The 60,948-nt window shown below is 36.5% G+C and overlaps 3 protein-coding genes across 3 annotated transcripts; 2 read left to right on the top strand and 1 right to left on the bottom strand.

The window, feature by feature from the left end:
- Positions 1-2,316: 2,316 nt before the first annotated feature.
- LOC115919908 (uncharacterized protein K02A2.6-like) lies at positions 2,317-6,333 on the top strand. Its single transcript, XM_030974540.1, has one exon. It carries the CDS (start codon positions 2,317-2,319, stop codon positions 6,331-6,333), a length of 4,017 nt encoding a protein of 1,338 aa, XP_030830400.1.
- An 11,228-nt stretch (positions 6,334-17,561) lies between these two features.
- Positions 17,562-44,618, top strand: LOC591447 (N-acetylglutamate synthase, mitochondrial). The gene is made up of 11 exons (XM_791008.5): positions 17,562-17,668; positions 19,264-19,768; positions 32,680-32,802; positions 37,221-37,334; positions 37,695-37,876; positions 38,345-38,507; positions 38,909-39,089; positions 39,485-39,578; positions 41,405-41,570; positions 42,114-42,208; positions 42,719-44,618. The coding sequence occupies exons 2-11, from the start codon at positions 19,373-19,375 to the stop codon at positions 42,888-42,890; spliced, it is 1,686 nt and encodes a 561-aa protein (XP_796101.5). The 5' UTR covers positions 17,562-17,668; positions 19,264-19,372; the 3' UTR covers positions 42,891-44,618.
- Positions 44,619-50,611: 5,993 nt separating this feature from the next.
- LOC100894140 (leucine zipper protein 1) lies at positions 50,612-60,360 on the bottom strand. Its single transcript, XM_011662823.2, has 13 exons — positions 60,305-60,360; positions 59,959-60,016; positions 58,275-58,406; positions 57,371-57,427; positions 56,951-57,033; positions 56,374-56,500; positions 55,566-55,691; positions 54,962-55,064; positions 54,153-54,253; positions 53,443-53,519; positions 52,612-52,816; positions 51,613-51,704; positions 50,612-51,113 (listed from the first exon to the last, which is right to left on the bottom strand). Exons 2-13 carry the CDS (start codon positions 59,968-59,970, stop codon positions 50,999-51,001), a joined length of 1,230 nt encoding a protein of 409 aa, XP_011661125.1. The 5' UTR covers positions 59,971-60,016; positions 60,305-60,360; the 3' UTR covers positions 50,612-50,998.
- Positions 60,361-60,948: the final 588 nt, after the last annotated feature.

Consider the following 60,948-nt stretch of genomic DNA (forward strand, 5'->3'; position numbering starts at 1 on the left):
GAAATGGATGAGCTCGATAACAAAATATTAGTAAAGAGTTACAGAGTTACCGTATCCGGACACCTACCCCCTGGACATCCACTCCCGGATAACCACCCCCAGTCACTACCCCTAGGAAAACTACCTCTAAGACAACAACCCCTAGGGCAACCCCCCTCTAGGACGACTACCCCCCGGGACAACTACCCCCGGAAAACTACCCCCAGTCAACTAGCCCCAGGGATAACTATCCCCTAGGACAACTACCCCCTATGATAGTTGTCCGGGGGTAGGTGTCTTAGAGTATGGTTGTCGTAGGGGGTAGTTGTCTTGGAGTAGTTGTCCGGGGGTAGTTGTCCTAGGGGGTAGTTGTCCGGGGGAAGTTGTCCTAGGGGGTAGTTGGCCCAGAGGATGGTTGCCCTAGGGGGTAGTTGTCCTAGGGGTTAGTTGACTGAGGGTGGTTATCCTGGGGTGGATGTCTAGGGGGTAGGTGTCCTAGAACCCAGAGTTACCGGTCCAAATGAATCCAGCGTCGTTTTATCCGTATATATTATTTCCATATCCAGAATTCAGACAAATTTCGAGAGATTTCTATAGACAATGCGAATTGGGAGAGCAAAAACGTTTAGTAAGCATCCTGTTAGGTGCTGATGAGACTAAATGCCTATGTAAATAGTAAGCTTCATATTTTTAGATCAGTTTCAAAAACAATTTTGCTGTCAGTGGTCCAACATAATCTTGCGTTAAAAAAACATTTTAGACAGAACTTTTCTTGATTTAGTGAACCCCCTTTTGTCTTCATCCGTTTAGCATAATGTGTATAAGACGTGTATTAAGATGCACTTAACCGATTCGGGGTGTGCATCGAGAATTGAAATAAAGAGGGAATATATTTATTTATTTATTTTATTTATTTATTTATGCATGTTCACAATTTCACAATTCATTGAAGTTAACATCACATGAAAAATTAATATAATATAACAAACTATTTCAATGTTACAATCCATTTGAATCGACTTCACGTGAAAAAGAATAATGTTTTATCAAAGACAAGTTGCAACTAATATACATTTTGAAGATTGAACACACAAAGGTGATGAAACATAAGGAAATAGAGCTTAAATCGTTACAATACCTTTCAAATTTATAATATACGACAAATATAATTCCTAAAGTTTTGTAGTGAACTATTTACACTATTTACAAAGAAGAAAACAAAGAAAACAAAAGATTATATAATGTAAGTAATATCTTACATCTGTGAAATGATAATAAATTTGAGCGCTATTTTAAAGGAGTATGTTGATTTTTAAATACGCGAGGAAGCAAAACAGCGTGGCAATTAAAAATGAACTTGCCTTTTGAGCTGTTCAATTTTTTTTCATGGATATTACCAGGAATGAGGGGAGCAAATATATGTACTGTTGTACTGTTGTATGGGGCAGAGACGTGGACACTCACTAAAAGGGACATGCAGCGATTGGAGGCGGTCGAAGTGTGGTGCTGGCGCAAGTTACTAGGTGTGTCTTGGAGGGACAGAGTTTTGAATGAAGAGGTGTTGCATCGAGCTCAAGAAAAGCGGGTGCTGATTCAAACGATTAGAGAGAGACAGAAGAAATGGCTTGGACACATAATGCGGCATGATGAGGGCTTGATGCTCAGAGTCATAGAAGGTCGTATTCATGGAAAGAAGAAGAGGGGAAGACCTCGTAAAGGCTTTCTAGATGATTTAATCACAGAATGTGGAGCAACAGGGTATGAAACGCTGAAACGGATGGCTCAAGACCGAGGAACTTGGAGAGACACTTGATATCAAATTTTGATTGGGTCACTGAACCTGTCATAAACTGACAGATCACTATTGATGATGTAGCAAATGTAAAAACAAACATGATCCTGTCATGATGCAAAGTCAGTACATCTTTTATACTTCAGAAGATTAGGAGAGCAGCCCATTCGAGTAAGCAAAACGATCGAGCCCCCCCCCCCTCCCCCTCCCAACAACTATTACTGGTTACAATAATTGAGCAGAGCCTCATGTAGTATCTTGAACAACTGCACAATTAGCATTCCATACTTTCTGGTTGTCATTGGTTACTCGTACAAGAACAATGTATAGTGTATTGTAATATGACGTGTAGAGAAGTGGAACAGAGAATACACACACGTTATCAACCATGTATTTGAAGGCTGTTGTGTCGTCCTTTCGGCTGTCTAAATAAGGACCAAAACATTACATTTGGCGACGAAGATGTGTGATTTCGTCATGAACCTGAACTTTCATGGACACAGTCCCTCGAGTCACTGCGTAAGTTACTTTGAGAACATTTCAACATGAATTTACCCCAGTTTGAGCGTTTTGAGTGCCATGATGATCTCGCGACCGTGGGTGTGAGATGGGGAAAATACGTGAAACGGCTAGAGAACTTTTTCACTGCATTTGCTGTAACAGACGATGCCCAGAAGCGAGCGTTGCTCCTGCACTATTCCGGTCCTGATGTGCAGGAAATCTTTGAAACACTTCCAGACAGAGCCACATCTTACTCTGCTGCCATTAAAGCGCTAGAGAAACATTTTGTTCCGTCTGTTAATGTGGAATATGAACGTTATCTGTTTCGTCAGTGTAAACAATTGAACAATGAAACTGTTGCTCAGTATCATCTCCGTTTGCAGAAGTTAGCTTCATCATGTCAATTCTCGGACAAAACTGCGGAAATCAAATCCCAAATCGTGTTTGGGTGTACATCGCAAAATTTGAGGAGGTACGCACTTCGTGAAACTGTTACACTCGAAAAACTTCTTCATACTGCCCGCACGCTCGAGCAATCTGATCAGTATGCAGCCGAGATGGAGAGTGCTACATCTCGAGAATCAACTGTCGCTGCTACGCGTCATGACAAGCCCTCAAATCCGAACTCTGTCCAACGCCAATTTCGCACTCGTGGAAAACAGCAAGCGACCAGACAGAAAGTCACATGCAGGAATTGTGGTGGTCGGTTCCCACATCCCGCAGATAAACCCTGTCCGGCAAAAGGGGTTACGTGCCATTCTTGTGGAAAATTGAATCATTTCCAGAAGTACTGTTTATCTAGACCATTAAAGTCCAATTCTATCGCAATTCATACTGAACATACAGCAGCATGTCAATGCAGCTGTACTAGCTCTCCGCAGCCTGAGCCTCAGCGTGATCACCAACCTGCTCAGCATAGTAAGGAAGAGCAAGCTGAAACAAAGGATTATGTTTTCAATGTTAATTCTTCTTCAGCCAACGGACCGTTTGTTCAGATTGAGGTCAACGGGATCTCAATTTCAGCTTTAATCGATTCTGGTTCCTCAGTAACGATTGTGAGTCAGAACACGTATCGTTCGATTACACCAAGGCCTCATCTTGACGCGCCCTCCGTTCCTGTGTATGCGTATGGAAGCACAGTCCCGCTTGATGTTGTTGGAACATTCACCGCATCTGTCTCGTATAAATCGAAAACAGTGGAAACAAAGATATTTGTTGTCACGCACAGTGGTGATACACTGCTGGGTTGTAGCACTGCCACTGCACTTGGTCTCCTTCATATCACGTACAATCTTCAGTTAGAGCAGTCGTATAAGGATCGTTTCCTTGGTATTGGCAAACTGAAAGATCACCAATGCCATATTCATGTTGATGGATCCGTTCCTCCTGTAGCAGTTCCCTACCGAAGGATTCCCTTCCACATGAGAAAGCGAGTGGAGCAGGAACTTGACAGATTGCAGGAACTTGATATCATAGAACCGGTACATGATACACCTACTCCGTGGGTTTCTCCGATCACTGTTGTCCCGAAGCGTAACAGTGATAACATCCGCATTTGTGTTGACATGCGTCACGTCAACAAAGCTGTGAAGCGCGAACGTCACATCACGCCAACCGTTGATGATCTTGTGTCTGCTTTGAATGGTGCCACAACATTTAGCACTTTGGATCTCAACTCGGGCTACCACCAGCTAGAGCTTGATGAAGAGTCTCGTCCGTACACAGTGTTCTCAACTCATGTCGGACTTTTTCGGTACAAACGACTCAACTTCGGGCTCGCATCTGCATCTGAGATCTTTCAGCACACCATTCAAGCTGTTCTTCAAGACCTACCGGGTGTCTTGAATATAAGTGATGATATTCTTGTGTTCGCGAACAATAAAGCGGACCATGACATTCGCCTCAAAGCTGTACTCGAACGCCTTCGTGAGGTGAACCTGACCTTGAACAAGGACAAATGTGTCTTTGCTGCTGACCGTGTCACATATTTTGGTCACGTTTTCTCATCCAACGGCATTAGCGCTGATCCGAGAAAGATCGAAGCCATCCGAGCGGTACCTGAACCTCGCACCGTGTCCGAAGTCCGCAGTTTCTTAGGCATGGTTAATTACTGTGCCAGGTTCATCCCGGGTCTGGCCTCGATTTCAGCACCTCTTCGCCATCTCACTAAGTCGGATAGTGAATGGGAATGGGGTCTTGCCCAAGCCGACGCCTTCGCTCAGATCAAGCAAAGAGTTTCGCAACAATGCACCATGGCATACTTCAATACGGCCAGCACCACTGAACTTATCGTTGATGCCAGTCCTCATGGTCTGGGAGCACTTCTTGTTCAGCATAACAAGGAGAACACGGTTCCTGTCGCGTTGGCAAGCAGAGCCCTCACAGACGTTGAATCTCGATATTCGCAAACAGAGCGTGAAGCCCTAGCCATCACATGGGCTATTGTCCATTTTCATGTGTATTTGTATGGTGGATCGTTTGTAGTCACAACTGACCATAAGCCGCTAGTATCGCTCTTCAACAACTGTCATGCTAAGCCACCGCTCCGTCTTGAAAGATGGATCCTGAAGCTGCAAGCGTATGACTACACCGTCCAGTATCGTCCTGGTCAGCATAACCCCGCTGACTACCTCTCGCGACATCCTCAGTTATCGGTGATGAGCGTATCCGATGATCAATCCATGGCGGAAGCTCATGTTAGTTTTGTGGCACATCATGCAGTTCCGAAGTCAGTATCAATGTCCGAAATCGCTGAAGCCACAAAACAGGACCCAGTCCTACAGCACGTCATTCGCACCATCAAGAACAACAACTGGCATGACCTTCTTGCGACCTCTACTGACAACCAATCAGAACTCCAGAGCTTGTTCATTATTCGCGAGGAATTGACAGTGGATGACAATACTCTTCTCCTCCGCGGACATCGCATAGTAGTCCCGCAGTCTCTTCGTAAACGCATCATTGATATTGCACATGAGGGACATCAAGGCATCACAAAGACAAAGAGTCTTATCCGTGAAAAAGTGTGGTTTCCCTCTATTGACAAGATGACAGAGAAAATTGTTCGTGATTGTATCACATGCCAGTCTAACACAATCGAGCATGTCAAAGAGCCTCTGCGCATGTCCCCTCTGCCCCAAAAAGCGTGGTCAGAACTTAGCATTGATTTCGCTGATCTCCCGTCAGGTGACCACCTGCTTGTTGTTATAGATGACTATTCTCGTTTCCCCGAGGTTGAAATTGTCTCATCTACTTCAGCTCAGCAAGTCATCCCCAAGCTAGACCGAATTTTCTCAAGTTTCGGCGTTCCTGATATCGTCCGTACGGATAATGGGCCTCCTTTCAACAGTCGTGAATTCGCTGACTTTGCCGACTACCTGGGTTTCAAGCACAGAAGGGTAACCCCCAGGTGGCCCCAAGCGAACGGTGAAGTTGAAAGATTTATGAGAACACTGAAGAAAGCCTATCGCTCTGCCATCGCTCAAAACAAATCGTGGAAGCAAGAGCTCTACAGATTTCTTCGCAATTACCGCGCCACGCCGCATACCACGACTGGTGTCCCCCCTGCCACACTCCTGTTTGGCAGACCTGTCCGTACTCGCCTCCCTGAGCCTATAGTTCCCGTCTCCGACATTCAAGAACGAAATTCGGATAATCAACTCCGCTCTCGCGATCGTGGCAAGAAAGCGAAAATGAAAGCGTACGCGGATAGTCACGGTACAACACGCGAGAAGGATATCGATGTAGGAGACACAGTTCTTGTCCGCCGTGATGGTATAGTGTGCAAACATCAGTCCCCGTACCTTTCCACACCATACAAAGTAGTTAGGAAGAAAGGTTCACGAATCACTGTACGTCATGGTAATCACTACATCACGCGAAACGCATCACGTTTCAAGCGTTACACTGGTCCTATTCCCTGTGACCAATCTGCTAACAATGATCAAATTGAAATTGACCTTAGAGATGATAATGCACAAGGACAACAACTTGTTGTGCAACCGCGACGTAATCCTAGACGCAATCGACGACAACCAGCACGGTTGCGCGATTATGTTTAGTTCACAGTCTATTCATTACTCATAAACTAGTCAAAGACAAAGAAAACTGGAGAAATGCACAATATGACTAAATGATGAGACATTGACTCTTAATCTTGCATTTCTTAAAAAAAAAAAAAAAAAAAACTTTTGATGGCAAACTTTTTATTCAGGTTACTGTATGCATTTATGTGTATTTAAACAAATTATTATTCTAACCTGTCACAATGGAAGTTTGCATAATGTTCATGTGAGTTTGCATTTCTGATCAAGATTAGATTTCAAGGGTGGATTTCATATTATCTTTTTATTCTTTGCTGTTAGTTTAATTATTGCATGTAACTTGATTAATGGCTCAGAGTGTCGTAACTATTGGTTTGAAATTATTTTCCGTGTATAACAGATTTGCATTTACTCAGTATGCTTTGTAAACACTTATAGCTTAATTGTTAAAAAAAAAAAAACAATCAAACAAACAAACACAAACTAGAGCCTCCAGAAATCTGGTTCAGTTTTATAAATATTGCTCTTCAATATTACGGAGTTGGAAGTAATTTATAAGGTTTTACAAAGAGCGAATTCCAATTGAATCAGTTTAATTTTCTACGTTCATGCAAAGAAAATATTTTGTACACTTGGCTATTTTTCAAAAGGGAAAGAAGAAAGGAAAATGTAAAAAGGTGTTATTTGTTGCCATTATATTGTGTTTATGAATGAATATCAGTTTTGCACAGTTTGAAGGTTTGTACATGTGTATTTGCTGATTGCTATGTTTTATAATCTATGATATTTGATATTTGAGTTCATATTGTTCGATGCTATTGCCTCATGCCTACAATGTATGACAGAACAGTCAATTGCATTTTTTATGCTTTATTATACTGAAACAGACTTGAGTGCTAAGAACAAGATTTTTATGCTAGCAAACAGTTATTGACCTCTGCAGGTCATAGGTAATTTTGATCTGTTGATATGAAAATATATCACTACATAATCAGCTTATTTCAACCATGAATACTTCCTAAAAGCCTAATTTACAACTTTTAGAGTTCACATTTTATTAGATGGTATATTGCTATATGCATAAGCTCTGCATGATCTCACAAAGTGAATTAGTTCTTGTTTGAAGTGTATATATGTAATACTGGCTATCCGTAGCAAGTTTTGTCTTATGCAAGTTAGTTATTTAACCATTACATGTGTACATGAGTTCTATACATGGCTTTGTGCAAATTAGCTGAGTTTGGTTAATGTTCAAGTTTGGTTTTATACTCTAAATGAGTTACAACTTGTTTTGATGTTTTTTCCAAAGTTTGTTCTTACATGGTCTAAAACACATTGATGAATGATTGTTACAGTTTGATGATGTCAAACAAGCCATAGAAATAACAACAGCTACACTGTGATTGACTTATCTCATTATAGAAAGGTTTTAATCCAGGTAGGGAGGATTGTAGTATCTTGAACAACTGCACAATTAGCATTCCATACTTTCTGGTTGTCATTGGTTACTCGTACAAGAACAATGTATAGTGTATTGTAATATGACGTGTAGAGAAGTGGAACAGAGAATACACACACGTTATCAACCATGTATTTGAAGGCTGTTGTGTCGTCCTTTCGGCTGTCTAAATAAGGACCAAAACATTACACCTCATAACACCAAGCTTAGCAATTGGTCTTACCATTGATTTGTGTTATTGATTACACATAGTGATCAATGCTATCAATCGCACAACTCAATCATACGATCAATTGCTAAGCTTTGTGTTACTGGGCCCTAGACGGTGGATTTTCGTTTTATAGAGGTATGAATCGTAATCCTGTGAAACACTATATTTGCACTGCTTAATTTGGATCAAATCAATGCCTTAAAAATAAGCACTTCAGAGGATCCAGGAGTAGTTTGAAATTAGTTTCGTCTTTTTATGTTTTGGGTTTAATAGTTTGCTACAGTATCGTTTTAATTATTGTTTTGTGTCTAGCATTATAACTGCATCCGTCAAAATTAATATATGTGAACCTATGAGTGTGTAAATATATCCTTATAAACTCAATTTGGCAATATGCTAATTTTTAGCTTTCATGCCTCGTTTAGATATATGACGCGGTGGTCTTTTTTTTATTGTGACGTAAAGTGTAACCCTCTTCACTTTTCTGCATCTCAGAACACAGAACTCAGTGAATACGCGCAAGTCAGTTCAGGCAATTGAATATACTTTAAGAAAAAGAAAAAGAAATCTGAACAAGCTTTTATTTAAAGGACAATCTTTTTCTTTCATGTTGTATTTTGAACATTTCTTATGCGTGTTATGTATAATTATTTATTAATTTGTAATTCGATTTAATTTATTCGTCGACTATTATATAATAGTCGACGAATAAATTAAATCGAATTACAAATTAATAAATTTTGCTTTGCTATGCTATGCTAATTTTATGATAGATAGCACTTTTTTGTATCAAAACGCATTCTTGCGTATAATCATGTTCACTAGCTGATTTCTATCTCTTGATGTCATCATTTTGCACTTGATTCGTTGTTGTGTGCGTGTGCATTGTGGATTTGATGGAGAAAGGTTATTGATTTTTTAGGATGGAGTTCTGACCGTAATTTCGTATTTGTTCAGCAACCTATCACAGTGGTTTGAAACCTCATTAACAATATAATCAGTGTTTGAATATCCGAAGAAACTTTGTTTATATCTGTGTTAGGTTTCTTAAGAAACGATTTATTTATCATTGAAGTTTTGAGTGTAATCTTAATAAATTTAGTCCTGCGTTGAAGCATTTTATGTAATTGTTAATGTTATACATGTACCTTACATTCAGAGTCATATTTATGCACAAGTGTGAAACGCTTTCTGTTGAGTGTTGATTTCATCTGTTTGTTTATATATTGCAGGTCAAACAACCCACCTCCTGCATGGAATATTCACAGGTTTAAAATTAGTTTCAACATTTAAAAAAAAGGAATTCCATTTCCAAAACTCAAATTGAGCTTCAATATTCAGACTAATTATGCACTGATCCACACAGCATAAACAATCAATAGGCCTACTTATTAAGTCTTGAAAAAAACCTTGATCTTTATTAAAAGTAATACAAAATTTTGGTAGGGGGTCATGAATTTGGTTCAAAAGAACATATTGGAAGCATATGCGATCATTCAATATTGTTGTCGTGGTTGAAATCGAGTCTAAAGTTATGAAATTGTAAATAATGAACTCTTTATGTTGTATAGCTCCCTCTCAAGGTCAAGATATCAATTAAGCTATAAAACAGTGTTTCTTGACTAAAATCGACCGATTAGCTATTCCCGTTTGGAAATTATATATCACAACTACATATTCTGAGATTGTCATATTCTAATATTGTACTATTGTACGGCCGTATAAGCGGTATTTGAAATTTATTATATTCAATTTTTCTCGAAAGCAGAAGTGTTTTAGGGGCTAAATTTTCTATAGTGCTTTATTATTATTACATGACACGGTAGACTTGGCTTAATTATTGTTCCACTAATTACCATCATCGTTTATCTTATAACGTAGCACTTATGTAAAGAAAGTCAATGACAATTATTTTAAGTTATAACCATGTCTATCTTTTATTGATGGACCCGTAATATTCTTATAAAATCTTTTGTCTATTCTTGTTTAATAATTGAATTTGAGTCATTATTACCAATGTGATATCCGTAGTATATATTTCTTGTGTGTACATTGTCTTGTAAACAAATTTCAATTTGTATATCGAATTTGTCAGGTTGTTTGTAATAATTACCCGAATCACCAGACTGAAATAATATCAGGTGAAACGGAGATGGAGAAATTTTTTTCGAAAACCCTGCAGAACCGGTCCATAATATTTGGTGGTGGTGGGGGAGGGGGGTGGGGGGGGGTTGATGTCTTCAACGTTCAGTGAGTATAGACTTCGATACAACTTCTAAGCAAGCTGAGGGACCGAGTGTGCGAGGGGGGGGGGGGGTAATAACATGATTAAGTGCATTTCAAGGTATAATGGTCTAAATATTGTATTCCTTATAGGCATCAACCAGGCGAATAGTTGGGGTAAAAATATATTAAAAAAACCTACGTAAAACAAAAAAAGGGGTCCAGATCCCGTCTACCCTCCCCCTGGATCCAAACCTGCTGGTTATCCAATTATATTGGAGTCTGTAATATTGTAGAGGTCGCAAAAGAGTAATGTAAGGGGATGTTACACCGGTCTCTCTCTTACTCTTTTTTTTTTTTGTTGAGGGGGGGGGGGGGGAGGTGATATTTGTCAAAATATAGGGAGTAGTAGTCCATCTAACCGCCGTATCCCCCCCCCCCCCCCGTTTGTATATGAATTATGAAGTTATTTATCAAACGTAACTGTATGTTTGGGCTTCATTGCTACATCATGTACATTTCAATTCAAAATATTCAATAGATTTACCTCACTTTTGGCATCTTAAAGGGATAGTTGAGTTCTGTTGCAGAGTGCGCTACACAGAATATTTTTTGTGAGATAATGAAAAAATGAGTGTCAAATTTGAATGAACATAATATTTAAATGACAAAGTCATCTCTGTTTGATCAAAATCAGTTCAGAGACGGCTGAAATATACCGATTTCTAATACTTGTGTACCACCACAAATATTAGATATTTTGAAAAATTTGAAAAAAACCGTGTCGCTTATATTACCCACAATTAGCCGGCTCATGTATTGTTATTTTCAATTAAATAATTAATTAACGGTCACCGTATTTTTGTTTAAAGTGGAGCAGAATTGGTATGATCGTATTGGCTAAATTTCACACATCTTGGGGTCTAAAATTACCTTCATAGCAATTTTAGGTCCTAAAAGAGCACTATTATGTCATAGATAAGAATAAGAGCAATAGCCATGCACTTTGAAGGCATTTGCGGTCTGAAAACGGAACTCAACTATCCCTTTAATTGTAGGCATGTTTTTAATTCAAATTTTCTGCACAATAAATCAAAACCCTATTAAAATTTGTCCCGGTTGTCGTTTGTTGAGTATTAAGTTAATCGACAGCCCGTGAGACCGACAGACAACGAGACCGACAATTCTGTAAGCTTCTCAACTTTTTTGAGGGTGCACAACTAACCGACAGGTCTGAGAGCTAAAGTGACTAGACATCAGTCTAATGAACCATCTGAAAAAGGACTCGTCTGTATGCACGTGTTTTTCATTTCGTCGATCACGTGGGTGCTCGGCCCCTTTCTTTAAAGTGACTCGGTAACATTGTTGAAGGTTGATGACAAAAATTGCTTAATTTTTGTATAAAATGTTACTTACTATATTCCTTCTACTATACTAACCCTCTGACATGCAAAAAATCTTGAAAAAATTCTCAAACCACAAAGATATCTATGGTTTTCTTTGAAGGCGTCGATGTGAGGCACCCTCTAACAGTGATTAACAGTAAATTCTCCCAACCATTTTTGAATTTTCCCAAACGTTTTTCCATGACAAAAATACATAAAACAGGCTATAAAAATCTGTCAACACTTAACTGTCTAGAATGGCATGTAGAGCCATTTTATTGCTTTGTGACGATTTACATTCACCTAAAATGTAATTAAATTGTCCTTGTCTTGATGCTGAACAGGCTTTGACAAGTAGCAGAATAGAAGTAGAATAATATAGTTGAGAGAATTAAGGAATCGATCAGATCAGTTTTTCCCAATTTGTACCATGAATAATGATCCGTTTTCACTCAAATTTTCAGATTATCTTTAATTGTACATCTAGCATGGAAGTCCCTACCTTAGCACCACTATCTCATCTGAACAATGTTACAAAGTCCCTTTAAAGCCCACCGCACGCAATATAAAAATCTCTTGTGATCCTGTTTCGGGAGAAAGGGCAATTATATTAGATGTCAAAATCTTAACAAAGATTATATACCTCACTTAAGAAATCCAGCCATCTGATTGGTCGAATTGCATTCATAAACTTCAACTGTTCCTGTAAAATTCCCGGTAACCATGCTTAAAACATTTCAATATTTTTAATAACCATGGTTATTAAAAAAAATAGGTCAGTCTCCATGGTTACCCCATAGGTTTACATGTTAAAAAATGGTTTGGGCGATGGAGGATACCATACGTGTGCGAAAAATTGGTCGGCAATTTCAATACAATTGAATCTCGATCGATCTTACCGACAATGTTATCTTGCATTGTTGACATGAAGACGAAAATAAACTCTCAAAAACAAAAAACAACATCTGCCGATAGATCTTGATCTAAGTTCGTGCCAATATGCATCGCAAAAGTAAAAGAAGGGTCCGTTTCATGGAGCTTTTGCGAAGCATCCCTCACGCGGAGCCGTTTTCAATCCATTTTAATGTATATATTGGAGAAAACTGCCAAGCATGTTAACGGCGCGCGATAGCCGAGTGGTCTAAGCGTTGGTTTAAGATACACCTCTTGTTGTACGCAAGAGTTCGAATCCCGTCTTCGACAATAATGAAAATTATTTTTTATTTTTTATTTTTTAGTCTATTTTTTTTCGGCATATAAAAGTATTAATGACTGCTTTAATATTCGAGAAATAGTTGTTTTCATACGCTCTCGGGAAGGTTACAATTGGGCTATTCCCCTCGGCAAGCCTCGGGGAATAGCACAATTCTAACCTTCCCTTGAGCGTAATAAAACAACTATTTCTCTCAAAGCAGTCATTAATACTATATCATCTTCTTTATTTAGGTTCTGATAATGATAATAATAACAACTGGAATTTTAGTGCATTTAGCTCTTTTAGTCAGAGAAAAAGTGAATTGGCTTCAAATCGTTTATGGACAATAGCATTAATAGGTCTAATGCACTATATACGATTATGAGCAGATCTAGCTTTTCTTCCTCAAAGGAAGCATGAAATCCCTTTACATGACTTTTTCAATCCTCGGTCATGAAGAATGTGCATGTGGGAACGTTCATATCAAATGCTATTCCAAGTTCTTCCAAATCAGTCAGATCGTATATTGTCCGGTGAAACGAGTGGAAAGAAGAAAGATTGCGATAGTCCTGCGATGTAATTCAAGCTTTACCTCCGCACCACCCCCCCCCCCCCTCGCCGATTCCGAAATAAACAGTATTTTCGGAATTACAAATTACTCCTGAATAAGGTACCATTGGGGGAAATAGGGGAGTGTACATGACGTAGGCTGTAGGTTTATTCAGGGTTGGAGGGGGTATTTTTTCACCCATTTCCTACTGCCGAGGCGGCTTCAACATTGGTCATGTTGATTATTATGACAAAATAAGCACTGGGTACTGGTGGGGGGGGGGGGGGGCGCCAGCCCCCCAAAATAAAATTAAACCATTAAAACATTAAACCAGTAAACCAGTAAAACGGCGCGATTTTTGGAAAATCCTGGATCCGCCACGGGGTCAACCCCCCCCCCCCCCCCTTTGGCAAAAAGCTAGATCCACCACTCAGGCACGTAGCCACGGGGGGGGGGGGGTACGGGGGCCCCCTAAAATTTCCAAGATCGGTTGGACTTTTTAGACCCTATTTTTTTTACCTCGATCGATTACATGTAGGTGCCCCCCCCCCCCCCCCCCCAAACATCGAATTCTGGCTACGTGTCTGCCACCACTGACAATGCACGTGTGCCGTAAACGGGCTCAGTGGGGAAACTGAATTCAGATAAGGATTAGTAGATCACGAATCGTCTTCTGTCTCTAATAATTTAATGAAACGTGAAGGCTTCGGAGCTACGCGCGGGATGGGTGAAAATGATTTTAGACAAAGATTGAGAGTAATAGTCAAATAAAACGTCAAAGCTTCCGCGCTTTGCGTGGTAGGGGGGAACTGAATTCAGACAAGGACACGGTACAACGGATCGTCATCTTTCTCTAATAATTTAATGAAACGTAAAAAGCTTCCGCGCTTCTCGCGGGATGAGCGAAATTGAATTCAGACAAGGATTAAGGGTAATAATTTATTGAAACGTTAAAGCTTACGCGCGGGAGGGGCGAAACAAGAAGAGCCGAGAATGGTACAACGGATCGTCTTCTTTCTCTAATAATGTAATGCAGTGTCGGGGAAAAACATAAAAATAACTTGGTTCCCGGCCACGGGTTTATAGGGTTAAATTATAGACATTGGGACATTGGTATTAAAATATTTGTCGGTAATTGGTGGCTAGTTTTGTCAGTAATTGGTGGCCTCTACACCCCCTCCCTCCCCCCCCCCCCTCTCTGAAAGTCTAACCAATCAAATTGCAAAAGACCCCTACTCTTGGAGGGGGTAGGAAAAAGCAATTTTACGTCATATTACTCCAGGAAGTGCCTGAAAATGCGTTTAAAGTGGTTCCAAAATTGCAAATGCTTTCTACTCTGGGAGGGGGTCAGAACTCCTTCCCAGATTAAAAAAAAGAAAATGCAATTTTACCCCGATCCCCAACATAAAAAAAATCCTCTGGACGGCCATGCATTATGGCTCAAGGCATGGACACACAGAGGATTTTTTTGGGGGGGAAACCGGGGTAAAATGCAATAAATTATTGAAAATTTATTGCATTTTATTATTATTTTTTGTATTTATGGAAACTGCCCCCTACCCTAGCCCCCGATGCGTACAGTCATAGAATAGAATAGAATAGAATAGAATAGAATTTATTGACTCATTCGACCCCCTTCTGGGGTATGAGAGTACAACACATGTACATGTCATGATAATGATACATAATAAAGAATACAAACATAGCTTAATAATACAAAGAATACAGAATACAACAAAACAACAATATAAAAGTATAACGATAAATAGGAATGATCTAAACCTAGCCTATGCTAAACATAAATACAATATTATACAATATGGCAAGCATACATGAAAAGTGGAAAATACCACATGAACAATCTAAATACAAACACAAAGAAAAAGAAAGATAAAAACAAAAAATAATTTTACAATTTTTTTTTTTTGTTTAAATACATTATTGTCTTAACTAAAAAAGAAATTATAAGTTTCATTTTTGTACATGTAAGTGAGTTGTGATTGGATTGTTAAGATATATGCAGACTAACAAAATACGCCATAATCGTCCATTGGACAAACAAAAACATAATGGAATATAATGTAATAAGACAAACAAAACAAAAAGTATACTAACAAAAAAAAACAAAAAAAATGAACAAAAGAACAAACAAACCATCAAAACTATACTTGACCTAAAGAAAGACTGTACTACAGATCAAGAATTGTTGGTTGCTTAATTAACCTACCACTTCGGGTTGTAACATTTCTTTTTATGGGCGACATATGATTGGATTGTTCAGATTTACATGTATATAGACGAGCAAAATATGACATTATTATCCTTAAGAAGAGTACTAATTTCTTCAGCTGTCCTATACCGGAACATGAAAATAAATTCAACATGTGTGATGTGCAAGGGCGTTTAACTATTACTTTGCGACCTAAATATAACTCTCTTTCCTTTCTGAAAAAAGGGCATACAAAAACATAATGGAATTCATCACCAGACTCATGCATATCACAACATGGGCATTCAATACTAATTTCATTAACAGCTTCTTTGAATCTGTTATTATTAATTGGTAAACGGTGTGACCTACATCTAAAACGGCTCAGTGTTATTCTATCTTTTTTACTCAGCAAAACTAAATACCTTTCAAAGAGACAATCCTCTTTAAAGATCCTATAATTTAGGCACACACTGTTTGTCCAAATTGTTGCCATCACATCTTGTTTTGAAATATCGTTTAATCTCAACTTCAGAGTGCTCAGTATCCAACTATTGCTAAATCCTTCCCCTTGCTTTAGCCAAACAATACCAAGACCAGCATGGTTCAATATTTTTTCAATACAAGATAACCACTTGAAAGAAGTAGACATATCTACATTCTGACTAATTAACCTTTGCAAAAAATAAAATTTGACTGAATATTTAGAGGGAGAACCTTTTACTATTCTTAACCAGAAACTAACCATTCGATGTTTGATACTGTTAGCTAGCCATGCCCTCCCAGTTTCTCCATATATCATACAATCTGGTGTAAATTTATTTACACATAACGCTGACCTGAGAAATTTTCTATGGAATATTTCAATTTGACTCAGATCTTCATATCCCCACACTTCGCATCCATAAATGAGTATTGGTAATACAAGTTGGTCAAACAATTCACATTGAATATCCAGTGGCAGTTTGAGTCTTTGAACCTTTAATGACATAGAGAAGAGGGCTTTCCTGGCCTGTGATACCTGTTTTGAAATAGCCTTTTTAAAACTTCCATTATAATTAACCTGAACCCCAAGATATACAAAATCATCCACAACATCAATTTCATCTTCTCCAAATCTGAAAACTGGAAATTTACGTACTTTGCCTCTTGAAAATATAAGTACTTTAGTTTTCATAGCATTAACACTTAACTTCCAAATTTTACAATATTGAGACAAGGCATTCAAAGCCACTTGCAATTCCTCTGCTGTGTCAGCCAATATTAGGGTGTCATCTGCGTACAACAATGTGTATAATTGTAAGAAAAGATCTTTGTTTACTTCTTTATCTAAAATGTCAGCACATACATTTTCAACTAAAAATTTGAGACCTTTAAAGTGTTTACTGAGAAAATCCTCGAAATCATTAAGATATATTGCAAAGAGCAGTGGTGATAAGTTTTCACCCTGCCTAACACCAACATCGCATTGAAAAGCCTCAGACATTTGACCATCTACTATCACGCACGATTAGTCATGGTTCAGTGATAAAGCAATGGCCTCGTAACTGTGAGGCCCCAGGATCAAAACCGTGTCGATGTGCTATATTCGTGTCCTTTTGTGGGGCATTAATCCTCATTACTGTCATTTATGACTTTAGGGCGTAGGTCCCCTAGTTGATAAACATAGTAGCATACACATGCTTTAGCAGTCACGTAAAACACACATTGTCAAATTATCATTCAATAAAATCAGAGAATGTATACTATTATCTAGATCTATTATTTTTGAATTATTTAAAAAATAATTCCATAAATTGGGATAAAACTAAAATATTCCAACTTTATGAGCGACAGTGTATATTTCACCCCCATACCATTTTGAGCCCCCCCCCCCCCCCCCCCCCCGGTAAAATTCCGATCCGCCACTGTTTGCCCATATAGCTTCGGGAGAGAAGATCGGGTGTACGTGTGCGCGTGCATATACGTACCGTACCGTATATATCGAGAGTACGCGACGTAAACGAGTGCGCGCGCCCGGCGCGCTAGTGTGTCATTTTGGCTTGTGCATAGCGACAGGTCTTGTACTGTAGAACAGGGTCTGGGATATTGCTGGAATTTCAGTATTATTAATACTTATCGGTAAGTAGAGTGACGCTAAGAATTTGTGGTTTTATAAATTCGAAATTTTTTCTTTTTACCAAATTTGTCTAATGATTTCTCGATGATGTTTTCCTTTGGCTTTACGTTAGTCTTGAATCTATCGTATAATTTGTAATTTGTATGCACTGCACAGCTGCGCTTGTTCCCCATCATCATTCAGCCCGTTGATGGCCCGGTCACTGCCCACTAACTCACTGCTGCCTTCGAGCTTCGCCTGACTTCTCTATGCCCTGGCGCTGGCTATGCCTGCCTAGGGTCTAGACCTTTATCATTCATGGCTATGCCTGTGGACGCGGGGCTAGCAGCTACTTAGACAGAAATAACCGTCTGCTTTGGGTCATTTCTTTAATAAAACTGACATTTGTTGACATTCCCCAATGTCTAGTGGAGCCAGACGTAGTCTCAGTGGAACAACTGACGATTAGAGAGACTGAAGCTTTCGGTCTAGCACTTAGCAGCTACTAAAACATACACAAAATGAAGTAAATATTCACTAGATCTAGACTCTAAATGTCCAAATAAAGTTCATGAGTTAAAAGTCGCTATGTTTATTACCTGTTTCGTGTCAATTTTCTTGTTATTTTTGAAGTATTTTTCGGATAAATGTTGATATTAGTAGTCTATAGTTCTACACCTTTTCATACTTGGGTTTCACTGCAAACCGCTGCACAATACAAGTACATACCGATGGTGGGTTGCGAGCGGGCACGCGCCTGTGTGAAGTCATCTATCGTAATGAGGATCATTACGGAAGACTTATAATATGCACTTCCTCACAGGATTCACGGCAAACTGCAGCACAATACAATTGCATACCGTACCGACGGTGGGGTGTGGGCCCGCGCGTGTGTTCAGTTAGCGACCGTAAACTAAGATTACAGTCGCTAACTGAACACACGCATATTCATATTCTTTTCCGGCAGCACTATTCAATTGTTATTTTTAGAATATATTTATCTTGATCTTGTTATTTCTTGTCTGTTTTAATTGATGTTTTTACATTGTTTCACACAGCTCCAATGGAGATCAGTCTTGTAACTGTTTGGGCTTTTTTGACCGTGTATAAATAAAGATATTATTTCAATTCAATTCTTCAATCTTCCCCATAGTCACAGATGGTAACCCTTGCCACTTTCACAAGGGGGGGGGGGGTATCAACTAGCCAATTTTTGCAGGAATCAGGGATAAAATTGCCCTTAATCTGCCCTCTAGAAAGAAAAATGTCATCACGAGAAAAGGCAACCCTGTCATTTTGACATTGCAAAAAGAAAGATTCCCATGAATTGTATGCACACACATTCATTACTTACATAGTTCAGGATTTTGGAAGTGGAAAATACCATTTGAACTTTCAAGGCTTGTGAATGCAATCACTAAAATCAAACTTTCTCATTATTTTACACTCCTGTTTTTTTAATGAAGAGATTAAAATGTTGTGTTCATTGTATGTTTTGGTTTACATGTATGAGAATTACACAGACTTGACAAACCATACGAAGTTTACATACACAGTACATGTAGAAGCTGCAGATCAATCAGATTTATCATTTTCATTACATTTGTTTCTTTTGTAGATCTGGAAACACACCAAGGATCAAGTGTTTTTTCTCTAGGAGTTAAAATTAGCAGACATTCAACCTTAGGCAATGGTTTAATACTACTTGCCCAGGGACACTCAGAAACATGTCACGTCAAGTGATAATCAGTCGAAACTTTTCAGGACTGACCAAGTGCGCCCCACCACCAAGTACACTTCTGGGTGGGGAACTCACCAGCAGTATTCTAAAACATGCACAGAACATTGGTGCCAGTCTAAACCGGAGCTGTGCCAACCATGCCCGTACTTTCTCCCTCCTCTCTGGGAGCTCAGGCTGCAGGTCACTGGTCACTGACCACTGCAGATGGGAGGGCACCGGTCAGGATGGACTCAAGGCGCCCAAGGCTCATCCTCATCAGAAGGGTTATATGTTGCAATACCAAAGATGGAAGAGTGATTTCTTCAAGATCACCATGCCTAATGACTGGCACTCTATGTATTCTCATAACCTGACCCATGATCTACGGAGATTTCTAGAAGAGGTGAGTTATTATTTTGAGTTTTGTTTATTTGTAGGATGGCCAATACAGTCATTTATAAGCCTTTTCTTGATTTGCATACCGGTAATGCACTCCAGGGCCCCGTCTTACAAAGAGTTGCGATTGATCCAAGTCAATGGCAAGTCCTCCAATCAATCGCAAGTTTGCAGTCTCCAATCTCTTTCACCCGTATGTACATGTACATAGTTGCGATTGATATCAACTCTTTGTAAGACAGGGCCCAAGGCTCATTCATAAAAACTTTCTACAGTAAGACTAGTTGTCAACTAACAATGTATTGCCTACAGGCCCTACATGCATGTAATTAGTTTACAACTAGCTTTGTAAGGTTTTATAAATATGGGTCGGGTATCAATACGCATTTTGCAATGCTTAGTTAAATGTACACGTGCAATTGATATCCAAATTACTTTAGAGACACAGTCTCTTGAAAGATTTATTGGAAGAAAAAGTAGGAGGTTCTAGACTAAGAGGATATCCAAGAACCAACCAGCGAGTAGAACTTTATGACCTGGAGTTGATAGCACTGCAAGAGTGTATTAGACGACACAGATGTGTGGAAAGATGTTGCAAAATATCAACATCAACCTCAGAGCTGGAAGAAGATACCATGACAGACCTGTAGATAGAAATGATCAATTGTTTGTTCATTATCTGTATATCTGTATTGAATATCCATTAATAAATGGTGCACACATTGCACAAGTGAATGCCTGAATGGAGTTGTGATTGAATAGCAATATCCTCTAATCAAACATTCATTATCTATTTTGACTAGACCAAACAAAAATTGCATGATTGATAAGAGATTACAGTAGGTCATGTGACGTGCAATTACATACATGTAGAATGCCTAGATTCTCTCTAGATCTCCATGTACATGTATGTGTTGTATATATATGGCCCATGGCTAACCCATAGGATCTCAAAAATAACTTGAGAACCATAAGTATGACTACATGTTGCGAAAATGATACTGTGCATATTTTTCCACTGCTGCCAATTGTCTAGTACATGTACGTTATGCAAAATTTTTGTATTTAAAAAAATATGAAACCTGAAGAAAACAGTTAATTTACATTATAGGATGGGAACCTCATTTGTGTTCCACATTAATGTTACTACCCAAGAAAACTCCTACAGGTTTATATAGTGGATTGAACATGTAGATGCAAATCGGAGGAGTGCATTTTATTTTTAAGTTAAACTTTGCTTTAATTAGTTAACTGAGTTACAGAGTGTAGATTAGCAAGTGATCATCTTCTTCAAACTCTTAAAAGAGCTTGCATTAATACAAGCTCTGTGACGCAATGTCAATCAATTGCTTACACGACTAGGCTTACAATGGTACATGTACTGTACACAATGTCATGAGTGATTTCAAGTTTGGTGTTAGTTTTAGTGTTAGTGTTTAGAGCAGTCAACAGCTCTTAAATCAAGCAGAAAATTTGCTGATGAAATTAAGAGCCCGATACCGATATAAAAATTGATTGCTTAACACCAGCCGTGATGTCACCACATACTTAATTTCACGACGATGATTTAAAAATAGTACATCAAAACTAAAGATATCATGAAAAGTACAGAATAAATTTACGCCTATTTCTCTGGTCTTATAAAATAACTAATTTTACACAAAAGAATATATGAATTACCTGTTTCACATATTTGTATTTGATCGTCAGACAATAAATTGGCGTCGTTCGTGCATTGACTGTGTGCGGGTACAACACTAACACCGAACTGAAAATCAACATTTGCTTAATCCCTAGGGGCTAGTGTTAGTCAATAGGACATGTGTTCAAAGGCCGGTTCAGCAGACGACAATTTTGCCAAATCTATAACACTAGCTACCGGAAGTTGAGGATATTCAGAGGTCAAAGCCTTAACACCAGCTGATTTTCATTTCGGTGTTTAGGCTGGTGTTAGTGTTTATTAAACACTAACACCAGCCTTAAACACCCAACTTGAAATCACTCAATGTCATCTTGAAGCCTATTCCTAAAAATGTTGGAGACAAGAGAACAGTTTTTCTTCGCCAAGTTTAGACAAATTTCTTGTAAATCCTGTCTTGATTCACAGCATGTACCGTATGCGAGTCTATTTGTTGTAACTTTAGCATTTTATCAAGTACTCTAAATGCAATTTTCGTGGTCATCTTTCACACTTGAAATTGTGCGGTGGGAATTGCTTTATCTGAATAATGAATGAGATGATGCAATTTGTATGCCACTTCAGGCTGCATGATGTTGGCTGCTTTTGCAAACCTTATGACTTCAGCGAGAAAGAGAATGAGAGAGAGAGAGACAGACAGATATAGAGGCCCAAATTCACCAAGGAGGTTTATCTTAACCCATGGTTTAAAGTTAAACCCTCATTTACATGACCCATGGTTTAAAAATTAGCACAAATTAAGTGTTCATGTACCTTGCCTTGCGCGCGACAAATATTTGATCTCTGACCGTGTCGCGTTTATTTTCACTAATTTTAGACCAAGGGTTATATGTAAATGAAGATTTAAACCTCCTTTGTGAATTCAGGCCAGAGAGGTACCTGTACAAGTTGTATATTCAGGAGCAGTGAGTGATTTAGCTGTGGAAATATCCCAAAGAGTCCTGGACTGATCTAAAAAAACTCTGGTATTTTCATTGTACAGTCAAACCTGTCTATAGGGAAACACAAAAAGTGGTCTTTGTAGACAGGTTCCTTTAGCACATGTTTCAATGAGAAACCATTTTCAAGGGAAACATAAAATGTGCTTGTTGTAGACAGGTGGTCACTAAAGCAGGTTTGACCATATAAATTATTAAAAGTGTGTTACATAATACAAGGAATGCCCAGTACAAACAGAGCTCCCCCTAAAAAAAAGGAATTCTTACACTTATGGCAAACATTTTTATGTTTATTAACACAACAAGCCTTTTCCAGCAGGCCTAAAGACTTGCTGTTTGAAGAGACAAACGGTGAATTAAAAAAGTTCAAAAATTAATCATTTTATAAATTATTTAATAGCCGGATTATGGCAAGCTCTTTGAACAAACATTGTCTGAGTTTAATCAGTATTGTGTATTGGAACCCTTGGATAGAGTGTGCAATAAGCTGAAGTCATTGTAGGGTCTCTAAATGTCCACCTACATTTGTATAGTATGAACATGTAGATAGATCTATCATGTCACTGATAATGAATTGCTAGGAACAGAGATGCACAAACATTGGTGACATGATGACCTGGCCTCGGCGTGGTAGAATAGATAGAAGGGCATGTGTCACTCATCGATATGTCCCTGACTGAGCTGAATGATAATTACCTTACAATGTACATGTACACCCCATGCACACAAGGTTTGATCATTAAAGCTATTGTACAGTGAAAAATATATAAAAGAATGGTGGGCGATTTAATTTTGGAAACTTTTAAGGATCTCAGAAGGGTACATAAAAAAGCACAATAAAAAACATCATGAAAAGCATCATGATCAAATACTTTTCGTTCTACAGATAGAAAATCATTAGCAGCTCCTGTTAGAAAAAAAAAGGTGTCTGTACACTGCACAAGCATCAAATTCATTACAAAACTGTAAGTCTGGTGCAAAGGCATGGACGGTTACAATGTTATGGTTGTAGTGAAATCTACTGGAGTGCATCCTCATGTACTGTAGAACCATGTACACATGTACATGTACATGTAGATCTGAAATTGATATTTGAATCATATGACATTTCCCTGTATTGTACATTGTAATGGTAGTAGAATGGTAAAGTTCATGCAGTACACGTCTTCAGCAAATTTCGGATTCGAAATTGTAATTTATTTGTAAAATGGTAGGACTGCTGCACTGTCTTGAAATGTCAAGCGATCTCTTCAAACTGAACCAAAGCCACACACAGAATATGCAATGCTGCAGAAAATCTAGGCAATTTACTAGGATGCGCTTCCGTTTAATCAGAGCAAGACTCTCAAGGAAATTACCTCTTACCATCACCCATTAGCCCAGATGAGCAGACTGAGGAACCAGCAAGCCAAGCCAAGCCAAGCATGTGTTTTATTAACGTCATATCCAGGCTTTAGGCCAATTTGTCTCCCGATTTCTGCTGTTGGGTGATGAATTTGAGAGGGAAAGCATGTATCCTGGAGGGACTTAATAGCATAATTTGATGTAGGATATAAACAATGTTGTTAGTTTTGGAAGCATGTGGAAATGACAGACTGCGCCATTACACATTGTCTTGCTATCACTTTCTTGAAATAGAACATGTGTGCACTAGATTGTTCAGGCAGTAGTTCCACATCTAATACAGATGGTGTTATAGAGTGTACACAATGAAAGACAGGCAGAGACAAAGTGAGGGAGAGATACAGTTTGTAAATAGGGGTAGAGAGAGATAGAGAGAGATGGACTGACAGAAAGAGAATGAGATTGAGCAGAAATACAAAGTACAAAGAGAGGGACGTGGGGCAAAAAATCTAAATATAATCCAGAGATTAATAAACCAGAAAACATGTTTCAAATTAAATTGACTAATGACTATCAAACAAAATACAGAGCCAGAATGCCATTAACTGTGTCTTAAACTGTTAAGGTTCCAAACATACAATTTGCATAGTGTTCATTCTTTCTCTCTCTCATAATATTTTGCATTTACCAATTTTGATATATTGCCTGCTTGAGACTATAGTGTAAGTTGGTAAGCAGTCTGCATCTGTTTCTGATAAAGGAAAGAAAAGGACCTAGACATTGATGAATGTTTTCTTTCCATCGTTATTTACAATGAAGGTATATGATAAGAACTCATGTCTGGTCATGCTCAATATCAATTTAAATTTTCTGATCTGGCTTTTCATGTCATGGATTCTGAACCACTTGGTATTATTAGTCGATATGTGTATCAGATGGTTACTCCCTTAAAGTAGAAGTTCACTGATTTCAAATATTGATTTAAGTTGTATCATTGGGAAGGTTAGATCGAATAAGCTTATCAAAATTCCCTGCTTAGAAACAATAAAAGTAAACGATTATTATTAATTTTCAAATGGTAATATATATATACTGTACATGTACAGCTCCACTTTTTACTTGTGTGCTTTCTTTAATTGATCATTTATCCTTGCACTGAATGTTTTCAAAGCAAAAGATTATAATATTAAATAATCAGCATCAACATATCACTTTCTTTCTAAAATGGTGTGAAATATGTTCATGTTTAAAATCAATCACTCTTACTGTTGAGATATAATTGTGCTGAAAATATGTTCATTCGTTATTGGACTGAGAGGCAGCTGTAGATTTTTTGCAATTCACATATAATTTCCAGATTGGAATGTATTTGATTGCCAACTAAAGAAAATTGAAAAACAACCTTTGTGATTCTGAGGTAATATATCAGTCTTGTTGATCAGGCCAGGTGCATAAGGTGTTTGCCACTGTTGGCACCCGACATCATATCACTGTTTCAGAACGGAAATAAATTTTTTCCCCCAATTCACCGACCTGACACTTGATCAGAATCTGAGAGAAGTTCCATTAGGGTTTTTTTCTTCATGAATATTCCTCCCTTTTTTGTTGTTGCTTGGTTGTAAACAGGTCGATTCTATGCATTGATAGTAATGATAATGAACCAAGAGCCAATGGTAAGAATGGGGTTTAATCTGGAGGGCATCATTGGGTAACTATTAAAGCTGTCCAGGTAAAAAAAAAAAGAAAAAAAAGAAGAAAAGATGAGTTACACAACTTACACTTCTTATTTGTACGAAAGCCTGGATGTGTGCCATCAGAAGATACAAAGTTGGAATATTGTTCTCTGAAGAAAATCCATAATACCGGTACTTTAAAACATCTATGCAAAGAACCGAAAGGAGTTATCAATTGAGGATAGAAACATTAAGAGAAGTGAAAGAGAATGATAATCATAACAAGCAAGAATGACAGCAGAAGAATGTCAATGGCTCTTCTAATGTTTTTAGTCAATTTGAAAACTGAAATGTATAATTCATCAGATATTTATGAGACTGCTATTAGTATTCACCCTTGGTTTCCTCTCCTAGGCAATATTTACCCCAAGGATTGAAATGAGAGGTAGGCTGTCTGTAAAAAGATTCAAGAATATATCTGATCATAACTTTCAAAATCCATTAGTACAGGTGTGTGTGTATAAATATTCTAACATTTCTGATCATAAGATATGAGAAAGATGGAGAGAGAGAGAGAGAGAGGGGGGGGAGGAAGGGGATTCAGAAAGGGAGAGAGAAAGAGAGAGAGAGAGAGATAGGGGGTAGGAGCAAACTTCTAGATTTAACATTAAAACACCAAATTATTTGTTTGTTGATTTACTTAAATATTTGATTTTATCATTTTGATCACAATAAATATGATATGTATTTGATTTTGAAGAAGAAAAGAGTGGTCGAGAGGGATTCCTGAAGCTGTCCATGAAGGATGCATTTTTTTGTGGTTCTGATGATGAGCTAATGAGACGATATAACTTATTGGTATCTGCCATGATATATGATCTGTGAGTTGATTAGACCAATTGCAGCCTGCAAGCCATCTTGGTAACCAAGTACCTCTGCTCCTTGTCTCCACCCTCATACTCCACAGGAGACTTGGCATAAAGCCAAGTTTTACAACCCTGAGCTGTTAGCATTGATCATGTCTTGTATTTTGCTGTAAAGGCAGAAAAAATGCAGGACAGATATGTTGATGATTTTCATTCCTTTTTTTTTTGTAATGAAAGAATGAAGAAATTTTTTGATAATTTAAATGCAAAGAGACTGAAGTGCGTTTATTTCGTCCAAGTACAGTAAGTTAAATTGCATGTTTCTGGAAATATTCACTCAGTACGCTACATGTACATTTACATGTATGCATCTGTTTTACACTCTTGAGCTTGGCGCACACCATTTTCCTGGGCTTTTTGGCTTTTAGTAACAAACTGAACAACATTAAGCAAGGACATTTTGAGAAGTTCTTTCCCAGTTGGTATGTATTATGTTCCGTACCATAGGAATTTTGAAAAAGTCTTCTCAACCAGATTTACATTTGATATTCAATGATAAACCATACCAGGGTTAGAAGAAAAGTGATTTGCACTAATTATTGCAGAATCCATTCTGTAGTTGCACTAATGATATGCGCATGTTTGCAGATATATACATGTAATGGTGATTTTCTCTAATTTAGTAGTCAGGTCAGGTAGTATTTTATAAGTCAACACTTATGTGACAGGAGATGTGTTGTTTGGCTTTAACCCTCTGGGGAATCAAACTGAACTTGCGGTTGTCCGCTGCTGTTATCTCAATTAGATGTAGAAGTATTGCGTGCATGATATTGCAGTGGATAGTAAAGCAGGATGTATAGAAAACAAGTGATTATATATCCTGTGGTAGCTAAACAATATGATGAATAGAGAGAGGGAGAGAGAGGGAGAAAGATAGAGGTGAACATGTAAAAAGGGGAGGGGGTAGATGAAGAGAGAGGGATCATATTATAGAAAGCGTGTTAAAGAGACCAACTGTGTGATAGAAAGGGGGAGATAGAGGTAGGCTGAGAGAGACAGACAGAGAGAGGGGGATAGAGATAGACTGAGAGGGACAGAGAGAGAGAGAGAGAGAGAGAGATAGATAGACTGAGAGAGGGAGGGAGGGGGGTTGATAGACAGACAGACAGAGGTAGAGATGTGACATTTGACATAATGCACATTGAAAACATAGACAAAAACGAGGAGTATAGATTGGTTTGAGGGGAATTACAACTTAAGATTTTTGTTATCTTCAGTAGATATGGAATGATCCCTTTATTGCTTTAATAGATGTACAACATACATGAAAATGTATCTTACACTGAAGTATGAACTAAACGTTTGTTGTTTGGAAAGCATTAAAGCTTTAGGATTTATGGAAATAATAATTTCCTATGTTTTGTTATCATTCCTCAATCCCAAGAGTTCTTTGCTCCACCTTCTTGTACCTTTCATTTTGGAATAAAATTCCTGTAGAATACTATAGTAACTAGCAAGTAAGACTTTGTAAGTGATGCTGCCACTGTGCGCCCTTTGTTTGTTTTGGGAGGAAGCAGTATATAAGGCTCTTGGATTCATGAGATCATTATGCAAGCCACCATACATGTATGTGCAGGCTGAGACAGTAGAGTATATCAGTTTTCCAGGCTCTGGGGCTCTTGTAGGGTACAGCGTATGTTTACATAGTCAAAGAACGGTGGACTGCGACCTCATTCTCAGTGTGATGCCCTGAGCATTTAGGTGAAATTACAAGGCAGAGGCGACCTTTTCTCTTTGTCACTCTCTGTGGACTTTGTTTCTTGCCAAATTGCTCCCCCCCCCCTTGAACAACATTTTGGCCACTTTATTTTAACTGGTAATTTATCTGGTAATGAGAGTAGTTTGTAAGTTTCAAACTAATAACTAAATCATTGATAACGGCCCAGCAATATTTGTATTTTGGAAGCAGCAGTAATTTAATAGTAAAGTAGGTTGAACCAAGTTTAATTCATTTCAAAAGTTTTTTTTATAAATCCTGTTTTTGTGAAGCTCTTTTCAATTGTAGCTTTCAGAATTGTACCATTGTATCTTGGTAGTTGGTGCCAGAACCTAAAACATCTTTCTATTCTCTTTTATTCTTCATTGTTATTATAGTCATTTTGAAACATCATGCTTCTGATCATCGTAAATGCATTACTATCTTCATCATCTTTGTCATTATTAATGTTAAGCATAAAAATCATCCATTCAAGTTTAATGATTAACATCATTAACATTCCCATCATCATCATGCGAATTGCGGACAGTTCAAGTATACAGTACATGTATGTGGAGCTTGGAAAATGAATTTTGCAAGGTTCAGTAATATACTCTTTTTATCCAAAGATAGTGGCACTGGATCTAAAGTACTAAAGAACTTATTGATTGAAATTCCATGCCTCAGTGATCCTGAATATTGTGATGAATACTATATCCAATCACATATGAATGCCTAAATTGTTGTAAGACACTTCAAGAATATCTCTGTTGACTCTGTACCTGCCTAATCATCATACATGTAGGCATTCCAGGGCATACACATACATGTACATACATTATGATTGAATCACCAAGATGACCTCGGAGGTCACCCCATGATGCATCCAAGGTCTAAGATGGTCAACCATATTCTTTCTTAGAATAGAGAACACTGCATAGACAGCTGCTATATTACATCTTCATCAAGGCATCTACTAGTATGTTGGCCTACATTGTAGATAGCATGATGTAGTAGTGTTTGTATTACATATCCTGTTCTTAATCCTGTCATGATTGTGCTCATTCATTTGAATTACCGGTAGTAGAGTGCTCCCCCCCCCCCCCCTTCTGTCTGAACCACATGCTTCTCAAACCTGTACTTTGCATTGCTATTGGGTCCATGTCTCAAGTTCCAGTTACCAAAATATTACTGTAGGCTGTGATTGAATTTTTGAAATCATGAGATTAATTTTTTGACTTTTAACCAAAGTTTATGCATTGTACACATTTACACTATGTTTGTTTTTTGGTCTTCCATCTTATTAAATTTAAAGATTGCAAGTTATTCAAAACTCAGCAGTGCAAAATGGACAAAGAAACATGAATCAATATCCCCAGTCATAACAAATTTACATTGGCTACCTAAGTACCTATTCACTCCCGTATCAAGCTTAAAGTACTTTCAATCTTTTATTAACTTAATAATCAGTTTTTTCTGTCATATCTCATTGAATTGAATACATTATTAACCAGAAAAAATTCTGCATTGCAGTAAAAAAAAAAAGTCTTTAATTTGTGCTTCACAAACTGTGACTACATTGTAAATCTTATGGGGAAATGTCATTTTCATATGCAGCCACTGTTGTTTGAAATAAAATGCCAGAATACCTTCAAAATATTGAAACGTATGAAAATTTCAGATGTAATTTGTAAACATATATCTATTTTGATACTACTTTGTAAGATCTCATAATTATAAACCCAGTGCACCAATTCCACTGCTTTATGCTATTCTGTAATGCGCATAGAGACAAGTATGCCTACATGTACATTATGTGTTATGCGCTATACAGAATTGTTTTGTTGCAGAATTTGGCCACATTCAATCAATGTCTGCTGATATTTTGATTGCTCGATCCATGCAAGATTACATTTCATTAGAACTTCCTGTGCTTGTAAGAGTGTTTTCATGAGCCATAAAACATCCCTAGAAGGGATCTTGAAACTAAGTATAGAATGTGGTTGTAAAAACAAATGAAAATTGTGCAATTTGTAAAGTTTTGGGTAGAATGCACACATCAGCAGTACTTGGAATCATTATACTGTAGATTACATTCAGGTTTACAGTATATCAGCTTCACTGTAATATGTTTGTTACTATACAGGAATTTGTAATCACTATTAAATGAAGAAACCTTAGAAAAAGGGGCATTTAGCCGTCCTTGATCTACAAAAAGTAAACCTTCACATAATGTAAATTGTATGTCAATATGTGTAAATAAGGTGCACAAAAATTGCCCACTGTATGAAGTTCTGGAGCTATTTTACATGCACTAATGTATATCAGAAAAGCATCAGCCTTGTTTTTGTTTGTGTGTATGTTTTTTATGTTTGTGTATTCCAGAAAAAGAAAAAAAGAAGAAGAAAGGGAAAAAAAAGCTTGGTGAATGAAACCATTATAGGACACAAACTCCACATAGGCTAGCTATTAAAGACCCCGTTCTCACTCACTTCGTTGGAGCGCTCTGGAGCGCTCTAACTAAGACCCGTTCCTCAGGAGCAGTTCTTAGGTGAGTGAGAACGGTCAAAGTGGTCCAGGAAGTGGACTTCTGGACCGCTCCAGAAGACCACCTTCCGAGGTGGTCTTGAGGAGCGGGTCTTATTAAGAGCGGTTTGGAGCGCTCTAACGTGCAATGTGAACGGAGAGCGTACTTTGAACGGAAGTGAGCTAGTGACCTTCGGTGCGAAACATGTAGTAGGGTACATACGGTTTGTATTCCGCGCGCGAAAAAATTGATCTGTTGACCTGAGCTGCCATAGCAACAAGACCACTTTGACTCGTGGAGCGGTTTGAGCCATTAAAAACTGCTCGGAGTGTGTACGCTCGCAAACCGTTCCTCAAGACGCGTTCCTCTGGAGCGGTCTAACTAAGACCACTTTCAAAGTGAGTGAGAACGGGGTCATAGTTACTTGAAAGTGATCTTCTGATGTCCACTCCAGAGACCTTGATAGCTTCTCGAATCTGACTCCAGTTTTTTAAGGAGCACCTGACTTCACTGTGATAAAGTTCTTGATGGGTGCTTGAATTTGGAGATGGAAGCCCTTAAATCTTGGGTAATCCAAACTTTCTAACAAGTTGGAACAAAAAATGTCCACATACTTCTATGCTTGAAAATGGTTCTTGTGGTATTGTACATGTATTCCAGTTTGCTATAGGAATATTAGCAATTAACTTTTGCATATCTGATAACATTATACAGCATGTAGTATGTACTTGTATTTTGAGCGACTCCTTTGGAAGAGGTACATGTAAATTCCATGAATTTAAAAGTGAATATAAAATATTTTGCAAAAATAATAACTGTATTGACGAAATAAAAATTATTGATTATAAGAGTACCAAAAAAATATTCTTCATCTGTGAACAAAACATTTTAACATTTGCTGTATGCTCATATTACTTATAGATATAAATTGCTCTCTGTTCTAGAAATATATTTCATCTATTCGATGTGTACTGACTAATTATGATGATAAATTTTCACATTCGTGTGAGACTGGATGTGTGTTGATGTACCGGTATTGTTTGCAAATGATAAAAACTGTATTTGCACATTATTCTATGTGTGCAAACGAACATTGTGATTGTTCTCTGTATAAGTACCGTAGACCTTGGTACAGGTAGCTGACTGATTATAGAAACAAGAAACCACTCGATAGAATGTATACGGTGACTGAGAGTAGGTAGTCATTGGATACTGCACGTAGCTCTCGTAGGCAGAAATAGGAAGTAAGGGGTTTAAAGGGATAGTAATCCTTGTGACATTTGTTAAAGGGAGACCATGACTTTGTGTGAATCATAAAGTGATCATTGGTAGAACTACACTGTAGACACTGACAGATCATGTATGCTGAAAAGAAATGAAATATAGATGAACAAATGATAGCAGACATAATACCTCAATACCACAAATATGGTTGTGAGTTTTAACTTCTTGAACTATATTTATGTTGGAGCTATCATGTATTTTGGAGTGACCGATTTTTCTGGCTGTCTCACTTGTTATTTTTTCATCTCAAATGTTTATTTTCAGAGAATAGATGAGTGATTGCAAATTAAAATGGAGCCTAGTCAACTTTGACTAATAACTGAGATTTGATTTCCAGCATTAGCAATTATGATAATTGAGAAATAATTAAAAAGCCATTTGATTACGTTCATGCTGACTGCGCTTGACCCAGTAATTGAATTGTGAATTAGAGGGGAATTAAATAGAGGATTTCTTCATTGATTGATGAATACAGATTTCGCTCTAGTGGAAAGAGGATAATAAATTGGTTTTTCAAATTGATTTTGTTCAGGAATTGCAAATATTGTTTTTCATACTGATACCCAATATTTATACAATAGATGCACATTGTCATTGAGTCACAAATTATATTTTAGATGTACTCCTTTTTTACATAAAAGTAATGTTATTTCAGCTTTCCTTTTGCTTCATTTATTTAAATGATCAACTTTTTAAACTTATTTTTTCTATCCTTTGTAATTTACTTTTATTTCAGTGTATTCAAATGGAAGTAAAACAAATTAACTCAACATCTTGCAACATGAATTAACCAATCAGCATCTCTGTTCTTTTCCTATTTTTTCACACTAGGTGGGAACAGATCCTAAGGAAGCCCGTTATTGGTTGAAACAGTTTCAGCGTCTAGGAGGCAGCCATTCCAAGCCCTTTGCTGTAGTCCAAGTCCATCAGGAAATCTTTCAAAAACCTGATCTGGTATGTTGTAAACCATTTTTTTTTTAAATTCAAAGTACATGTAGATGAATCAGCATATCATTCATAAGGGTACTTACACACACACACAATGACATTTTATTTCCCTTATTATATCGTAACGTTGAGTTACTTTATGAAACCTCTTTCAGCTCAGAATCATTGATTTTAACATGTTTTCTTTCATGTTTTCTTTTTGTAATGATTTTAAAAGGATGCATTATTATACAAGATTTAGCCCACATCATGCTTTCTGACATTGCATCGGTGTAACTAATGACTCAAACTTTGTAGGCTAGGTCCCTGAGTCACAAAAACTTGATATCAACATCAAACGATACATTTCTAAAACAAATTTGTTCGCAGCCATTCAATTGTGATGATTTCAATAGCTTGTATATATTCTTGGTACTTGTTATTCATAGCAAGATTCCTGAAATGTGGCCCTGTAACTTGCTCAAGCTAGTGCAAACATCGATTCAAGATGAAATATATTTGAATGTATGTCTGTGTTTTCAGACTAGCTGCCGTCCATAGATACTTGTAATCCTATATATCCATGTCCCAGGTAGAGGAGTATATCCACTTCAATTGATCTTACCCTGCTTGATTGATAAATGAAATGGGATGCCCAATGCACTGTCCTGTGTACCTACATAATCTTATCTCTACATTACAGCAGTATAATTGTAGTTATCAAAAATGGTTAATCATCAATTATGCCATTATTTTGCTTGTTTCTGTTTAATACAGTTTTTCAGATATATGTTAATATTCACTTTCCATTTGGATCATTTTATTTTTCTGACCAGATGCACCTCCAAAAGTCAAACAAAAAACTCTGCATGATTCTGATTAGTTCAAAGTTTGTCATTTCTTGTCGATATTTTGAATTATTCTCATCTGCAAGAATTTTCAGCAGTGAAGGAGGCAGATTATCTTGAAGAAGAAGAAGAAGAATTCAAGCAAAATATAATAATAAAACTATATCATATTTAACATAAAATATATGTTTATACTTTTCCATCTTATATGATCATTTTCTCTCATAAATGCATAAAAGAAATTTTGGTTAGCATCATTATTACATTATTGGTCATTTAGGTATTGACTGATTTGATACACTTTTACATGTAATAGAAAGAGGGTCTAAAAAATGAATAAGTTTGGTCTGATGAATGTTTCCTTTCACCACCACCATTGTATATTTATCCAATATACTGTATGTATTTTTTTTTAATGAAAGAATGGCCACAGAGTGCACACATTCAATCTAGTTAGTATACTGATTAATGGAAAATGAAATTTGAAGCAAAAAAGGTTAAACTTTAACGCAGTCCTAATTTGTTAAATGTTCATCATTTTCACATTTTGCAGTTAACATCCAAGTGCAATGATCTATCTAGACTAGACATGCCAATCGAGACACACATTTTTGTTCTCTCTTTCTCTCCTTGTTCATAGATTATCACTTGACTAACTTAGGAGGCACCTGGAGCTTAATATAGATTAGCCTCGTTAAATTCCACTCATTGTCTGACTTCGTAAGCTCATTAAAGACTAATAAGGTACTCTTTACTGCCTCTTCGAGCTTAAATTATTTGCCAGAAGTGTCGATCATTTCAAACAGCAACAGTTAGCAACTGCAGAAATTTCACATGAATGTCTTGACCAAAAAACCCATCAATATTTTATTTACATTATCATTAGCAAGAAAATCTCAAATTAGTGAAAAGTATGAACTGGACATCTAGAACTGACTTGAAATGTGAAATAATGTGGCAAATAAATAGCTACGGTTTAAAGGGACTAAGGATGAGACAAGCTTCTTTACTTTGTTGGTCAGGAAATTTACACTATAAATTCTCAAAAAAATAATTTTTCTGTGATTCAAATAATCTAAACATTCATATTTTGAATATTTAGATGCAGTTTCACTAAAAACTTAAAAAAGGTTAATGGGATCCGGTAACTTTGTCTCAGATTCTGAAACAAAATCCTGGATTTAGCTCATGCTGCAATGATAATTATAAACCTTTAGGTCAGTCAGGAACCCCATGACTTTTACAAGCCGATCGCCCATCTGATTATCAAGATATTTATGAATGAAATTACAAATTTTGAAAACCGTTTGCCAAACGGTTTTCATAACACTACAAGTCTATTTGGAAAAACGAGCATGGTAAAACCGGTCACTCAAAGATTTTTACTTTTTTGAGGCACTTCTTGATCATTTTGAAGCGTGATTTTTTTTTTAGGGCTTCAATATTACACCATATCACAGACATTGATAACACGTAGGGCCGTGCATCTCAGATTTAACATTGTTAAACGATCCCTTTAAGCATTATATGAAAAAGTTCATTGCATACAACAAGATTTGTTGTATACATTTTTCCTTGTTGCTTGATCCTGAGCCAAGCATATAAACATGGGTAGTAGGTCCATGATATGACACTATGCTGAACTGGTCTTTGCGGTGCGAAGGCAATGCTATTGAAACTGGTTTGTAGTCATTGATAGGTTTATCCAAAAAACACAATAGCATGAAAAGACCTCTATTGTGAATACTGTCCATAGGGGATCAATATACATATTGCGAAAGAGCACTTCAATGAAGGTTGTGAGTGCCTTTCTATGTGTCCATGCATATGTCCAGTAAGCATTGGAAATCAATGTGAAATTAGTCAATTTTACGGTAAATGTTGCATTGATATTGTATCAGTGTTTGTGAATAGCATATCATACGATTGCTGGACATGTATCTTGAGAGATACAGTATCCCTGTATGACACCCGAGTTTGTAAGTTGATGTCATCTAGAGGTAGTTTGACCCTTTCCTGTCGTTGTATACCAGTAGTGCATATCAGCCACTGCCAGAAGATTTATGGATTAATGGATTCATAAATCTATGCTAAAATGTTTGGAACTTAAGAATAAGATTGACAATTTTCAACCAAAGTACGATAGTCCAAAACAAATCTGTTTTTCAGAGGTAATAGCGCTATGAAAAGGACTTGTCTAAAAACATGTACCATACACAATATATTAAACCTCTCCACTCAAGTCATGTAATGTTTACCTTAGCGAAATACAGTGCCACAAAAATATGTGTCCAGAATGAAAAACGTATAACAGGTTGTGGTGTTTGTTAAATAATTTTTTTTTTTTACAAATCCGAATGAAAGTTTAGCTAACATTAAGCCTCATTGAGATGGTATGCATTTACCAACTCCATACCCTAACGATGTAGTTCTACCTTTGTGTTTTGAAATTATGATTTTCATTAATTATTCAATTTTCCTTGGACTATTGACTGGGTTTTTCATTGCACCCCCCCCCCCCCCTCTCCCCCCCCCCCCCCCCCCCCCCCCCCCTCTCCAGAAAAGGAGTATACATGTATTCCAACTTGCATAATAAAAGTGATCTTTATACATGTAATCACAGGAATAATCTTGCATAATCTTGCATGAAAATGTACATGTAGATACACAAGTCTGTCTACTGGGATACTGCTAATCACTGGACTATTGGACCGAGGGCATGGTCGGGGTTCAACTCTCTAATGAGAGCTTTTGGATGAATGATATTTGAAATGTGCAAGAACTGTTGCAAATGTGAAGGCAAATGAATTGTCATGCTGGAATGATTGTTTGATTACAATTTTTTGAGCAGTCTTTATTTGATTTCTTATTTTGGAGTGAGAATATAGCATAGAAGCTAGCAAGGGCACATAACATCCTTAGAATGTCTTGAGTACATGTAATGAGATCCTTTGTCTGTTGAAACCCAAGTAATGAATAAGTAATGAATTGGAAATGTATTGTATTGTCAGGATGTCTTATTTAATTGGGTAGACTAGACGTATTGACCCTTGTGCTTGTTAAGTCAGCCGTGGCGTACGTGGCACAAGTGCATGCTGGTCCTACGCACAAAGGCTGCTTAGGTTTCTGAAGAAAGATCGATATCATTTCATTTCCCCTGTCCCTTTTCTGTACACTGTACCTAATATTTACAAAATTTTGTAACATTAAAGTATGTTATGATAATAATTTTTTCTTCCTCTATTTGTGTCATCTTAAGGTCTACATCTTCAGGATTTTTTTCTTCTCCTTCTTTGCCATCATCTTACATGTAATCTCTATCCTCCTATTCAGTCTAGCCTACCTTGATGATTAATGTCTTTCACATCAGCAGATCCAGGATTCTTTGCCTGGGTGGTGTGGCAGTTGCACAATTTCCTATATATTTGACTTGCAGCAAAATAACACCACATTACCATTACCTGTAATATCTCTGCTAAGCAATCTTGCATATATATGTACATTCAGGCTTAAATTACCAAGAACAACTTGCAATTCCTTATTTTGTTTTCCTTCATTACCTTGTATCTTTCTTCTTCTTTTTTCTTCACATTGTAGCTGGAAGCATTGAGCTCAAACCTAGCATTCCTGCACCGCAATGACATGAAGTTACTGGTCGTTCATGGAGCCTCCCTTCCAGATGGAACTAACATGTCAGATCAAGAACTTCAGGTAAACCATATCAAGTCCTTGCTGTAAATATTCACTCACCATTGAAGACACATGTTTCTGTATTAGTTATAAATTGAAGATCATTGATTGAAGATCAAAAGCATTGTATGTGGTAGATAATAACCTAAGTGACAGAAATGGGAATTTTGAGTTGAGATGAGATTGTGCATTCAGGGCTAAGAAAAGAAAAGAAAAACATAGGCGAGGGAACAAAAAAAAACAAGGAAAAATCAAAAGCAAAACAAAAACAAAGAAAAGAAACGTTTCAAATTCATATGCACTTTGGTACTGTGGATTATAGATTTCATAGATTTACTCCGGACAGGTGAACATCTTATTTCCTTTTCCCTTGACCTACAGGCAAGCCGTAGTCGAGTGACCACCGATACGATGACCATGGTAAACTTTCTTCAAGCCAGTGGTGCTCCTGCCCATCCACTTTTCTCAGGGAGTAACGTGTTACAGGCAGAGGCAGTGGAGGAAGGGGCTTCTAAAGGAAGGGTGGTTCACGTCAACACAGAACCACTAGAATGGTGTATAGGGTAAGGGTTAAAGGTCATGCATTGTATAGTACCAGAAAGTGTCATGATAAAAGAAATCCTTTTTGCCTTACCGGTTCCTTTTTGAGGCATTATAGGCATCTTCTACAAAACCGTCTACTTTAAAGGTTTTACAGCAGTTACAAGAAATACAAGAAAGCAATTTTGCTTATTTTTGATGCTGTCAAAAATAGATTAAAGCAATCAATACTATACTTATGATGCTGTCATGTGTTCTAAATGAATCTTAAAATCTGATGATAGAGATAGATGATATACATTAGAACAGAGAAGGTAGTTCCAAGAGTTGTAACTATGAATCATATGATTGTTGATTGAAAATTTTGATGAAATCAGTTGGTTTTGTTTGAAATATTTTATTTGAAACACCAGATAATTCCAAAACAGCTATTTTGAAATAATGTTGACTAATGGCCAATGCTTTATCACCACATTTTCTTTCTGGCACAGATCTGGACATATACCTGTAGTTTCCTCCATAGGAGAGACGTCGAGCTCTCAGTTAGTTAGTATTGATGCTTCCCATGCTACGACAGAGATAGCCAAGGCTGTCCAACCCATCAAGGTGCTTCTACTCAACAGGAAAGGTGGTCTTCTAGACGGTAAAGGAGAGGTAAGGACTTGAAGCACACATATGATGTAGAGGTTGTTTTATTAGGGCAACTACAGTTAGTTAGTATAGATGGTATGGCAGAGATAGCCAAGGCTGTCCAACCCATCAAGGTGCTTCTACTCAACAGGAAAGGTGGTCTTCTAGATGGGAAGGGAGGGGTAAGGAACTTGTTCTCAGTTATGTTGTGTGGGAATTACTGGCCAAGATGGTTGATTGAGGGATTGGGGTGGAAGTGTTCAAAAGACAGATGATGATTTTGCAATACTGTCAGCCAGGCTATTTTGTGCTTGGGAAGAGTTCAAGTTATGTAAACACAGTGTTGTAATTGAATGCTGACAGTCCTTCCCGATGTGCATCATTCACATAGATAATCAGTGCCCTCATGTTGTCTCACAATACAGGTCATCCCGCAAGTCCACGTACCAGCCGATGTGGAGTCCCTTGTTGATGAGCCATGGTGCACAGATACCTGCCAGAACCGCATACAGGATATATCCACCATGCTCGAAGCGCTTCCTTCTATGTCTAGTGTAGTTATAACCTCCCCTGAGAGCATCCTGGCTGAACTCTTCACTCATCATGGTAAGTCAAAATAGACCATAAATTAAAGGTTTATCCAGAGGTTCCAGGAAGAGCTCTCTGCCATATCTGAAGCATCCTTGCTGAACCGTTCACTCGTCATGGAAAGTCAAGGTGGACCTGACCCTAAGAGGTTGTACAGATTCTAAGACTTTCCTGTCATGTCTAGTGTAGTAATCAATTTCTAAGGCATCCTGGCTGAACTGTTCATTCATCATGGAAAGTGAACATGGACCTTACCTTAAGGGCTAGTTCAGATGATCAGGATGGATAAGTTCTTTGGATCGTACTTCATTCTCTTTTTAAACTGTGCCATGCTGAAATATTCATTGAAAAGGTATCTCTATAGAAATAAATCTTTCTCATTGTTACTTTGCTTGCTTTATTGTATGTTTCAGGGTCGGGTACTTTGTTCAAGAACACAGAGAGGATAACGAAGTTCTATGATTTAGAGAATGTAGATAAAGATAGACTTTTACAACTTATTACTAGGTAAGTAATACAAACCCTGTATGCTAGATATGTTCAATCATTCAAGAGTAATCCTATTGGAGGTCAGAAATTCAAGATGAAGGAGGGTTGTACATGTATACACACAGACACAAACATATGATGCTGCTGATTGTATCAATTTATGATGGATGTGCTGATCAAGATGTGATGAAGTTTTGATTGTATTTGGATTGTTGGATTTCAAACCTGTGCACATTGTGTGTACCATGTGTGAATTATTCCTACTATATTTCCCCTGCTTCCTGGCAATCTAACATTCTCCCAGGTAGAAAGTGGTAAATGCAGATTAATGTTTTGCCAGGATAATTTTTTGCTAAAGCAGCAGATGGTGAATGAATTTGTTCTTCCATAGGCTGGTGGCATAATGAGAAGGAAATGACATAAACATGCACAGTGAAATGATAAAGAGATATTGGGGAGGGGGGGGGGGGAATGGATGATGAGAGAGGGGGAAAAGAGAGAGAGAGGGGGGGGGAGGGGGAGTGAAGTAGAGAGGAAAATGGAGGATTAGTAAGAGGAAAGAGAGAGGAGAAGAGAAAGATAGAGGGAGATTAGAGAGGAAAGAAAAAACAAAAAGAGAGAGACGAGCAGTAGTATATGTCTCAATTATATTCCTAAAACTGATGAAGCATATGTTTAATTTGATTTCTAATTTAAAGGTACTATCTAATATGCCTGTGAAATGTCAAATCTTTGGGGAAAAGCATAAAATTTATTTAACTAAGAAAATAATCATTTGATGAGCTAAATATATAAATCTGCCTTCATCTTCCTGCTGTAAATATTATATAATTTGAAACAAGATAAATAGTTGTTTCTTTTCCTGGTCATCATGCAGTAGATACTGCCTATGTCATTTCAGTGGACTGGCTTTACATCACATCTCAAGATTGAAATCTATGTATAGGCTAGTGATAATATAAGGATGGATAATAATTCTTAAAATTAAAACCTATGCGAGCATTTTGTCAGTATATACTTGCTTCACGCATCAGAATCACTTGCACTTGATTGATCTCATTGTACATGTCATTTCTGGAAGGAATTGAGGCTTAAAGCTATTATTTAATATTTGTCTGCAGCTGTAGGTTTTATGATTATTAGGCATCTTTTAAGTTACCATGGTGATTTTACATGCAATGTTCTATGATTATGATGAAGTTTTTATGATACTGAGAATACGTGTTTGTTAAAATATATAAATGTCTTGGGAAGATTTTACCAAATCCCATTTTGACATTTAAAAATGCAAATGGGTGATTTTCTTTTTGTAGCAATCTCAATACATTTGAGGAATTCATTTCCTGATCATCACTATAACAAGCTGATTGAAATGTAAAAAATGTTAGCTTGTGTAGGAAATCGGTTATACAGGAGGAAAGTTGTTGTAGAAATTTGAAATTTTTAATATATTTTCAACCAGAAACTTTTATATCATTTCAGGTATAGACTCTGTTAAGGTTTGAAAGTGATTGTACTTATGGCCTTTTTCTAAAATATATGTTAGCATTATTAATGTTACATGTACCTCAGAATTAAGTTTGCTTGTTTCTTTTTCTCTGTTTCATTTTTTTTGTGTGTCTTCTGTTCCCTATTCTTCCTCCTTTCTTTTTTGTACCCCCTCTCTCCTATTTCCCTATCTCCCTTTGACCATCTTTTACCTCCCCACCCACCCCCCTCGCTCTCTCTATCTCTCTCTCTCTCTCTCTCTCTCTCTCTCTCTCTCTATCTCTCTCTCTCTCTCTCTCTCTCTATCTCTCTCTCTCTCTCTCTCTCTCTCTCTCTCTCTCTCTCTCGCTTTCTAGGTCATTTGGTAGAGTCCTAAAGAAGAATTATATATTGGAGCTTCCTAGACGTCTCCACACTATCTATCTATCTGAGGGATACAATGCAGTAGCCATCATTACCAAAGAAAATGATGTACATAATGTGCCTTACCTCGACAAGTTCTCCATTAGTCTCCAAACACAGGTCAGTATATAAAGGTTCAGATGAAGATGAAAATAAATATCATATATTTTGATTATTTAGGGTTATTTCACAATGTTTCTTTAAAATATACACCTTTTTAGAACATGTATGCTCTCACCATCATTGTTGCTATAAAGATATTTATTTATGGAGTTTAAAGGAAATCAATGCACAACTTATATGATATATGCACCAACAAAATAATCTAATTCACCATTTGTTTTATTAATTGTAATGAGCCTTCCAGGGGAGGGGGGGGGTGACCATTTTTACAAGCATAAAAACAATTGATAAAATTGATGTTTTGGCATTTCTTTACTAGGATGAAAGGTTCAGCTAGATACATACATGTACATACATAATAAATATCCCATGTGTTCCATTTATTGTCAAGAAAAAAAAAATGATGCCTTCTAGTTCACTAATTGTGACAAAGTAGGCTTCAGGGAAATACAACCTGACATCTGCATGAATATGTGATAAATTGATCTCCAGAGGATTAGCTTTTAGCTTAAAATACCTGTTTTTGCATTTGTGCCTCAGGGTGAAGGGACAAGCGAGATGCTTTGGGACTACTTGAGAAGAGACTTTGGGATGCTGTTCTGGAGGTCGAGAAGTAATAACCAAATTAACCCATGGTGAGTACAGCACAATGGGTAGATGGGGGAGGGGCTGTGGGGGGGGGGGGGGAGGTGGATGGAGCTTGGAGACGGAGGTGGTGATAGTCATAAACAGAAAAAAAGCATGAAAACTGGAAAGAGGGAGAGAAAGAGAGAGAGAGAGAGAGAGAGAGAGAGAGAAGGGAAAGATAGGTAGAGACAGAAGGGAAAAGGAAGGGAAAGAGGGGAGAAGAGAGACAGAAAGCAAGAGAGAGAGGAGGAAGAAAGGGAAAGAGAGGGTGAGAGAAAGAAGTTCAGAGGTGAATAAAGTGACGACATAGTGTTGTATAGGGAGAAAGGGAGGAAGGGATGACCAGATGGAAGGGGGTGGAGGCAGAACCAACATTTCTCCTAGAGGGAAACTGCGGCATCGCTTATACCTCCTGGAATAACCAAACAGTGGAGTTGAAGGGTCAATTGAAAGAAACTTCCCAAAAATTAAAGTCTCAGATGTTCTGAAGATATGTCCTTTTCTCACTCTTCACCTAGGTATTTCAAGCGATGTGAAGGGAGCTGGAGCAATAGTAAATGGACTGTATTCTGGTATGGTATGTCAGACCCTAAGCTATCGTATGCCCTCGTTGAACAGGCGGTGAAGAGGCCTGCATCCTTCATTGAACCGGACAGTTATGAGAATGACAAGATGAGGGATATTCCTTGAACATTTGCAACACTAAAGAGATTCTACTTTTTATGTAAAACAAATATTTTGCGCTTTATACTAGATATCTTTCAAGAGAGTTATGACAACTTTTTCAAGCTGAGACACATTTTTGAGGTTAATTATGTGAAAATGTATGCGTCAGGAAAGAACAAGCATGTACGTCGCATCAACGTCATCATATTCACTAGTGCAGCGAGTGGGCATGGACTGAAATCTAAAGGGTTTCAAAGAGAAGTGACCAAGGGGCGTCGACTACCTGAGTGAACAGCATTCTTGTCAACACAATCGAAAAGCCCTTTCTATCAGTGAAGGTACATGGGGGTCCAGGGCCCCGTTGCACAGAATTTGACATTGATGGTAACTTTGCCATCAACCGTTACTACCATGGAAACCTTGATTTTGATTGGCTGTTGAGCCCTGTTATTATGGTAGTTGCCATTGACGGCAAAATTACCATCAATGGTAAGTTTTATGCAACAGGGTGCTGATGTTCATATCAGATTAGATTAGGGTTAGTAATCCATGTTTGTAGTATTTCCTTATTTTTGTGGAAGACATTACACATACTGTATTTGAACTTGGTATCACAGTATTATAATGTTTAGATGGTTGGCGAATGGATGCAGCCTATAGATATAGATATATATATATATATATATAAAAGTCCACTCATACAAAATCATGAATGCAGGGTTCTTAAAAAAGAGTATTCAACATTTACATGTTGTAACCAAAGTATATCCTTGTGTATGTAAGGTAATAGCCAGATTGTTTCTCGTCCATCTGCGACCAAATTGCATGAACGCCGCCAAAGAACATTCCTGACCCAAGTTTGGTTGCACTTGGAACAGTGTATGCAAAGTTACTACCATATTCACAAGAGAGTCTTTCAGGTTCAACTTTCAAACATGACCTCAAATGACCTTTGACCTTATCATGTGACTCTCAACATCACCATAACATGAAGGTCTCACAAGTGCATCTCTGACCCAAGTTTGGTAAATTTTAACATTTGTGTTGTAGATGGACGACAGATCCCTCATTCTTGACTTGAACCTTGAACCTTCGGTGGGTGAGACAAGGATACATTCTAGACCCTTATTGCAACAGAACTAGTTGTACATATTCTCCATGGACTTGATGAAATTTGTATTTTCAAGAATCTTTCAGATTTCATGAATAGTATCATTACCACTTAGTCATTCTTCAGTCAACGAAAGCAATGCCATTTTTAATTTTTTACTTCCTTGTTTGTTTGCTTTTCTGCAAACAATGTTGAAAATAAATATCAGCATGTCTTTTGTGTATTAGGGCAATGCCATGTAATTTTTATGATTTTGCATGGAAATGCTTTTTCTATTAAGTTTATATGACATTTCAACAAAGTTAACCAAATATTATATATATATATATTGGTCAGCATTACTTGGTGAACAGGATGCAGGTAGCCATTCCCTGGCTTTAAACTTGAAATGTCATCATACAGGGCATTTGATACACAATATATAGAAAATGTTTGTAGAGGAAATGTCCAAAAAAAATACAGTACGTATATCCAGCCAGTATTCATACAACATTATGATTTTAAAACGAAGCACTTTAAAACCTTTTTTTAATCTTCTTTAAATGGCTAAAGGAAATATATATGATAATAGTATTTTAGAAAACATTAGATAGAGTGCAATGTTAGAAGTCAGACCCTTCCCCCCCCCCCCCAAAAAAAAAGAGTATACTACAAAGTATACATAATCAGTATTAGAGGTGGTAATTCAACCAATACTGCCATCTTTTTAGACTACCGTACTTACTTGTTAGCTGTTTATTGTAGAAATCATATTGATATAATTTTGCCGCAATATGCTGACCAGTGTATAGCTTGAAAAGCTAATACATGTACATCAGATTTGGTATTAGTTGAGAATAGTGATCATGATACTTGTATCACCCTTTTTTCCTAACCATAGTCTTTCTCATTCACCACAAAGATTTCATTTGTGTACATGATTTAAGACAAATGCTGTCACTGGGATAAAGGCAGGGGGTAGGAGTACTGCAAACATCAATATCACTTTACTAAGCCTGCTATAAAGTTTCACTTTGGAATATTACTGCATTATTATTATATATATATCACTATATTATTCATGAATGTACATGTAGTCTGCTCATAAGGAGCTATCACCTTGATGAGAAATGTACCATTAAGTAGAAGTGTCGTAGTCGAGTGGTTTAAGCACTTGACTTGAATTACAAAGGCCGTGGTTCGATCCCCGACACTGCACTATTGTCATTTGGCAAGGCATTAATCTACTTTGCCACTCCATACCCAAGAGAGAAATGGGGACCCGGTAGGATGACGAAAGCATTTGTTAGTAATTGCCTATGCCCTCACTGTGACCATATGGTAGGAATACTCCGCAGAGAATGGAGATGGTGCACATTGTTTGTGAATGAATGCGATAACCGGGGTAATAATATCTGTAAAGCGCTAAGAGACGGTATTCCGTTTTAAGCGCTATATAAAGCCAGATTATTATTATTATTACTGAAATGTGCTAGAATCTAGATGATAGCCTGTACATATAATTATACTAGCAGTATTTGTAGGCTTTCACCTGTTTCTCTACACAGCAGGCAGTAAGCAAAACATAATGAAATGCCGTTTTATGCATTTGGCCTAATCTTGCACAACTTCATTATAATTCCATGCCTGAGTTAATGTACAAATGGCATTTCTGGCTGTTAGTTGCAAGACAGAGATTGACCCTGCACATGTGCACGTAAGTCTAATGGTCGTTCGTACAATATAGTGGACTTGTATTAATATCAATATTAAAGGTAATATTTAAGGTCTCATTGGTAGACTATTTTTTTTTCCCCTTGTTCTGAAGTGGAAGTCAACCATGAGAAAATGTTTAGATCAGAGAAATGGTCAAGTGAAAGTTTGAGAGAATTGTGATGTAGAACAAGGGACTTTTTAAGTTTGAAGATCCCTACATTAAATGGTAAATGTCTGCTGTTCCTTGAAAGCTCTTCATTAAATTTATATCATCTTTTCAAAATATTTCAATCTATTTTTTTAGAATAAAGTAAGCACTCATTTCATACAGGATGAATAATAAAAACACACTTCCAATGATATGTAGAGCATACATGTATAAGTCTTTTAAAGTACGACAAATTTTTTAGTAACAAATGAAGTCATGCTGTTGTAGTGATCTTTAAAACTAAAAAAAAAATAACTCCTATTATGTATTTTGTTTACTCTGTTCTCACAAACCTGTTTTTCTTCCTTCACGTTAGGGTGGACTGCCCATTTAAAAACAACTTAATGAAATCTACTTAATGGAATTAGAAAAATGTGGAACTATAGTAGAGAATGTGTCAAATAATTTATGTATATAGATGAGCTGATATTTTCACGTTAAAGTTGTATGCAAAAAATATGATCTAGGAGTCTATGTATATATGTTGCTTATGGTAAGCAATATAACTACATATATCAAAGATATTTTTGCTTATATTGCTCAATTCAAATGATGATATATTGACTGATTTAGGGCTATCTTGATATAGTGTGTTTTGTATTATTATTTTTTAGTATAAAGAGACTAGTTCAATGCAAAATTTTATACACGTGTTAAGTGGCAAGTGTGCAGTGCTGTGCTATGCTATGATATCATTCCTGTTTCACAAAATCTGAGTGTGAAAGAATTATTATCTGCTAAATTTACGAGTTGACAATTTTTTGCCTGATGTAAATGTAAACGACATTCAGTCGTATGACTGCATCAGGTCGATGATGTAAATGTATTGGACATTAAAGTGATGCTATGTATATGTAGCAGAGTTCAGTATATTAAGTTTCATATATAACTGTATGGATGTACGGTTATCACTTAATTCACAGGAGCAATTGAAGCATCAAGATGATCAGAATAACATTAGTGCACACAGATAAATTTAATTTAGATAAAAGCATTGTAAATATAACGAAATTACTTATTTTACCACAGTAGTTGAATTTCTAAAATGATCATATTGCAGTTTTTACAAGCAGGTAAATTAAAATGTTATAATAACAAACATATTAGGAAATAATGTGTGCAGTTGTTCATTATGGTAATGATCTATTCAATACCATTATTGCTCTTTCAAACTAGTGATATACATTACCATATTTCACAAAGTTCAAATTAAAGACTTTGAGAGTCACTGCAAGAAAAATAAAAGTATTAAACTGAAGTTTGTTCTATAATTCAGGCTAAGCAAGCAATAATATTTATACTAGGGAAAAAAGAGTTATTTTTAAGGATAAATGTGTATTATGCAAGTAAAAAAGAATAGAGTTAACGTTTATTTTTGTGTACATAAGGTACATGTACCTGTGAAACTGCCAGATATTAGAAACTCACTATTTTAGAGATGTAAAATTAAAGGTTATTCAGCGTTGCTATGATCATCTATGACACATATGCGAAAATTGTTTGTCATATTCAATCTTGAAATTCTCAACTTTCAAATTGTTGTGTATTTTATGACTTTTGTATTTTGCAATTCTAACTAAGCTTTGCCTCGAGAACAAAACAAAAATGTGCAATAACTATATTTTGTTTGTATGCTAGCTATCTGAAGCAAGATATTTCGATGTAAGCGACCTGAAAAGGTTTTGTGTTTACAGTGGAGATGTGTGAAAGTGCTCTAGTATATCAGCTAATTCTTGAGTAGGAGTTTGTGATGTGTTGGAGTTGATGTGGATATTTGAATGGGTCAAGCAGGATTACACAAGTTGATCCAGTTCAATTTAATTTGATATATTTCAATTAAAATGAAAGAAGGATGTATTAGTATTTCCAAAGGTATATCGTAATGAACAATAAGTCCAGTATTGTGTCTTTTCTCATTTTATTTTATCCAAAAACAAATATTCCTCAAAATGTCTATTGATTAATTGTTCTTTCTCATTCAGTGATCTTATCAAGAGATTTTGTTCATCTTTAGATAAAATAATGAAATAAAAGACGTATGTCACATACATAGACATTGCACAGGATCATCCTTAACAGGAAGAAATGTACAAGCATCTAGCCAAAGTGTTACAGACTACAGAAGATTAGAGTACATGTTTGTCAGTACTGATGTCCATGTAAATCTTTACATGCTTACTAGGAATGACGTTGTGTGTATAATCTCATGATTTTTTTTTGTAATCATACATGAGAGGTCAATAAATTAATATGATTTGCCGAATAGCTCAGTAGATCAGTTGATACAGTATTTCGAACGACATTCTTATCTTGAAAGTGAATAGCAACACTTCAATTTGGTGCTTTTCAAGTTACAAATAAGTGATAGTGTGTATATTTTGAGATGTGAGCATCGGACAATAATTGCTTTAGGTATTGTATTGTATTGTATTGTAATTATTCAGACATGAAAACCAAACATGTCTGGGGATGCAGCAAATACAACAATACACATGATCATAAAAAACAAGATAAAAAACAAAGAAATACATAAGTTAAATAGTTCAGGTAAATATGAATTTAAAAAAATCTAAAGTATTTTACATAAGGAAATATATTTGAGGCTATATACTAGAGATTATATGTAAAGATATTTGGGGTTTTATTTTTAATTGGGCCAAGTGGGTATGTGTGAAGAGTCAATGTGTAACTTGGGGGTACACTGTACGTGTGGTAAAGCTAATGTATGGTTCTCTATAAACAGGGTTTCTTTAAAGTGTGCCAATTTATAACCAGAAAATATATTGCTCTGCATGCGAGGGATACTGTACTGTAATCAAAATAAGAGCTTCAAATATTTCTTCTACAATGAATGAGGAAACGTTGTGAGTACAAATACACTCTCAAGTATGTAGACTAGTTGTCACACCTGTACATGCTTACAGGAACCAGAGTCAAACTTGGTTTCTGTATCCTCAGGTTTATTTCTTCATACTTCTTGACCATTAACCCATAGAATGCCAGGTAATATCTTTTTTTAGGTTGATTGTATACATTGTAGGTGTTCACAAATTATTTTTTAGATGATTGGTACATTTTGAAACCACTCAAAACAAAACAAGAGAGATGTGCATGTAGTAGCAGGTAGTCTAAGATGTACATGTTATGTTCTCTGCAAACATATATCGTGGCATTTTTAAATCTTTAAGTTGACACTACTTTTACAGTTATTTTACTGATCACACACAATGCTTTTCTCTAGCACGATTTGCCTTATACTGTTGAATTATCCTTCATTTATCCGGTCTCCCACAAGTTCAATATACAATTTCATTCTTGGTGTATAGTTTTACGATTGATGTATTTCAAATTTTATATACCAGGTACATGTACCCAGTACGTGTATGTGCTAAAAAGTTGGTGATAGTATGTTTTTTATTTGTTTTCTTCCTTTTTTTTTAAATAACTTTTTTTAAAGGAGTATAATAGAAACAACAGAGTTATTTTATGTGTACACTGGAGAGACCTGTATATATATTATTTTTTAACAAGTGTTTTATTTTTTGCATTGCTTATTCACCAAGTTGTCACTTTTTCTATGGTATCTTCTACCTTTTTGTTTCCTTCTTTTTGGGGGAAATATGTAGCACCATCATTGTAATCAAAGTTACTCACAGCACTCCACTTCAGTCTATCAAGAAATGAGTGGGAACAGATATTTTAAGAACGGCCTCATTCCAAACAAACTGATTATTGTAAGCTGAAAGTAATATATCTTACATGTCTGTAAGGGATATTAATATACTATAACTTAATCTGGACATTTCCAACAGATGTTAACATTTAAAGAAGTGCAATTAAAACAAACCCTGAAACATCTTACTACTAAATTGCTTATCACCTTGCTTTGTGAAATACTTTGTATGTACATGTATTAGGTGCCATATATTTATTATTTCGGTAAATGGGCTTCAGTACATATACATTGCAGATTATCACAATATTTTAAAATGTTTAATAACTGTATTCGGACCTTAGTGTCAACATCCCTTATAACTTTTATTTCCGGTCAAGTAATTGGAATCATTTTGCATTCTCCATGCTTTTCAATCTGAGTGGTTTGTTATACAGTGTATATTCTAGGAAAGGCAATGCATTCAACTGAAGTGCAAGATGTGGGCATTTATTTTCCTATGCGTGTATGTGTGTCTATGAAGAGATACCATATGATTACAATTTGCAATTAAAATATCAATTCTGCAAGAAGAGATCAATGATTATTTTGTCTGTTATTTATTTTCATATTTCATGTTTATTTGAGCCACGAGTTGGGAGTGTATAGTATATATGCATCTGTGAGATCTATGTAAGTATTTCCTTTGAAGTTATAGTTCTGGTCATGTTAATTAGCAGAAACATATTCTAATATTTTAATCATGAATTATCAACCAAAGTGAAAACACACATTGAAAACAATCGGAGATAAGTTTTCTTATTCATACACGACTGTTGCCGTCTTTAATGCTTCGTTGTATCAAAAGAAGTTGACATTCATACAAAATTCTTGCTGTCATGTTACTAATATAAATGTTTCAGATGTTTTCAACAGTTTAGCAATCAATTTTTCAGCTATGATAGATAATAAAATATACTTATCAGCTGCATGTACCAAGCATATACCGGTAGTTCTGGGTTTATACTGCATCAGGGCTTATCCACATAACACCTACAGTAGAAATATTGTACATTGTGTATTATAATAAATGTATTTTTTAAAACATCAACATTAAACTGTAATTGATCTCAAAAGAAACATGCATCTTTCTCTTGAACCACAAAAAGGTTTGATTGTGTGCAATGAATTTAAAATCACTTCAATATTAGTAAAACTACATGGATTTCATGTTTTTCACTCTCTGTTTTGAATTCTTAGTACAAAATAATTCATAAAAACCTTTTACAGCACCTAGTTGTATTGCACTTTTATAACTTTTTATAAGTTGGCCAATAGACCTATATCCTCCATAGCTTAATAAAATACTATTCTCAAATTAAATACAGCAATGCAATTGTGATGCAAGAATCATTGTATAAAAGTACAAATATTCTGAGTATATAGTAGAGTTCAGGCCATACACATTACTTAGAGATTGGAGGAAAGAGGGAGGCAATAGGAGGTAAGGTTGCTTCTCTATTGATTCTTGGAGCGTTGATGTTACGAGAGTCATCGCCCTTGCCAAGTCTCAATAAAACACTGAAAGAGAAGGTGAAGAAGAGAGAAATAGAGTGTGAGATTGTGAAGGGATGAAGATGTGTGCATTCAATGCTTTTGTACAATCCGAAAGACACAATTTTGTGATATCAGCTACATTTATATTGCGCATACATGTATATCCATCCCAGAGGTTGCTCAAGGCGCCTACAAAGTAGTTATTGCCCTGGCTTGAGCAAAGTTACCCTAGTTTCTGAACCGGAATTAAAGATATAATTTTTTGACAAAGTACCCATTAAAGACACGGAATGAGAGTGGTAAATGTTGATTGATAACTTGCTATATGACATTACCAACGTGGCTACGACTCGAATTGCGAAAATGGGTTAAAAAATTGTTGATAAAAATCAGAATGACACACATGGACGTGTCTACAGCTTCAAACATTAGTAAGAACTCTATAACACATAAGAAATATACAGTTCCAATAAACTGAGCTAAACTAGAAGCAAAGCTACATTATGGAGGTATATGTGCGTACTCCTGAGCTGTCTTGCGTCTTGTATTGACATCCATATCCAGCATCTTAGGGACGGTCACCACAGCAGTTGTTGCTTCCCAGTTGGCAGGCATCTGAACAGAAAAGTGACAAAGAAAGGAAAAAAGTAAGAACTTTTTTAGACACATTCAGGTATTCTCCTGTACCCTGTTGTGCAAAGGGTTATGAAGGAGAGCTGTTTTTATATTGTTTGTAACTCGCACTTGATCGCAGCCTTTCATGTAACATGGTTAAGATCTTTAGTCATAGCACATACATCTATGAAAACGCATTTCCTGTGTTACATGTACATGTATGTCCAACTCAAGGTGAAAGAAGAAGATGGGAAATTGATTAAAAATTACACATTCCATGGTGATACCTTGGATTAATTGTCCATAATATTAGAATTATTACTGTGAAAGACTTTTAAAGCCCGTCTGCACTTGTTCGGCTAGGAGAGATTAGACCACCCTGCTGGTCACTGACAGGTGGCTATCTCATCAACTCAGCTCTTAATTAACATAAGAAAGAGAGGATCATGGGGGACCAACGGCCACCACTTGGGCATTATTTTTTATATAGAGGGAGCAAGTAGCTACAGGTAGTGCAGTGAGGCTTTAACATTTAGAAATAGAAATCATGTGAAACACTTTATTAAAGGATGTTTCCCAAGATTATTTTGCATACATAGACACCAAGTCCACACCAAGTCCACACCATTAACCAGGGATTAATTGTAATTCAAATTTGTAATGGAAATAGAAATACATCTCACTGCATAAAATGTCAAATAGTTTGCAGACTACCAACCTTGTCTTTCTGATCATGCATATTTCCATAGCGTTCTGAATTACACCTTTTTATGTACAGACAAGAGAATTTTAATAAAACAGGTACTTGATTACCAATGATATTATCAGTGTTTGTATTACTGGCTTTTACTACAAATACAAACTGCCCAAGTTCCAAGACCACCTATTTAGACCAGGCCTTACTCACCCTCCAGAATGGTCCAGTTTCTCCCAATAGGGCCATACTGGTCCCAATGACAGACTCTTTTGCCATACTACCAGATAGGTCCATATGAATACCGCTAGGCTGTATCTTGGACTTCCGTCGTCTGCTCGGAGGCTTGTAAGGTTTGAAGGTAGCTGTCCTGGGACGGATCATACTGATACCGGCTTCCTGTGTTACTGCATCAAAGCTGTATAAAAGAAGATGATGAAAGCATGTTCATCTAATCCATCTGTCCCACTTTGTACTTCAAAAGTAGAGTTAGAAAAGTAGCAATACCAGAAAATCTTGTTGTCAGTGTTCAGGGATTTAGCACATGAACCATAGAATGTTTTGAAATCATATTGTATCATACTGATATTAACACTGTACGCTAACATGATTGCCTGTCACATATCGTTTCTGATTTGTCATAAACAACTCCCATTTCAATCAATCGAATACAGTTTGTCAAATGATTACTATTTTGAACAAAAATACTATAAACTGAAAAAATATGAATTGAAAATGTTTATAGATACACATCAAGGTACATATTTTCATTACAAGACAGTTGCACATCCTTATGTGAAGAAAAGCAAGGTCTAATATATAATCAAAGATAATAATAATAATATGTCTTGTTTACCCAGGGATGCCTCATCAGTATTAATACTGTTCTCCCAGAGGGCCCTGCAACCATATAGCTTGTATATTTTACTTTCTTCATCATGGTACCTCACTAATAGTTTTTTTTATTACCTGAGAATTAAATAAAAGCATCTCCGTTAACTGTATGGAGCATCTAGTTCCAAAATAAAACATAAAATAACTCACATGGCCAACATCTGTTCATATAGCTCTGTTCTCTGTTGCTTCAGAGATTCTCTCTTATCCCTCCATTTATCGATACTCTGAAAAAGGATAAAATACAAATCATATGTTCAGAGCCAGAAGGGTATTAACTCTGTGTCAAAATATGAATTAATGCTCTTTATGTCCAGAGAGATCTTTACGCTCATCTGCTTCCTTTTCCAGCTTCCTTGTGTTTCCTTAAGATCCAACAACTTTGGGGGAAAGATCCTTTGCTCACCTGTTCTACCTTATGGAATAGCCTTCCTGAAGACATCAAAAAGTGTATAAACTCTGATTCCTTTAAAAATCATGTAAAAAGGCTTCTGTTTAATTTTTAATCATTTCTACATGCGCCCTGGGCACTCCACAGAGTGGATTTGGTGCTATATAAGTTATATTTATTATCATTATAATTATATGTTTATACATCATTCAAGAAAATGTTCTTATCCACTGAATAATTTATTAAATAAATCAAACATCACCATTCAAGAGAAATTTATTCTGTTCTTCCATTTCCTTATGAAAGGTCAAATGATATAATTCTATTGTCACCTTCTGCAAATAACCTGGATAATGAAGGAAGCGATAGCTTATCATACTTTGGGAAAATTGAACTGAGTGACAAGAGCTTTAATACATGAAAAGAGTCCTAATTAAAGAAATCTTTTAATTGAGTTACTTCAACTTACCGCATTCATTCGTTTGCCCATCCTCTCTAGGTAGGTAGTGAGTCGTTTGTCTTTCTCTGTATCTCCAGCCTTGGTATCTTTTATCTTTTCAGATAATTCCTCTGTCAAGAATCATCAATATAAGTTATTGCAACTTGTTAGTTCAATGCATATTCAATGAATTTCTCTTTCAAAAGTTTGAAGAATTATGAACAAACATTTGTATATAATACATGAAGAAATCTTTTATGTAAGAGTTCACAACATATTATCATTAGCAATACTAGACTCTAGACTAACATTATTATTTTCTTTGCTTAAAATTTACATTAAAATGCAATATCCCATCCTTCCAAGTGCTCTAGATCACAGTTAAATCTGAAAATGAAAGGATAATTTCAAGCTCTGCCATTCCCCCCCCCCCTCCCTCCCAACTAAACATACATGTCACAATTGTATCATCTTTATAAAAAAAAAAAATAGAACAATCCATAAATAGTTCCCTCTTAAGGTTAATAACAATCCCAGTTATCAGCCATTGTGAAGTGAAAAGAGATTAACAGGAGGGTGTTTCACAAAACTGGTCATCAGTGACAAATGACAGTTTTTGTTTAAGCTACTGCAATCCTTGCTTTTGGTTGGTTATCAGCAGATTTGTCACTGATTTCTGTTATTTGTCATTGAAAAAAGGCTTTGTGAAACACCCCCCAGATGAACCTTGCAAAACTTAAAGTCATAACCCATTGCCTCCTGGAGCTGGGTGGTCCCTGTATTAAACCTATGGGAAAGAGAGAATTGGTTAAGAGCAGCATTGTTGAAGGCAAACTAACCTTTCTGTTCCTGTAGTCTCCTGAATGTGATATATCTCTCAAAGAGGCTTCTTAGCCTGATCTCAGGTACCTCCATAGTTTGGTTGATGATATTAACAGTTATCTGCAAGAAACAAACCCCCCAAAAGGACTCAATTGAAAGATAATTTGATAACTGCTCATAACATTGCACTGTGAAAGGATACTGTCTAAGAGATGGTAGAGGTCGTTTTTCGAAGTAAATAATGACTATAGAATGCTGTGATGATTTTAAATCATAACAGTGTTATGAATATGTGGATTACAACTTTGCAACTTTGGCAGCGCCCCACATTAACTTTTGTGGGGTCTGGATTTATATTTTTAGAAGTCTTAATGCATGAGCCATATGTAAATTTTTAAAAACATTTTGGGGGGACTGGACTGAGATTTTGGATGCCTCTTAGCGTCAACCTCACTTTGGTCCAAAACTCTTAGCTATTATCAGTCATATTTGGAATACACAAATTTTCTACTTCAGAGTAATCTGTTATATTTTTCTGTTGTGAAAAATATCTGCCTTTATTTAGACACATTCGACTCAGCAAATGCATATATTCATAAAAAGCAATAAGTCTGTTTTTACTGCGTGTAGTTCTTGTGATATTTTGTTTTCTTTGAAGGCATCTTCCAGCATGGTTAGATTTTTGAGTTGATCGCTGACTTTCATCCTCATCTGCTCAACGTTAGGCTTCTTCAGGGTCAGACGGGGCTGTCAGGAACAAAACAAAAATACAAATATCACTCTCATGTATGAACAACAAACTATTGCATGTTACCAAAAATAGAATCTGCAGAGGGAAGAAAAATCTATGTACTTTTAAAATAATAGTTGTTAGAATTACTACATCTCTTTAAAAAACGACCTAGACTTGAAGCAAAAAAAACAGCTTCTCAGGAGCATCAGCTTTAGCATCACAATCCTTCATTTAGGCATCACATGAATTTCTGTAAGTGGGTGAATGGGTAGTCTAGGAGGGTCTTTGTGTAAGACTCTACATCAACAACACTAATACATACTATACATCCTGTATATTATTTTACTTTTTATGAAATTGAGCAAATTTTGAATACACATGAAAGAATCACCCATGTCTGAGTATACCCTAACAATTTAACACATGTGAACATCCATACAGTCAAACCTGCTTTAGCGACCACCTGTCTGTAAAGACTACATTTTTTGTTTCCTATAAATATGTTTTTTCATTCAAACCTGTACTAAAGGAACCTGTACATAAAGAACACCTGTCTATAAAGACCACTTTTCTTGTCTCCCTTGAGTGGTCTTTATAGACAGGTTTGACTGTATATCCATACTCTCTGTGACCCCAAAACTGCACTGGCTGTGACCCATTACGATATTGAAAACCCCAGAGGGCTTGTTTGTATACCTCCTCTTCAACGCTGTTGAGTCTTGAAACAAGAACTTGTTGATTACGCTCTTGCTCTACTTGGTTCATCCTCATGTTTCTCAGCTTTGCATCTCTCTTCTTAATCTCCTCGCGGAAGGCTGTCTCTCTGTCAGATAAACAAGTAGAAAAAACATAACAAAGACATGGATTATGCCAATCAAACAGCATATTTAGACGGGATTTCAAAATAATGTTAATGTACCTTCCAGTTCAAACAGATCATTTCCAGGTACAAACTTCAATAGAAACACACCATAATCTGATTTTAACAATAACTGTAACTGAACAGCATACCCATCTACTGAGGTTGATTTTTCATTGTATGCTTACTGTCTCACCTCTGCAGAAAAATTTCCGTCAACATCACAGTTTCAGGTCATGTGACACAATGCATAATTATTATTTGTAGGTCCTATATAGGGGTACAACACCAATATGATTTGTAAACACTGTAAGATGCATACCATAGATAGTATTCTCAAGGAGGCTATACAGAAAGTAAAAACATGCTGGAAAATATTCCATTACCATTTTGATTGATGGATAATTAACTTACAATGATCGTAGCTCCCTCTGTAGGTTGCTTGCTTGTAGGATCTGGCCTTTGTGTCTCTCCAACAAAGAATTGTACTTCTCTTCCTTTAGCCAAGCCATAGACAAACAGGTGCACAAAATTAATGAGTACCGTAAAAAGAGTATTATCATATCCTAACTCATTTGGAAAATAGAGAACAGAGAGTCGAAATATCTGTATTCTCATATCATATGATGACATTCAATAATAGCACTTTAGTCCTTCTGGCACTGAGCAGATGATAATACAGTCAATTAATTCAAACTATGGAACAGATGATTTGAGGCCAAAAAATCAAAGATTCAAATTAAGTGAAGACACATGATGAACCTATCAATATAATGCAAAATAAACATTGATTAATAAAATCCAATAAATCTACCCTTCAAGAGTGTTACTTACATTGATTCTTTTCATTTCTTCAAAGCTGACTTGAGCTGCATTCATCTGGTCATGATACTAGTATGGTATAAAGAAAACAATAAACAGAAAGTTACATAAATGTGTGTACACATAATTGGAAGTAAATGGAGGTGAACATAAAAAGTAGCTGTGTGAAACAATAGTACCTAAGCATCCTTACTTATCTATGTTTATAATATGCAGAAATCTGAAGCACACTATGCTTATGTCATTTTACTTTGCCACAGTAGATTTTGAGGTGGTATACCGTATTTGCCGGCGTAAAGGCTGCAGTATTTTTGGAAGAGAAAATATCAAAAAGTTGGGGTGCGGCCTATGCGACGAAAGAGTAAAAAAAAAATTTAAAAAGTAAGTCAAAACGAGCACGAATTTGCACATATGGGACTAGATCTACGAACAGTACAATAACTATACATTTCCACAAATCTTACCAACAATTTTATCTTGCATTGTTGACATGAAGACGAAAATAAACTTCCAAAAACAACATCTGCCGATAGATCTTGATCTAAGTTCGTGCCAATGCATTGCAAAAGTAAAAGAAGGGCCCGTTTAACGGAGCTGCCGCGAAGCATCCAGCACGCGAGTTGCTATTTTGAATCCATTTCAATACACAAGAGAGAGGCGCAATGTATACATCACAAAAAACTACATTAACTAGCATCAGTGCAGGATGGCCGAGCGGTCTAAGGCGGTGATTTTAAATTAAATCAACATTTATACGCAAGAGATCAAATCCCGGCTTTGACAATCAAAATCGGGGGTGCGGCTGATACGGCACTGCAGCCTTATCGCCGGCAAATACGGTACTGCTTCAGATGAACGAGGTTCAAATCGGTTAGATAACTTTTTTTCAAAATTGTCACCAAAGATGGTTATATACCTTGAGTATCCTCTCCTGGAACTGCTGGTTCTCCTGGTAGAGTTTATCCACGTCCCCGTTGTAGTCTACACAGGGAGGTACTGTGCCAGATGTCTTCACCTTGGCTGTGAGTGCTTCCTTTATTTCTAAACGCTGAAGGTACAAATCACGAAAAATTACACTATTCAATAACGGCATAAAAATTAATAGCATTGGCACATTCCAACTAAACAATGCTATTTGTTTCATCATCTATCTATTATATTCCATAGCTTGTGAGCTGTTTGGGCAACAATGTGATGGATCTTGAGACACAGATTTTGATTAACCTCCTGTTATCAGTAATTTGAATAAGCTGCTCAAAAGACACAGTAATATGCATTAAAAGAAATAAAAGAGGTGGCCAGGTAGATAAGAATTTACAAGTACATGTAGATGTAGATGCAATCATGTAGTAGAGAAAGATTAAAGAGGCAAACATATATAAATATTTTAGCCCGTAACCTTCAATACAACATACTTATGATCAACTAAAGAAAATCATTAAAAAGCTCAAATAAAACAATCATAAGAAGAAGCATCACAGATAGTGATCTAAATGTCCAGATACAATGGTTAGTACAAGATTAAGTTGAATCTTTTTAATATAAATTTCATCAAAGAAGATAACAAACATGATTAGTCCATGAACCTCACCTTATTCATAAGAGCGTGCGCAATCTTTAATTCAAGTGACACCAATACTGCAAGATTGATGTGGATGAGGTGCAGGTGAAAAGGTTACATGAAATGAAACAAGTGGGTCCATGATGGGATGGATGATCATGCATACCAAAACAAGACATAGAGGAAGGAGGTGAATAGAATACAAAGAAAGCAGACAGTGCATAAAGAAAAAACAGATTCTGAAAACTTTGTTTAAATATAATAAAACAATTATTAGCAGATAACAAGAGAGAGAGATAGAGAGAGAGATAGAGAGAGAATGAAATACTAGAATAAAAATAAAGCAGACAGTGCAAAAAAAAAGAAAGATTGAAATCAGATTCTGAAAAATAAGCACAAATATGATAAGATCTTTATTAGCAGATAACAAAGAGATAAAGAGAGAGAGAGAGGGGAGAGAGGGAGGGAGAGAAGGAGAAGGGAGCGAGAGAGAGAGAGAGAGAGAGAGAGAGAGAGAGAGAGAGAGAGAGAAAGAGAAAGAGAAAGAGAGATAGTGATAGAGAAGGGGGAAGAAAATATACAGACAATGAAATACTAGCATACAGAGAAAGGAAAGAAGAGGAGAAACATACACAGAGGTAAAGTTGAATAAAGAGTAATAAATAGGTGTGAATTAATGTTTGAGTTGCGTTTTTAAGAAGTTAGCTTACATGTACCTACACATGATGGAAAGATGAATGTGAAAGCATGAATCAAATGTGGTTTAGTTGACAAAATACATAACATGACCATAATTAAACACATTCTCTGGTTAAAAACTTAATGTTATTCATGTTGTCAGGGGTAGAGTTAGAGTAACATTGTTAGGAGCAGGGGCAAAAGCACACATTCATGCATTATTGTTTTACAAACACACTACAAGGAAGGTGTTTCAAAATGAAAGAAGAAAGATAATCAATAGAAAATATAATGATGAAGATGCAATCATAACGACAACAATGATAACATCAATAATTTAATTTCATATATTTTCACTTACATTCCATGGCATTTCCAGCTGTCTGGTTCATAGATCTTCTGACGTCTTTTGTGCCTACCTGCTCAATTGAAAAAAAGGGAAATATCCATAAATGTATCCAAAATAGAGACAGTATTTGGAAATCATACATTGCCTCACTAAAAGCACATGGGGGAAAAGAGCAATAATATCTTAACCATTTTCACAACTTTTCATTGCACTTTGCAAACTGAATTAATTAATAAAAGTCAATAAAACTAAACTTTAAAAATCAGACTCTGCTCTATTTGATAATTCAATATTTAATTTAATTTGTATCACTCTTACGTGTACATCCCAAGCTATATAAATTTTAAGACATGCCTACCTCCTCAACGAGTAGATTGTCCATCTGTCTGATCTCATGGGCCGTATCAAGAAGGCCTGAACAAAACAAAAATCATTTGAAGATGAGAACATTATTACAATAAACACACCTTGCTTCCTAAATGAAACCAAACAGTGTTAATTCAAAATCAAAATACAAACTTGATTTCTTTGTCCAAGTTAACACTGAAGCATTTTTTAAGTCTGTTAATATCTTGCATGAGATGTATGGTGCCTTGTAGATGCTACCATTACTTTAAAAAGACCATATCCGATGAAAATACAACATTATCTTAATGGAAAGCTGAACGAAGGTCAAATACAAAATATTTCCCCTTTCAGTATTGCTCGAAAGCAAATTAAAATCTCATTTTCCACACCCCTCCAAATTAAGGGTCAAATTTGCCACAGTTACGGTGAATACAAGAAATGTGCACCCGATCGCCTATATAGCCGTGCTTAAGTAAGGGTTTTGGATTGAAAATATCAATTCGATATTGTTTAAATATTGCCTTCAAAGGTTAAGATGGCAATACTTCAACTTAAATTTGCAAAAAAGCAGAAATATATGCCCAAATGTTCAATGTTGAAGTGCATTTGCGATATCTATCCAGGCCGGATCGATATGATAATTTACCAAATATA

Source organism: Strongylocentrotus purpuratus, unplaced genomic scaffold (genome assembly GCF_000002235.5).
Source record: "Strongylocentrotus purpuratus isolate Spur 01 unplaced genomic scaffold, Spur_5.0 spur5_scaffold_7, whole genome shotgun sequence".
NCBI lineage: Eukaryota > Metazoa > Echinodermata > Echinoidea > Camarodonta > Strongylocentrotidae > Strongylocentrotus > Strongylocentrotus purpuratus.

Excerpts from the sequence above, each read along its gene's own strand:
- LOC115919908 (XM_030974540.1), top strand. The coding sequence starts at position 2,317 with ATGAATTTACCCCAGTTTGAGCGTTTTGAGTGCCATGATGATCTCGCG.
- LOC591447 (XM_791008.5), top strand. The coding sequence starts at position 19,373 with ATGTCACGTCAAGTGATAATCAGTCGAAACTTTTCAGGACTGACCAAG. Across the intron at positions 32,803-37,220 it reads TCTTTCAAAAACCTGATCTG|CTGGAAGCATTGAGCTCAAA; the intron begins GTATGTTGTAAA and ends TTCACATTGTAG. Across the intron at positions 41,571-42,113 it reads CCATTAGTCTCCAAACACAG|GGTGAAGGGACAAGCGAGAT; the intron begins GTCAGTATATAA and ends TTTGTGCCTCAG.
- LOC100894140 (XM_011662823.2), bottom strand. Across the intron at positions 54,254-54,961 it reads GAGACTACAGGAACAGAAAG|AGGAATTATCTGAAAAGATA; the intron begins GTTAGTTTGCCT and ends GATTCTTGACAG. Across the intron at positions 51,705-52,611 it reads AAACTGGACCATTCTGGAGG|ATGCCTGCCAACTGGGAAGC; the intron begins GTGAGTAAGGCC and ends TTTTCTGTTCAG.